The sequence below is a fragment of the Vicia villosa genome, linkage group LG5 (genome assembly GCF_029867415.1).
Source record: "Vicia villosa cultivar HV-30 ecotype Madison, WI linkage group LG5, Vvil1.0, whole genome shotgun sequence".
Classification (NCBI taxonomy): domain Eukaryota; kingdom Viridiplantae; phylum Streptophyta; class Magnoliopsida; order Fabales; family Fabaceae; genus Vicia; species Vicia villosa.
In genome coordinates, this window is record NC_081184.1 from 139,315,565 (window position 1) to 139,376,512 (window position 60,948).

General features: G+C 32.5%; 5 protein-coding genes and 1 non-coding gene across 6 annotated transcripts in view; 2 read left to right on the forward strand and 4 right to left on the reverse strand.

Annotated features, from left to right (window-relative positions):
• Positions 1–1,585, reverse strand: part of LOC131602751 (lysine-specific demethylase JMJ28-like) — a 6,580-nt gene extending 4,995 nt beyond the window's left edge. The window contains exons 1-2 of the mRNA XM_058874937.1: positions 682–1,585; positions 465–607 (exon numbers count right to left, since the gene is read on the reverse strand). Coding sequence (XP_058730920.1) covers positions 465–607; positions 682–1,419 — 881 coding nt within the window. The 5' untranslated portion in view covers positions 1,420–1,585. The remainder of the gene's footprint in view (positions 1–464; positions 608–681) is intronic.
• A 25,244-nt stretch (positions 1,586–26,829) lies between these two features.
• LOC131602752 (protein PAL OF QUIRKY-like) lies at positions 26,830–28,649 on the forward strand. The gene is made up of 2 exons (XM_058874938.1): positions 26,830–27,274; positions 27,371–28,649. Exons 1-2 carry the CDS (start codon positions 27,043–27,045, stop codon positions 28,444–28,446), a joined length of 1,308 nt encoding a protein of 435 aa, XP_058730921.1. The 5' UTR covers positions 26,830–27,042; the 3' UTR covers positions 28,447–28,649.
• Positions 28,650–34,336: 5,687 nt separating this feature from the next.
• Positions 34,337–34,819, reverse strand: LOC131605574 (uncharacterized). Its single transcript, XM_058877917.1, has one exon. It carries the CDS (start codon positions 34,817–34,819, stop codon positions 34,337–34,339), a length of 483 nt encoding a protein of 160 aa, XP_058733900.1.
• A 1,624-nt stretch (positions 34,820–36,443) lies between these two features.
• LOC131605576 (zinc finger BED domain-containing protein RICESLEEPER 1-like) lies at positions 36,444–39,383 on the reverse strand. The gene is made up of 5 exons (XM_058877919.1): positions 39,036–39,383; positions 38,610–38,918; positions 37,741–38,519; positions 36,637–37,027; positions 36,444–36,524 (listed from the first exon to the last, which is right to left on the reverse strand). The coding sequence occupies exons 1-5, from the start codon at positions 39,381–39,383 to the stop codon at positions 36,444–36,446; spliced, it is 1,908 nt and encodes a 635-aa protein (XP_058733902.1).
• Positions 39,384–40,644: 1,261 nt separating this feature from the next.
• Positions 40,645–40,718, forward strand: TRNAT-AGU (transfer RNA threonine (anticodon AGU)). The gene has a single exon. It is a non-coding gene; the product is annotated as a tRNA-Thr (tRNA).
• A 153-nt stretch (positions 40,719–40,871) lies between these two features.
• LOC131607533 (uncharacterized) lies at positions 40,872–42,084 on the reverse strand. Its single transcript, XM_058879527.1, has 4 exons — positions 41,712–42,084; positions 41,557–41,620; positions 41,230–41,460; positions 40,872–41,139 (listed from the first exon to the last, which is right to left on the reverse strand). Exons 1-4 carry the CDS (start codon positions 41,963–41,965, stop codon positions 40,996–40,998), a joined length of 693 nt encoding a protein of 230 aa, XP_058735510.1. The 5' UTR covers positions 41,966–42,084; the 3' UTR covers positions 40,872–40,995.
• Positions 42,085–60,948: the final 18,864 nt, after the last annotated feature.

Here is a 60,948-nt window from a genome sequence, read left to right on the forward strand (position 1 = left end):
TTTGATTTTACATCTGATTTTCATTACCTCTGTATTTTTTAAGTAATAGTCATTAAATAACTCTATTCCTCTTCTTTATTTGGTTTTACATTAAATGTATGTTTAATAGATTATTCACATAATTAATCTAAGAAATAGTCAAATAACCTATGAAGCGCGAACACCTGAACACGATAATAATTTGAAAAAACGAATAAATCAAATGTAATCACAAATGTCGGTGCGTGTGTCCCACACGGACACGCCTTTTTTTAGAGGTGTCGGTGCTATATAGCAAATAACGTTTATCTCACTATCCGCTATCCCATTTTTGGGGTTGAGCGCTCCTCCGCTCTGCTATCAGGGATTGATAACTCTGCGTGCTTAAAATTCCAACAAAGTAAGAAACTCAGCACAAGATAAAATTTTGAAAGAAGTTTAAACATAGAGACAGGACACGGTAAATGAATGATAGAATAACAAACTGCTCTCTTATGCATCCAAAGCAGAAAAACTCCTTTTGACAGCTAGAACACTGAACGAGATTCACAGAATCACTTCTCTGACACCAGTGACACTTCTTCATCTTGGTATTCCCCTTCTTCAAGTTTGGTCCATTAGGCATAACCTAAACAAAGAGTTAATTCAATAGAGAACCAAAAAAAAAACACAGAATTGACAGAGACAATGGAATCAACTCACCTGCAACTTGCCAGCAGCCACCCTATCAATATTCTTGGACCTGAAGTAACGCGGCGTTACAGCTACAATCTTATGGTCAGCACCAACTTTCACATCACAATGAGAACTCACATTGTTATAATCATGTGGCATTAAAGCCGGAGATATTTCCATAACCCCGTTTGGTAACTCCTTCCTTAATTCCCCTTCATTATAGTGCCGCAATTCCACTTCTTCTGTTTTAATCTCCTTTTTCTTCTTTTTCTTCTTCTTCTTGTTGTTACTGCTACTGTTCCCTTTTCTCTTCTCAACTTCCCTCTCCAGAACCATTCTAATAAGATCCAATTGCGTGTCACATTGCTTCATTGTTCTCTTCCTAACAGAAACAGTAGCAGGAGCAGATGCAGATGCGGAAGCAGAAGGAGTATCAGTTAACGCTTCCGAATCCTCCGAGAACTTCCTCTTCTTCTTGATCTTTCTCAGCTCCATTTTGAACTTACTCTCTGCCCTAGCTGCTTCCGTTTCCGCATTGTCGATAACAACAGTTTCACCCTCGTTTTTCCGCTTCCTCTGAAGCTTCAGAGACTCTGGAACTTTCTCTCTGTACTGACGATGCTTCCCTTGGAGGTAGTGAATCTCGCAGAGCTTTAGATCGTCCATCACTCTCCGCTTGCACCGCCATTGCTTCCCGTCGGTTCTCCCGCACCGGAGATTGTCCGGTAGAACCTCCTCGTTCGCCGATGCTGATTCTTTCTTCATTGTAATTTAGATTTTTTTGGGGAAATTGGGATTTTGTAGAGAGAATTGGATGAGTAAAGTTTAACCTAATTTCTCAGTGACAGAGAAATTATGTTTTTCTGCACAGAGTGTGTGAGGTAAAAAAGGTTTTTCTCATTTTCAGGCCTGAGAAAAAGAGGGTATTTATTTTTATTTGTTGTTAAAAAACAACAATGGTGTGGCATATTCTCGTAATTATTAGAAAATGCAAGTTCTAATTTGAACTAGTAGATATTGGATTATCAGTAAACTCGAGTTAAAGATAAATTCTGTTCAGCATTCAACAAAGTAGCATCATTGTCTGTCAAAACAAACAAAAAAAAACCTATAGATTTTACTTTTACTGTATGTTATTTAAACTATGTTTGGCTTAAGGGTAATTTGATGGAATGGAGTGGTATGTATGTATATTATGGGATAGAATAAAATTTTATTGTTAAGATTAATTAAAATTTGATGGAATTGGACAGAATAAAGGGATATTTAATTTGTTTCATTTTGTCATTATCGTAATTTTCTTATTCATGAATTTGGACGGAATGAAAAAATGACATATTCATGTCTTAATTGTAAAATGTAATGAAAGTGTATGCACTTTGGATCATTTCTTTCTTTTTTCTCTCTATTTTTCTCCTTCTCTTAATCTCACTGGAGAGTGAGATAAAGAGAGATGAGAGGAATGAAGAGAAAAAGTGAAGGAGAGAATTAAAGCTCGATAGTACAAGTTTGGCTTAGTTAAAATGGGTGATCGTGATTTTTGCAAAGTTATAGTGATTTAAAATATGCACATGGTAGGAATGCAAGTGTTTCATTGTTGGCAGGGCTAGTTTATAGCACAAAACTTTCATTTGAGTGTCGAGAATGAGTATCAAAATCAATAGCAATCATCTTGACAGCCAACTCGTGTAGGATGGGTGGAATGTAATGTCGATGCAGGATTTAATAATCAAATGGGAACTACTCAGAGGATTGTGTGTCCGAGATTGTAACGGCGGGAGTGACTTGAAATTTTGGTCTTTATTCTGTCATGGAAGTGGAAGCATTTGCCTTGAAAGAAGCTTTGCATGTAGTCATTCAGATGCAATTGAACCATGTTATTTTTTAGAGTGACTAGCAAATGGTGGTGCAAGCAGTTCATGCGAATTATGGTGGAAATTCATAATTTAGTGTGATTATTTCTAGTATTAAGAATTTAATATTTTTACATTTCAACTTTGAGGTGAAGTTTGTTAAGCGCCAAATGAATTTGATTGCCCACTTGTTAGCTAAAGCGACTAATTATTAAACTAGACGTAGTAATTTTTATTTGATTCCTCCTTATATTGAACAACAATTAATTAGTGAAATGATTTGAGTTTGTTTGTGTCCAAAAAAATGCACGTGATAAAATGTGTGTAAGTACAAAGTATTAAAAAATTGTAAATTAACATTCAATAGCTATTAATATGATTTGTGTTGGTTTGATTGTTTTTTAAAGTTATCCTTCTGATGCATTTAGTGGTCAGTTATTATTTTTTACAGAAACAGACTTAGCAACTTTCATTCATCAAACATTGAAAAATACAAGGAGGTACCATATTAAGGATATTAGTTTCGAGTATGTTATACTTATTACTTCGTTTAATTTATCATTAAAATTTTTTTCAACTATTTAATTTTAAACCACTAAAACTTAAAAATGAGAATCTCAATAAGTATTTACTTTTTTTCCTTTTCTTTTCAATTCAACTAACATTTATTATGATGATTTGGTGATGTAAATAGAGCACTAACTTTTTTTGTGTGGCCTGACACATGTCAAGGTATGCTTAGCGAGATGTCTTGCGTTTTTTCTTGCATTTTGCTTCAAAAACTGCGATTTTGATAAACTTTTAAAGACTAACAAGAAAAATTGTAAAAACTGATTAGGTTGCGCCCCCCCCCCCCCCCCCCCAACAAATATTTGTTTAATGTCAGTAGCTTTACAGTTTCCAATGTTACGTGATACTTTCCCTTAACTTATATCAATGTTTACCAACATTCTTGCGGGTTTCATGAATGATCTTCCTAGAATGAGACATGTCTTTGGGTCAGCCTCAATATCTAGCACCATGAAATCTACAAGAAATGAGAACTTTTCAATTTAAACCAAAACATCTTTGATTATTTCCACTGGCTTCCCGCAAATTTTGTTTGTCATATGCAATGTTGCTACAATTGGCTCCTTTTGAAGGTCACCAATTTTCTTTACCATAAAGCATGTTGGCTATCAAAGCATCCTACATTTACAAAATATTTTCAATACACAATCACTACTAGAAAATTTTCTTTTAGTGACTGAATTAGAGACCAAAAAAGCTTAAAAATCAGTCACTAAAACGTTTAGCGACCGATTTAGCGACCATTACTTTTCGGTTGAAAAAGTGCTAGTCGCTAAGCTTTTGTGACAAATTTAGTGACCGATTTTAGTGTTCATTTTCATAAAATAAACTTAAAAGTTATGATACCTAGGAATCAAACTTGCCACTACACCACTTAACATCTATTGTTATATTTTATATTTATATATATATATATATATATATATATATATATATATATATATTATATGGTAAAATAATAAAAAAATATGAAAATTTTAGTAAAAATTTAAAATTGAAAGAGAATTAAAATCTTTAAAAAAAATAGAAAGGAAATAGTAACATAATAAAGAGGATTAAAAATAGAAAAAGAAAATAAAAAATATTAGAGACCGAAATTTCGGTCTCTAATTTTTATATATAAATTAAATTGTATATAAAAATAGTTTTCCGTGACCGATTTAGTGACCTCGTGAAATTGGCCTATGAACATCAAATTTTGGTGGATAATTCGGTCACTTCAGTGACTGAGATTTTGGTCTCTAAATCGGTGGCAGATTTATTTTAGTGACCTTTTAAAATTTGCTCATGAATATCAAATTTTGGTGGCTAATTCGGTCATTACAGTGACAAAAAAATTTCGGTCACTAAATTTGTCACTAAAAACAAATTTTTTAGTTGTGAATCACTTTTAATACGGACATTATTATTTAGGATAGAACAATTTAGTCTATTCGTCTATTTAAAACAAATTAGATAAACGGGGATAATTTTTAGAATAGTCTATTTGAATAAGTACGGTGATAAACTATTTAAAAGATACCCTTATTCTCATTGATTCATTCATTAATGTTAGAATATTTTATATTAATTTGGAGATCATATAAATTAGGGATAAATATAAGATCCCCTGTTATTAGGGCGAGTTTTGGTTTCTCCATCCCCTTGAAGTATTTTTTTTTTGATCTGCCCGCTATAAAATAAAGATTCGGTTTTTAGAAGCCCCTATTCCATGTTTGACCGACTGGACGTGAGGAATCTGCATAGGTGGCGTCCATGTGGATTTTTAAAATCCATGTGGCATTTAATTTTTTATATTAATTTTTTAAACCATATTGAGCTGTTTAAATTATTATTTTTTACGTTTTTTAAATTATATTATTATTTTAAATTTATAAAAAATTTACAATTGGGCCTAAGCTCATTTTTATTTCAACCCCAGCCCATCAATTAACCTATTTTTTATTCATTGGACCATGTGTGTGAGTTGCTTATAAACAAGAATTTCTCTTTATTACAAATCGATGTGAGACTACAACATGTAGGATGTATTGCTTTGTTACTTTATCATTTTCTTCTGCTTCAGTTTTCTTCAAAGCTGCTATTTTTCACTTCACTGCAGTCATTCACGATCGTTCAGCTCTCCAACTTCACTTCTTTTCATGTATCTTTTTCCTACTCTCTTCAAATGCCGAACCTAGTAGCAATAGTGAAACTTTTGTCGCTCCAAACTCTAGCTACCTTCATACTAGGTTTGAATTTTATTAGGTTGGAATTGAATATGATCCTTGTTTTTCTTTTAAGTGGCATTTGATCCTGTTTATTATTATATATACATGCAATTGAAGTTAGTTAAACTGGCACAAATCAATCTGTTTCTTATTAATCTCTTAATTGCACTGTGTTGGAAATCTACCATATATAATATATAAGCATGAAGATTCTAGAAAATTTGAGAACTTGTTTGTTTAATTTTGGTCTTTCTTTTTTCAAAGTAGGAAAGCACAAAGAACATATGTAAGGATGTGAGTATATTTTAAAAAAATTGGCTGACTCTCAAACTTCTATGTATTTGGTTAGCTTCACTAACAATTTGTATTAGGGCTCAGGAGTTTTCTTTGACTTATTAAAGGGTCAACTTTCATAATCAACTATGGTTGTTTCATGTTTGTTTGTTTATAGGGCTTCTGCGCACGGTCTAGAGGTGGGCTTGGTTGGGTCAGTCATCTTAATCTAAGAATGGTCAGATTCTCAATTGCAAGACGAGGTTTTTGTGGCTAGCTCGGTGGGCACTTGAGTGGTGCAGGTCTGCAACATTTTTGAGGTTCTGTTGCAGTGTTTAGCTCAGGCAGTTAAGTGGTGCAGGTCTGCATCGTTTTTGAGGTTTTGTTGCAGTGTTTAGCTCAGGTACTCTACCTTCCTTTATCAACATTACAGCTTTGAAGAAAACTAAAGCAGAAGAAAATTATAATAAAGAAGCAATACATCCTACATGTTGTAGTCCCACATCGATTTGTAATAAAGAGAAATTATTATTTATAAGCAACTCACACACATGGTCCAATGAATCAAAAACAGGTTAATTAATGGGCTATTGTTGAAACAAAAATGAGATTAGGCCCAATTGTAAATTTTAGATAAATTTAAAATAATAATAATAATATAATTTAAAAAACTTTAAAATATAATAATTTAAACAATTCAATATTTTTTAAAAAAATAATATAAAAAAGCAAAAAAATTAAATGCCACGTGGATTTTAAAAAGCCACATGGACGCCACCGATGCAGATTCCTCACGTCTAGTCGGCCAAACATGGAATAGGGGCTTTTGAAAACATAATCTTTTTTTTATAGCAGAGGGAAATTAAAATTCGCCCTAATGGCAGGGGGTCGTATATTTAACCCTATAAATTAATATAAAAAGATATTATAAAAACTTTATAATATTCTAAAAGATATTATAAGATATATATTTATAATATTCTAAAAGATATTATGAGATATATATTTATAATAATCTAAGAGATGTTATAAAATATTTATAATATTTGAGAGATATTATAAGATTATAATAATATTTTATATTCTAACAATTAAGAAGATATGTTTTGGGATTTGTTGGATTTTGACTATTATAAATATGTATCTCTTTTCTTATTATAGTGTGACAATCTTAGATCTTACGACAACATGGGAGAATAAGAGTTTATGGAATTCCAAAGGAAAACTTAGATTAGAAAGACAAAGGTTTTTGGGAAACCTTTGGAGTTATCTAAGGGATTGGAAAATACTTATAAACACATTGGGTTTGAGTGATTCTTATATTGAGAGTTTGAGAGCTTGAGAAACACTTGGGTAGAAAATAAGTTTTTTCTTTGGAAACTGCAAAGGTTGTTTTCTTGTAACTCATTAGTAATCTCTTGTAATAACATTCCGAGTATAGTGAATTGGAGAGCTGATCTCTCCTCCAGAGCAGATCGTTTGATCAAACTGGTTAAATAAACCTTCATCTGTTTCTTGTCTTATTCAGTTGTACGGATTATTATTGTTGTAGACCATTTATTTTGGTTGCTACTATTCTTTATCTCACAAATTAGTATTAAATTTTATCATTATTCACAAGAGATCTTTAATATGTTATTTTTCTTTTTGTATTAATAGTATAATATTTTTATATTTTAAACAAGTATAATAACATCATGTATTGTAGTTTACGCAAACAAAAATTGAAAGAATTCACTTTTAAAAATAATTAATAAAAAATTGATGATTTGTTTAATTTATTTTGTAAAATAGTTTTTTAATTTTTAAAATTTAAACATAATAAATTTGTTTAATAATTTAATTTTACAAAACTAATTCTAAAAACTATTCTCAATTTAAGATCTTTTAAATTAAAAAACTAAAATAAGTTTTATAGATTTTAACTTTTGTTTTTAGTTTTAGAAATTAAGATAAAAAGCAAAAACAAAAATTACTAAACTTTTTATTAAGAACGTTTATTTGTAATATTAAACAACTTTAAAACACTTTTTAAATGTAAGATTTTAAAACATGTTTTATTTTCAATACTATTTTTTTAAAATTTATTTATTAAATAATTTTTAAAATTAAAAACTAAAACTCATTTAAATAAGTCTTGAGTCTTCTTTAGAAAACTTGAGTCCCTTTCAATTTAGGGAATATCTCATCACATTCCTTAATTCTCTCAGCCATCTAGCAAAATTTCAATTATATCCTCTGCTTCCGTAGATGCATATCTGAAGTATTTTTTTAAAAAAAATTGTTTCTTTCTGTAAGTACATCTACGGAAGTGTTAAAAAAACATAGTAAATGTTGGCTTAATTCAAATTATTTCAGTTCAACAATTCTTCTGTAGGTACATCTACGGAACATGTTCAGTTTCGTAGATGTACCTACAGAACATTCTGCCATATTTTAAAAACTTTCAAATAGTGTCAAAATATAGTACATCATAGTAGTGTAATGTAAAGGCAATGGTGTGTGTGTGTGTGTGTATATATTACACAAAAAGACAACATCGTATAAATCTTCCAAAAAGTGTTAAACATAATCAAAATAAAAGTACATCAATCTAATAAAAATACAGACATCAAAAGTGTGGTCAAACTAAGACTGGTGAGTTTTGCAGTTCTAATTCATATTCAAACAAAATAAGGCCCTCAAAAAAGCCAAGCCAACATCAAAAGTAAAACATAACTTCCTTGACGTTATTCAAGATAACTGAACTCTCCCGGAACATAGTGGACCAACACATTACCATGTGTTGTATGATGAAAATAGATTCAGTTTAGAACATCTACAAAGTTTTACTTGTCTTAAATTATGTGTAGCATAAGTTATTAGTAAAACTTTGTAGCTGATCTGCACCGAATCTATTTTCATCATACAACACATGGAATGGAGGTGTCATCTGTCACCTGTGCGACTATCTGCATTTGTGCACGTCGCACTGATGCATGATGTGCATCCTCCTAGTTATAATACGGTCTGACTAGTTGGCCATAATGCTTGTGTATTACAAATAAAGTCGAATTAGATACAATTAAATTATAAAAACATAAGGAAAAAAGGAAAAACAAAAAAGGAAATAGGAAAAACAAAAAAACTGATTTTTCTTTCTTCCGTAGATACAGCTATGGAAGCATCCAAAACTCATTATGTCTACTTGTTCAGTAGATGCATCTACGGAACGTTCTGCAACTTCCAAACCTTAACAATGGCGTTTGTACTGTTCAAAACATTGCAAAACTCAACAAAAAATACCTACCGATTAACTTGAGTTTTGAATGAGTCGGAATGATTTTTTAACGTTTACTTGTTTACTTGTATCCTAACTCTATTACGAGAAATACTCAAAAATAACTCGAAAACTCAAAAACTTACCGATTAAATTGAATTTTAAAGATGTTTGAATGTGTTGATTGTTGATGTTCAAAGTCGAACTCAAGAGAAAACAACAGAGTTTGGTAGGAGTTTGTGTTAGAAAATTGGTATGATAATCCTGGATATCTTCAAGAATCGTGTTCGTTCACTTTCCGAACAAAGTATTTCGACCCTATTCTTGTCTGGGTTCACGAAATCTTTGCGGGGATAATTCTCGAAGAACAATCTGTTTCTGACAATAGAGAACAGATCAGAATGTAGAGAGGAAGTATAATTTCGTGTACCAAAATCGAGGCCAAAAGACTCCTTATATAGAAGACCAATAACAGAAAACAAACAGACACACCTTTTCGGAAAAAAACAGTTATGTCGGCTGCCCCTTGGACCCCGGCAGGGCGCTGCCCCGCACCCCGCCAGGGGCTCTGCCCCTTGGACCCCGACGGGGCGCTTGCCCCGCACCCCGCCAGGGGCTACGCCCCTTGGAACCCCGTTTCTATTATTCGTATTCAATTACATGTTTGGCTCGACGAGCGTGCACTCCGCACTATCCTAACTCGTTTCAAACTTAGCGCATAATTGCATTGGCCCATAGTAAATCACATTACTACATAAATACATTGATGATACTAAAATCACCAACAGTTTGATTTCTGATGTTGAGAGAGATTGAGAGTTTATAGTTGGTTATTTATAAACTTGATATTTGGTTTATATTTAGAAAATTTAATACTCGCATCTATTCAAATTATGTATTTCTTTTGAATTTAGCACGATTTAAAACAATATATAATTGTGTTAATTTTAATAATAAAATAAATTATATTTATTAAAATATTCTAATTTAAAAAGTAGTTAGTTGAATAATTAGATGAATTATAATAAAATAAATAAAATATTTTAATTAAAATTAATTAAAGTTGTCTAAGGGACTGTTTGGTTCAAATGAGGGGAAGAGGATGAGAGGGATTTTAATGGAGGAGAGAGAAGGGGAGGGGAGGTGAGGAGATTTTTTTAATCGGATGGATATTTGGTTCAAACGAGGGGAGGGGAGGGGAGGGGAAGGGAAAGATTTTAATTAAAAATATGTTTGGTTCAGGAGGGGGTTTTATTAATAATTTACATTTTTATTCTTATTATCTTATATAAGTGATACAATATGATATTCAGATTTGAAAAAGTTATATTTTTTGTTAGTAAAATTTCTAATATTGAGTGACTAAAAAGTTATAATTTACTACATAACGTTAAAAAATTGAGTTCACTTAATTCGAATAAAATGTTCAAAAACAAATTAAACTATATGTTGATAACAACTTTGAAATCGTAATGAATTATTTAACACATCAAATACATAAAATAATTTATTGTTAAATATAAATAATTTATATCTTTTAATAAAGTAAATAAATAAATTAAAAAGAAAATTTTAAATTTTGATATAAAAGAAAATATGATAGGATACATAACAAAATTAGAAAAAAAGATAAAAGAGTTATAAAAAAATCAAAAAAGTAAAATGATTATGATTTATATTAAGGACAAAAATTTCAAAATAATTTAAAGGTGGAGAATAATTATAATAAGTTGATAGAAGCAGTCGAGAAAAATTACACAGAAGAGGGCACTAATACAAAAGAAAATGAATAATTTTAAAATATTAAAATAAAATTGAGAATATTATAATAATTATAATAATTTTTAAAATATTAAAGTTTAGATTCCCTCCCCCATCTACTCCGAACCAAACACACCTTAAAATTTCTAAATGGAGTCGTATAATTTGTGAATAATTATTACTACATTCGTTTCTACATATAAGACTCCACAAAATAAAAATAATTAAGATAGTTAATAATAATATTAACACTAGTACAAGACAGTTATTTTACACCTATTTTTTATAAAATTTACATTCGTCATTGGAGAGTGTAAATTCAACGGGTGAGAAATGTCGAACGAATTTACACCCGTTTAAAAATGGGTGTAAATACATGCTATGTTACACCATTTTTAATAGAAAACGTGTATAATTTACATGTTATGTTACACCATTTTTTAATAGAAAATGGGTGTAAATACATGCTATGTTACGCCCTTTTTTAATAGAAAACGGATGTAAATACATGTTATGTTACACCATTTTAAAATAGAAAATAGCTGTAAATACATGCTATGTTACACCATTTTTTAATAGAAAACGGGTGTAAATACATGGTATGTTATATCCTTTTTAATATAAAATGGGTGTAAATACATGCTAATTTACACCATTTTTAATATAAAGCGGGTGTAAATTGTTACATATATATATATATATATATATATATATATATATATATATATATATATATATATATATCAAACAAATTTACATCCTATTTTAGTTATCCCCGGTGTAAAATATGACTAGTATATTATATTTAATTTCATTTACGCCCTATTTCATTTAACTAAATATTTTTGTATACCGCTGAATTTGAACATTCAGTAAACAAATACCTTGTAACCAAATATTATGTAACATTCATTCAATAAACCAAAATTACAACCAAAACAACCATATTTCTGGGACATCTAAAGCCCACACTTTGAAAAAAAATCAAGAACACTCTCACGGGATCTTGATAGACAATCTCACATTTTTAAAGTAATATTATGTCATCAAAAAGGTTGTATGTTTCTGGTACAGGTTGAAGAAGTGAGATTATCATAGCGACGTCAATGATATGAACCATCTGCCTCATAAACCTTACAATTTGGAAGGTTGTAGAACTATCCAAACCAATTGAAATTCCATCCATAAAAAAGGCTTTTGCAGGTCCTACCAACATCTCACCTTCTCACCTGCATTACATTTATACAAATTAATATTCATATTTATGAGAATTGACAAAATGAATGATTCTATAAAGAAAATTGATATTACTCAATATAGATTCATCTATATTGTACCATTCAATAAATGTTATAGCAGAATCAATAACATATGCTATTCATTGTCTTGCTTTGAAATATTGGTTTTCTTATATAAAGACAGGTGCAATTCAAGAAGCACATGACACTTACAGGTGGTTAAACGCTTCTTTTGTCCACTTGATATGCCCCTTCTCATCTCATCTCCTACCAAAATAACACTCATTTGTAACCCAAGAATCTATTGTATTACATAAATAAATTAGGTTGAAGAAAGTTGGACTAATGTTGACTAAAATAGAATCAACTTTGAATTTAAAGTAATAACATAACCAAACCTTGAGAATATAATTAGTAACAAGACTTGTTTCTTGACCTTCCATTGATGTGACTTTCATAAAAGCATCTACTTTAGGATCTGGTTTGATAGCTGATGCTTTTTCTCGTTTTGACAATTCTGTCAACATATCATACCTTGTTCCAACACATAAGCAGCGTCCGGAGAAGTCCAGCGTCTCTCTCACTGTCATTTCTCCATGGTAAAGATCATACTGAATAATATAAGCACATGTACGTTAAGGAACAAATTCTAACAATTCATGACCATTGTAAGTCACTCTTCCTGACACCTGTAGAGGATTTATGCTGCATAGTTAACCATATAAATTTATGTGATTTTTAATTTGGTTTTATTACTGAGATGTTAGGCACATGTTTGTTTTAATCTTTACTACTTTATAACTTTAAATGACCAATTATTATTACAAATGTTAGGAACATAGTCACAACTATTGACCATTGAGTCCATAAAGCATCACTAATTAACGTACCTTGATGGTTTTAAAATTCCAATAACATCTTTGAGAATCTTCACCAAGGGTGTACATGGATTGGGTAAACCCAATAAACCAGGTACAACCCATCCAAATCGACTCAAAAATTGGGTTGAGTTATTGAGTGAATACGATTTTCAAAATGAAAACTCATTCAAAATAATTGGGTTATGGGTAAACCCATAAAATCCATGGGCTATCGAGTGACTATATTTTTGCATTTTTTAGTAATTTGACTAGTGATGACTTTGATGTTCTTAATTTTGCTTATTTCAAGGATGCCACACTTTGATTTTTTAATGTTAATTATAGTAAGTTGCAAGTATTTTATGCATTTATAAGTTTTACTGATGTTTACAAAAATTAGCGGTAATGTGTTAAACTATTTATTAAGAAAAAATGTAACACATCATTAATAATTATATAAGGAAGAAAAAAAGGATAACCAACTACTCGACCCAATCCAACCCACAAATTTATTATTTTACCCAAACCGACTCAATAATATTGTGGGTGGTTATTTTACCCCACTCAAACCAGTGTACCATGTACGAGTTAGGTTATGGTTTTGGCTAAATTCAACCCCAAAAGACCCATGAACACCCCTAATCTTTACAACCCATTTCTTAACTGTGAAAATCTTGATATGACCGAAAAGTCCCTATAACAAAAAACACATATCAGATCATATGTCACCGCATGACTAAGTTATATTTAGAAAAAAAAAAAAGTTACATAAATCAAGTTTATCTACATATTATGAAAATACACAAACAAATTAAAAAAGAAACTTCTCGGTGGCATATCATATTACCGTAGAGAACACCTTCCGTGAATGCATCACCGACACTAGTGGTATCGATAATATCTAGTGGTGGTATGTTTTCCGTTGTTCCAATGTACAACCTACCAAAAATTGTTTCTATACCTTATGCTCGCAATTTTTTCACCGACTGGAAGTGATACAAGAAAGTGTGACTAATTTTTATGTGCATAACAAGAAAGTATGATATGTAGGTTGGGATGCATATGCTCCCATTCTTTCGTGTTTCCAGAAATTTCAGTAAATTTTCAACATCCATTTCTTGACACACAATAAATCAAAACTATAGCTAGCATCATTGAGAATCATAGGTGATTAATTACAAGGATGCAATTAAGAAATTAAATCAAAGCTATCTAACATGGATCAAGATTCATTGCAGTTGAAAATTATAGCCTCATTCACGCAGTCAATCAAAATTAACCATCAAAACATTATTCTAGCCACTCTTAAAAAGGGTAATTAAATCATCAAGCCAGTTTGCACATTTCTTAATTACACTATCTTCTAATAGTTACCTGGAATAGTAGAACCAATCCAAGGAGACCAACATGTACAACAGACACTAGATTATTTGTGTAAGTCAACTCACCAGTATATATATATATATATATATATATATATATATATATATATGTGTGTGTGTGTGTGTGTGTGTGTGTGTGTGTGTGTGTGTGTGTGTGTATAAAAGATGAATAAATTAGACAATTGAGAGAGGTGTCCAAAATGAAGCTACTCCTATTCGTATTAGAACTGCTTTAACGTATGACTACATGAAAAAAGCCACCAAAATTGACAAACTACTACAGAAAAAACTATCATCAAAAGAATAGTTTCTAGTGGAATTTATCTAATTAACACTAATTATTCCAAAAATATATAAATAAATTGATGCTAATGCACAAAAAGCTTCCATGTTATGATAAATTGTCCCTCGTTTAATTTCTTTTCACGGTCATGTAAAGAAAACTTGGCCTAGATAAACTTCTCATTCCAGCTTTTGTAAACATTTGGACGCAATTCTCTGTAAGAGGCATAACGTAAGTAGTCCAGAAGATCTGAATTGCTCCAAATTCTCCCTAGTAATTTTCTTGATATCATTGTTATAATCAGCCAGTCTCTCATAAATTACATTATCAGCACCATGTGAAAATCACGTTCTTCAGAAGATCTCATCCTACCTAAACCTAAGCAACTTTCTCTAGCTAAACGTTATAGCCAAATGCTTTTATGAGGAACGTTTTTTCGTGAGTGGGGTTATTTGTGTAGTTCTGGAAGGGTAGAATTGTAAAATTTATCAAATAAATGTTTCATATACCTTGGTTGAATACTGTCTAATTAAGGATTATTTAGGATTAGAAAGCTAAACCCAATAAAAATTTTGGCGGGGGATTGTGTGACCAGTTCCTATTTAGGTTGAAGATTAGTCAATCTTATAATCTTCCTTTGGTTCTTGGTTAGCTTGTTAAAACCAATATTGGTTAAAGATCCGTTGTAAAAATATTTAACTGGTTCTTTGTTAGCATGTAAAACCAATATTTGTTGAAAATTAACCGTTATAAAAAACTTCCCCCTGTTCTTGGTTAGCTTGTAAAACCAAGATTGATTGAAGATTAGTTGATAGTAAAATCTTCCTAGATTTGAGATCATCCTGGTTAAAATCTCAGAGGTTATTTGGTTATCCTGTAAACCAAAATTGAACTCAAATTTTTTAGAACTTGAAGACTAACCGCTACAAGGTCCGTGTTCATGGAAAGGAGACTAACCACTTCAATCCGCGGTTGGGAAGGAAGCTTAGCCACTTTGTAACACCCCATTTCTACCCGGCAATTATATATAAAAATCAGAGTTTTCAAAATTTCTCAATAAACAAATGAGGCGTCACATAATCAAAATAAAACAAATCACCTCGTCGCATAAAGCGGATACATAGCACCTTTGAAGCAGAATAACTTATTCTATTAAAACACAGCGGAATCACTTAAGAATATATTCAATAAAATATCTTCAGTTAACTTATCATTTTGTCCAACCAAAATGAAACAATTAAATAGCAACATCATAAATAATATAAATCGTTCCCCCCAGAGTGCTACGTATCAGAGCGACAACCGACTCGAGTAACGGCAACTAAATCTTCATACTTGAATACCTGCACGTTGCCAATATAAAGGCAACGGCGAAACAAGAGAAAATGGTGAGATATCAAATCATATAAGTGGGCATATGATAAAGTGCATGCTAGGATTCAGATATATAAAATCATCACATTGCAAGTATCAATAGCTACTATACACATCATACTTCTACACTTCATTAGTCTCACATACTTTTCATCACACAACGAGTCATAATCATATAAATAGTATCATCCAATAAATTTCACATATTCAAGTATGCACAAAATTCAATAGTATAATACTCAAAGATTCAATACTATTATCCCAAATATATACATAATCCATCATTATCACATACTCACACATTTAACCAATTATGTATCCAAACATCACCAATTTCAATTATCACCTCTCATGTATACATAACAATCACATAAGTGCATATATTCAAACATCACATAATCTCAATGTGACTCAATGCAAGACATGTGACTCTATGCATGTGGTACCCAATGTGGACCCAAAGTTCCACCGCTTCCGATTCATATAGAATCTAGCCACGCTTCAGATCCGGACAAGATCAAAGCCACCAAATGTAAACATATAGTTTACCGCTTTCCGAATTCACTCTAGAATCCAAGCCGCTTCCGATCCGGACAAGATCAAAGCTACTATGCATGTTTCCAATTAAGGATCAACGTAATCTACGTCTATTTCCATTCAAGGATCACCGTCTAATACCATGTGAACCTACAGTTTCACCGCTTCCACAATAAAGCCGACTATACTATGAATGAATGTACAATGAACAACAATATATGCAATTAAGATTATCTCTTCAATCCTAACTTACCGCATACCACAATAATCCAACTCTATGAATTATCCACCAATTGTACACAACATTCACAACACATAGATATTATTCACATATAAAAGACCAATTAATCCATTACGAGTCACAAAATCCAATTAACACTAGTAACCATACTATTTCATGTTAATTCTCATTTTGCCAATTATATATGAACATACACTTTTAAAATCAAGCAATTAATCATTAAAATTAATGCTATCCAACTACCCACAGAGAATCAATACCAAAACAACATCATTGGCCAAAACACAATTACGAATAAATTCTCAAAATATCGTAATTTATCGACAAACCAAATAGTTGATCTAATTCCAAATTATATTCCAATCAATTAAACACATTGAAATTAATTCAACTATTAATCTAATCAACCAATTAATAATCACACTATATTAATTTTATTCACTTCTATTTCTACTCCATTTCCAATTTCTAGCATTCTATTGCTCAAGACCATTTTTATTAAAAAGAATATCGCGCTAGCTTTCTAACACCTTGAACGGAGACTCAAACGGAGTTACGGTTCAAAAGATATGAATTGTTAAAGTTTCAACGAAAAAGCAAACACCGACATCATACACTAACAACTCTAAACATGTCAAAATTACGTTAAACAAATAAAAATATGGCTCTTAATAACCCAAAACAACTCTGACAATTTATTGTCAACTCTAACAACTCTATTGACAACTCTATTAATTATTATAATTTATTTATAAAGAATAATTAAATCAAACACAATTTCGGTCGATTCGTAAAATATCACAATTTCAACAAAATAACACCACCACGTTAATCTACTAATTAAACTTAGCTACCACGTAAATTTTCATCAATTTCCGAATAACTAATTATACCACTTAATTAGGCTATTTCGATCGAACGAGACTGTTTTTCATTTATCAATTCTATATGTTTCTAATTATATTCCACATCATTATCATTCATCCACATGTAGCATACCAATATATATTATTAAGTTACACTGTAAGGCATGAATAGAAAAAAAAAGAAGCTATAGGACAAAATATGAATGAAACAGAACCGTAAACATCTTAATGGCATAAAACGAACAGTAAGTGGCTTAGGTGAGATTTCTTTTTCCCATTTGCATCAACCCACCATATATGAATACTTTATGAACACTAATTGACATGGAACAAATGGTGCATAGATCAAACAGGAAAGAAACAATGGAGCAATACACAGTTATGAAATTTAAAAGAAAAGAACAAGCTCACATGTGTATGAAACATAAATAGCATGAGATGTAAGTATAGTAGCTTAATGAACCGCTACCCACCCTTGCAACTGGTGTCGTTCGTCTACGGCAAGTAATGCCGAACAGTAAGGCATCTTATTTCCTCTTCGTTTCCAAATTTCAAATACACAAAATTCATCCTATTTCAATTTCAATTTTTGTTGGACAGACCATTTTCAAACAATGGCAACACAATAATAAATTTATACCCTAAACCCAAATCCCCAACACACAAGGTTTCATAAGCCCCATTATAGGAAGAGAACCCCACCCTTACCTTATTCAATGCGAAGTCTCCAATTGCACTTCCGATTGAGCACCATGGATGGAAATCTTCAAGCTCATTCCTCTTCTCCAAGGCTTGCCTCTTTCTCTTCAAATTTTGTTTTCTCCCAAAATGATACACTCCACTTCTCAATCTCTAAAACCCTACTTTTATTATTCTATTTGGGCTTAGATTTTAACACCTCTTCTTCACAACCAAATTAGGCCCAAGAAGACTAATAACTCAAAATAATCAATATATGACTTTAAATAATATTCCGTCGATATAATAAATTCCGACTTGTAAATAATATTATTCTTAATATTATTTTTCGACCGTCCGACTAAAATCCGACTTTTAACTTAATAAATTCAAATACGCTTCTTAAAATAACACCGACAATCCAAATTCGACCAATATATCATATTTCCGATCTAATCTTAATTACTCAGAAAATTCCCAAAACTTCAAATATTATTCCAATAATATTTCTAATACTGAAAATATCAAAACTCTTGATTATATATCAATCCGCTATCCTGAACTAATACCGACTAAATTGTCTCAAAATACGAAAACTTCACTAATCGCTTTGAACGTCTACATTAAGCGAATAATCAAATTTCCGGGCGTTACAACTCTCCCCCACTTAGAATATTTTCGTCCTCGAAAATCTACTTGACAACACCATAGCAACCAAAAAATATTCTTGAGATCTTGGTACATTTTTGTAGCACATAGGTGAATAATAAGCCCACCTTCATGCCTTTCTTCAAGAATCTTTTTCTTAAGTTCTGGAAAATATGGTACACAAACTCTATCTCTGAACCTCATAACACCACTCCCATGAGCTCTGAAATCCATTTCTTTACTTTGATTGATCAATGCTAATCGGTCAATAAATCCCAAATATGACTTCTAACCTTGTTTGATTTCTTCAAGTACACCACTAGTCAGCCTCAACATACCCAACATAACACTCTGAGGAGTCACTTTGCATACCAAACTCAGATCTCAGAACTACTTAATCAAATCCATCTCTTTAACCATCAATGTTGACATATGTAAGGACTTCCTACTCAAAGTATTCGCCACCACATTAGCTTTACCTGGATGGTAATTCAACTCAAAGTCGTGGTATTTCAAGAACTCAAGCCACCTTCTCTGCCTCATGTTCAACTTTTTCTGATCAAACAAATATTTTAAACTCTTATGGTCGTTAAACACTTAAAACCTGGCACCATACAGATAGTGCCTCCAAATCTTTAGCACAAACACAACAGATGCCAACTCTAAGTCATGGGTAGGATAATTCCTCTCATGAACCTTAACTTTTCTCGAAGTGTAAGCTACCACATTCTTCTGGTGCATCAGCACACCACCCAAACCCATCTCCGAAGCATAAAAAAACACCACAAAGGATTCACTACCATCTGGTAGAACCAAAACTGGAGTTATTGTCAATCTCCTCTTCAACTCTTGGAAACTCTCATCACACTGAGCGTCCCATAAATAAGCTTGAACCTTTTGAGTAAACTGAGTCAACGAAAAATCTAACCTCAAAAAGCCTTCTATAACATCTTGTAGTAGCCAACCAAACCAAGAAAACTTATGATCTCAGTAACATACTTTGGAGTCTCTCATTGAAACACAACATCAACCTTCAATAGATCAATAACAATACCACCACTAGAAATCACATGCCCGAAAAAACTCACTTCTCAAAATCAAAACTCGCACTTGGATAACTTGGCATACAACTGCTTCTCTTGCAAAACCTCCAACACAACTCCTAGGTGCCCTGCATGCTCTTTGGCTGTCTTAGAATACACCAAAATGTCGTTGATGAACACAACAACAAACTTATCTTAGTAAGAACGGAAAATCTCATTCATATACTCCATTAACACACCAGGCTCCTTAGACACTCCAAACGACATCATCGAATATTCATAATGACCATATCAAGTTCTAAAAGCAGTATTCGAAATATCTTCATCCTTCACTCGAATATAATGATAACTTGATCTCAAATTAATCTTACTAAACACACAAGCACCCACCAACTGATCCATAAGTTCATCAATTCTCGGAAGAGGATAATTATTCTTGATAGTAACTTTATTCAGTTGCCGATAGTCGACACACAACCTCGCGCTACCATCCTTCTTCTTCACCAATAACATTGGCGCTCTGACGGAAAATCACAAATGCCTTTTAGGAAAACATCAGGAACTCACCCATCATATGCATATAACTAGGCATAACATCACCCTCCACTCTCAAGGAAGCGAACATCAGGAGCACCTAACCGTCTCCCCTCAAGGACATCTCTACTTGGCCGTCGGACAACATTTGCATTTTGAAATCAACAACATGCTGAACTAACTTTCCCCACCTGAAACATCTCAGGGAAGCAGAAGCTTCTCCCCCACTTGTTTCAATCCTGCTCCTACTGGCAAGTGGTTAGAAAAATAAATGAGCACTGACGATGTTTCACACACATGTCGCATACCAGGGAAAAGACAAAATTACATAACCTGGCCGGATGGACCGACCTTCTCTGATACCATTTGTAACGCCCTACACTTCTTTCAAGATTATAGACTGACCCACAAACAACTCGAGTCTTTTCAGCATGCTTTGTCCCACTCACATGTTTTCCGAGAAACTTCCCAGAAGGTCACCAATTCAAATACTACTCCAAGTCAAGCCTCCTTAACTATGGAGTTGTTATTTGTTAGGCTACCGAAAAAAAGATGGATCTTGTTGGTATAGGTAATATCAATCAATCCTTATAAGTCTTCCTTCAACCATGCAGTCCTCATACCTGCACGTCCTCAGGATCCCTCTCATTCCGATGTGAATTCGGCGATCACTTTAGGCCCTTTTCGGCCTCAGGTGTTACATGTGACCACTCTCTGCCCTCTTCGGACTCGGGTGTTACAACTTGACGATTCACATTCCAGAGCAACCATCATTGAGAACTTATTTTGTAGATATTATATATTAATTTATAGATAATTGATATATGGTGTTACAAAATTATACCACTACACCCTTCTTCGAGGGCGACTGACTCCTGGGGGAGTGTGGCTACTACTTCCACCTTTGCGGTTGAGGGAGGGAGTATAATGTATTTAGTGGTGGCGGTGACTTGGTAACTTCATAGCTTCTCTTTAGGGTCTAGCCTCTCTAATTGAGGTTGGCTTAGGATTTTTGGCTTGATTTCTTCTAGTGGTTGCTTCTTGCACAACGTTGTTCTTTATATGGACGTATTTCAGGTTCTCACAAATCCTAAACAACCTTTCAGCTAGGAATTGCGAATTATGGTATTTTACTAGATTGTAGACGTTGTTCATATCAATGGCTCATTGCACTATGCGGTTAACTTGCAATAACTGAAGGTTGAGGAGTGTTTCTTGTCTGTGAATTATATGAAGTGGCAGAGGTCTGTGCGAAGGCTTGCCTTGGTGAAAGTGTTGTGTAGATTCGAGGAATGGAAGAGGTTGGGATACTCCCCGGTATGTTATAGGTTGAACATGATCTTATTGTGAAGGATCAGACAAAGATGTTACCAAGATTGTATCGTCCACTACCGGAGGAAGAGAAATGAATTTTTGGCAGCTTTAGTAGTAACGACGATGACCTCCCGTTGAATGGCCGAGCTAGTGGATTTGGACGCCACCATAGTTGGTAGATCTGAGGAAGGATCTAACATAGAGGAAGTTGAGATTCAAAGAAAGTGATAAGGAAACCGAGATTGGAACTTCTAGTGGGGGAAGATTTGAATGTATAATTGAGGTGATCTGATTTTTTAACTAGGAAGATATGAACTCCAATGAAGGAGATTTGCATGTTGAAATGTACAAGAATGAGATTTTGATTCCCACAAACGACGTCAATGTTTTGTAGTAGAACTAGAATTGACCAATGAACGATGATGCATGGTTTCTTGCGGTGGACCTGAGCTTCTGATGCAGTGAAGAGAAGGTTGGCCTACAAGGTTAACCCTTCAACGTCCAAATTAGTAAGATAATGAAAAATGATGTGTGATGAAAATGACTTTGAATATTTGAAAAATAACCGACTTTTCTCTTAAATAGGAGAAACACCAACAACAAAAAATATGAAATGAGATATGAATCACGATCATTCGTTTGATTATCTAGAGATCAGTTAGCAAAACTCTAAAGAAAAGACTTGCATGCTTTCAAGGAAGGAAATATCTACATGTTATGCATACTATCTTGCTTTTGCTATGTTATTGAGCCTTTCTTCTTGGCACCTACCGACGGCCCTAGAACAAAAGTCATATGTATATGGATGAAATTGAGAATTGTACAAATGAATCTTTTTTAGTAGTATAAGTGACTATCCCAAACTTATTTATATACATTAACTAACTAGTAAGAAACACCAACCAATAACCAACTCCCTATCTCATCAATATTAGATTAACTATATATTTCACAATAGTATTATATCCGTGTCTCTATCAAAATAACATTTTTCTTGTCTTTAGATGTGTCTATCACGCCTTCCATTTTTTATGATGAATCCAATTTTTAAATATTAAGAACACCATAAAGAAAGTCAACCGGAGTTAGTGTTATACCCTACCTCAATTGTTAAGTACCGTCTCTACCTAACCTACTTGTTTTAGATCCAAAAAAGTATAAACATCTCAATATTTGTGTTCTTTGATAGATTCCAATATCAATATCAGGTATTGATATTATTAATAATACTTCAATTTGCCGCCCAACATTATTTTATATTATAACCAAAAATAGATGATGTTATCAAGCAGAACAACCATTTATAGCCACACTTTTTTTGAAAGGATATAAACCAGACATTCTTAGCAGCTACCAGAAAATGGAATCCTGGTTTCTCACTGTTGACATTTAAAAAATATTCTTATACTTATATCGATATAATATTTAAATTTTTTAATAAATAATTTGAATCTAATAGATTTCGAACCTACAAGAGCAGATTCTCAGGATCCAAGTATTTCACCGCTAAATCACATACGCACATTTTATTTGAAAAATTGAATTAAATTATATAATACTATAATATTATTAATTTATTGAGCTAGTTTAAAATATTTTCATAAATATTTACATATGATATGGTAAGTAAAATTAAAAATAATTATTTGATAAGTATGAAAAGACATGTATTTTTAAATATATTAACTTAAACGATAAATTAAACGAAAAAATAAATAAGTTTCCCACAATCATAGTATCCTTTTTGACAAAACACACATGCATAAGTAAAAATAGTAAACATTATCTAATCTATGTAAATATGTTAATTGAAAGAGAAATGATGATCATGATTTGAGTTTGGATAAGATGTTTAAATATTCATCTTTATTTATATTTTGAATAATTACTAAAATTTTGATGTGAGTCAAACTGAGACAAATTAGTTTCTAAAGATGATAAGTGGATAAATGATTTTGTGGGTTGACGAAAATTAAGGTAGTATTTATAAGGTTTTTGACACGTGTACTATTTTTCCATTGATTTTAGAGTTTTTATAAAAATGTTCTGAACAAATTTGAGTCATGACAAAAATTATAATAGTTGTTTGTTTATGTGATCATTGTTTCCTGTTTGATTTTTGTTTTTATTCTAATGTCCGTTAGGAGGGTTAGAATAAAATAATGAACACCAATATTTTGATTTTGTTTCGCTGTTAACGAAATTACCTCCAGTCCACCCGCCAAGATAATTCCGCCTTCTCACAAGGACTTAATTCACTATAATCAAAATTGATTACAAATACAAAGAACTATTGTCAATGTCTTCTAGAAAATTTTGACTAATCTCTCAAGGAAATACAACTCAAAAGTTGAGATACAAAGTGTGTTACAAGAATGCTTCTAAAAAGCAAATTACACAAATGAAATACAATGATTAACAAAAAATGTTTGAAAGCAAGTGTATGAACAAAAGTTCCTTGTTTGATGTTTTTCTTCTCTCATAGAATTGTAATGTTCTCATTTACGTTCTTGAAGGATTGTTGAGAGAATGTTAAGAAAAATTCTTACTGTTCCATTCTTCAAGGCTTCTTTATATAGGCAAAGAAAAGATTCGTTGGAGGGTGAAGATGGAGTTCCACAAATGTATAGTTGTATTCTTGCATAACGGTTTGTGAAAATGGACAAATTGATACAATAGTATTTTCCTTTATCCACAAAAACAATGTAGTGGAAAGAATATTTGATCTTGTACTGTATACTATTTTCTCACGTAAACACTTTTTGATCTTATCTTTTAATCTTCAGAGGCTTCAGAATGCGTTAGAGAGATCAAAAACTGTATGAGAGAGTCTTCAGAACCTTGTCTTTTGAGTTTTCAGAACTTGGTCTTCAGAGTCTCCCGAACTTGGTCTTTAGAGTCTATGGAGCGTATAACTTCAAAGCTTGATAGTCTTCAGAAGCTCATTTATCAGAGTCAGAGTCAAAATCTATTTGAAAGTGTTCTTCAAAAGCATTATAAACTTGACTTATCTTTGTAAAGTACACTTTATTATCTCTTTAGAGTCAGAGTGTGTTGAGTTCAGAAACTGATGACATCACATGTCACTTCTTCAGAGTCAGAACCCGTTAGCTTTCAACTACACACTAAACAAAACCATTAGGATACTAATTTTTTTATTTAAGAAACTATATATTGTTATCATTAAAACTTAAAGTCAGATGCAGAACCAAATCATGTTCTGAGAATCTCCCCTTTTTTATATTATTACAGTTAGAATTATTTGTAACTTTTCTAAAAATAACATGCCCATGTACCCCTGGAGGCGATAATTTGTGCTGGATTTCTCGATGAGGGTCCTTGCCACTCCTCGAGGCGATACTTTGTGATGGATTTCTCGCTGAAGGTCCTTGCCGCCCCTCAAGACGATACTTTGTGCTAGACTTCTCGATGAAGGTCCTTGCCTTCCCCCAAGGCGATACTTTGTGTTGGACTTCTCGATGAAGATTGTGAAGACTTCTCAATAAAGTTCTTTTCCCTCGAGGTGATACTTTATGCGGACTTCTCGGCAAAGGTATTTGCCGCCCCTCGAGGTGATACTTTGTGTTTGAATTCTAGACGAGGGTGTTTGTTGTCTCTCGAGGCATTACTTTGTGTTGGACTTCTCGACGAGGGTCTTTACCGCCCCTTAAAGCGATACTCTGTGCTAGACTTCTTGACGAAGGTCATTGCCATCCCTTGAGGCGATACGTTATACTGGATTTCTTGACACAGGTCCTCGTCGCCTGCTGAGGCAATATTCAGTGCGTTGGACCTCGTCCTACCCGCCCTTTAAGGCCGTACAAAAAATCTAAGGCATATGATATAACATGCCTACGAGGCGCGACCTATATCCAGCTTCAAAAACTAGATTACCAATCTTGCTTGAGGGCTTGATAGAATTCCTGCATGGGAAGTAAAACGCCTCGCCTGAGAGACTTAGTGTCTCATCAGTCGGGCTATACATTATTGCACCTAGAGAACTTAGGCTCTTCATGCTAACTAAAATTTCGCCTGAGGAACTTAGTATCCCCTCGGGCGAGATCATATCCAATAAATCATGCCTAAGAGGCGTGACCCATATCCAACACCACATACTAGATCTTTAGTTTTGCTCGAGTGTTGGATAGAAGTCTCGCCCGAGAAGTTGAACGTCTCACTTGAGGGACTTAGCTTTCATCAACCGGGCCACACATTACGAAACCTAAAAGGATATGGAATCCCAAAGCCCACTAAGCTCCTGTTCGAGGAAAGCGTGATGGGTTACATCGTATTGCGACTAAAGATTTAAACTTTTCCAAGGAACGCCAAAACTCATGGTATTCTTGACACCGACTTTAATCACTTTGTTTCTAAGATACAAAATTAGTATACTCCCACTTTTCATCTCCAACCTCTATTCAATGCAATCGTTTCTTTTTTCCATCATTTAGGTTGAATCGTTCATGTAAATCACATACGCTGAAGTTAAGTATTGTGTTGTTATAACTTTGAAAGAATATGTTCGAGAATAAGCCAAAGCCCAACCAACTTGATCCAACCCAATACCTAAAAGCTTTTAGACCGTCAAATCTAATAGTCTAAATGTACTAATGTTAGATCACTAATGACACTCACTTAAAGTAGTTATCCCCATTAAGATTATAACGCCACAAAACCTAAAAATGAACTTGACTTAGGAGGACACTTGATCAAAGCAGCTAGAAGAAACATAGTTATCAGATCGTATTTGACCGAATTTTTTAACATCAATCTTTTCTCACAATTGTTCAAACACAAAAGACGGTAGGTTTTTGAAAAGGACATCAATATAAAATTTAAAGAAGAGATCACATAAATGCACACACGCTATTTTAAATTTAAATATTCTGATTTTCAAATGTTTCTTTCTTCAACGTCAAAATATTTACATATACACCCGACGAGAAAAAACATAAAAACATAAAATATAAAAAGTACATAATGTAGCTCACCACCTCATTTATGAACCTTACCATCCTTCTCCGGATCGAGTTAGCATGTAGTGTTTTTGTTATATATTATGGATGTTATTCTGGCTGATATTAACTTGCTTGTTAAAAACCTATGCGACGTGACCATTATTTTTATTTTACTTGTTAGAAATATAAAAAATCTTATGTGCATCTTCATTTTCACATTATTGAAACATGATGTATCTATATGCTATGATTGGTATGACATCATATTATTTTATTTTATACATAAAAGTATTACAATTGGCACCAACGAATGAGAGACCAAGTGGGCGTGGGATTGGGGCGGTCCCTGATAAATACTTCCTCCGTTGATTGATAGAGCATACAAACCACCAATGCCAGCCCACAATTACTACGTGTCTCCCACCGAATCCAAATATGTTCTAACTTTATTCTTTCATTTTCACCAACAATTTTAATAACGCTTCCATTCCCCGCCACTGTGGATAATGGCGTCCTCACTCCCACACTTAGACGATGATTCCGTCTCCCCTTCCCCTCGCTCCGATCACTTCCAAGACGCTCCGCCACGTGTCCGCTTCATGTGTAGCTTCGGCGGCAAGATCCTCCCCCGTCCATCGGATAATCAACTCCGTTACGTCGGCGGCGATACTCGAATCGTCGCCGTCAATCGCTCTATTCCATTCTCCGCTTTAGTCCACAAACTCTCCAAACTCTGTGGTAACAATTTCCAAACCCTCACTTAATCCGTTTTTTTCTCAATTTCTTGTACTTTTTCTACGGTGGTTTTGAGTTTTGAATATTGATCGTGTGCAGGCATGACCAACATAACTGCAAAGTACCAACTTCCAAACGAAGACCTAGACGCGTTGATCACCGTTACAACAGACGAAGACGTTGAGAACATGATAGACGAGTACGACCGCGTCTCACAGAATGAAAACCCGCGAGCGGCTCGGCTTCGCGTCTTCCTCTTCCCCGAAGGAGAAGACTCTCGAGCCAACAGTATCAGCTCGCTCTTAAACGGCTCTACTAAAAGAGAAAACTGGTTCATGGACGCTTTAAACGGTGGCGTTTCAGGACTCGAACGAGGTCGTTCAGAAGCTTCTTCTATGCTTTCTGAAGTACCTGATTATTTATTCGGGTTGGATAATAACTCCGAAGAAATTAACCAAAACCAAAACCTCCGTGAATCACGACCTAAGGAACGTCACCTTCTTCAACAAGATAACGTTTCGAATTCGGATCCGGGTTCTCCTGCTCCGGTTGTTTCTTCACCGTTTTGTTCAACTTCATCAGCGTTGAGTGTTCCTTCTATTCCGAATCTTCCACCAGTTAAAACCAAACTCGATAACCAGGTTTCTGATTTCAAAGAAAACCAAAATGAAACGGTTTTTCAACCGCAACTGAAACAGAATATTTACCAGATTAACCCTGCAGTACACTACCCCCACCCCCAACCACAAGCACAAACACAAGCTTCACAAGCACAAGAAGCTGCATATTCGGGTCATCATGCACAACCGGTCCCGGTTTACTATATTTCCGGTTCGGTTCAACCCGGAAATATGCCGATGCAACAGGTTCATTATCCATACGTTCAACAGCCTTATCATGCAGTTATGCAACCCCAGGTTCCAATTGGGTATCATCATATGGTTCCGGGTTCGGGTCAAGTGTATGGTGCGGGAATGAGGCATGTGGCCCCAGTGCAGCCCTACAGTCCCACTGCGGTGGTTCGTGATGGTTTGAAACAACAAGTGTATCAAGGTGTGCCGAACCCCGGCCCAGTTCCGGTTTACCATGCGATGGCAGTGACAGGTGGAGAAGAACAGCAAAGAGGTGGAACGGAGTTTGGAATGGGTCGTGGCACCAACCCGCCGAATAATTGATCTGGTTTTTCTTAATTATTGTGTTTAATGTAATTCATTTTGATTGGGGAAATGGTTGCTTGTGTATGCAGTTTGGATTTTGTTTTTTTGGGTGATGCACTTTCAATTATGTTTGATGCTCAAACGTCCAGGAATTATATATATTCGTAATTGATAAAAATAACTGTGTGGAGGTCATTTAATTACTCAATTTATGTTATGAAGGATAATATATAAATACATAAAGTAAATAATGTATTTAAATAATATATAAATCATTTTTAAATAAATTTAAAAAATAAAGTTGTTTTATAAATAGAATCAAAAGGAGTATTAAGAAATATTAATAGGTGTGTGCATCGTTAGTTTATTGGTTAATGTTCAAAATTTTATGAATATATATATATATATATATATATATATATATATATATATATATATATATATATATATATATATATATATATATATATATATATATATATATGGGGACGACTCAAGTGAGAACACTTGGTTATTATGAGAAATGAGAACAATGAATCACGGCCATTAAATTTGATTTTAATGGACTAGATTGGTTCCTCTTTTTAAGATCCTTAATATTTAATGGACTTGATCTTAGAAAGAGGAACCAATCCAGTCCATTAAAATCAAATTTAATGGCCGTGATTCATTGTTCTCATTTCTCATAATAATCAAGTGTTCTCACTTGAGTCGTCCCCATATATATATATATATATATATCAATTTTATGAAAAAAGAAATATATACAATAAATTTATACTGTCTACCAATACCAACTAGTATTTTCTCATATCAAATTTATATTTTAATTTTTTATATATCTTTGATTGATGCTGATTTCTAAAATTATTTTAAAATTTAGGACAGTTACATTATTTTAATAATTCATTGTTAAATGGTTTTTCTTCTCTTTAGATAAAGATTGATAAAAAAATATATTGAATATCAATCATAATGGATTTTTTAATTTGATTTTTCTTCTAGTATGAGATTTATATGTTTAATCTAGTTTTTCTTCTAATATGAAATTGATATATCTAGCTATAACATGCAAGAGAATAAACTAAGATCTTAATAATTGATTATATATATATATATATATATATATATATATATATATATATATATATATATATATATATATAATTAACACACAAGTTAAATACGAACGAGAAATATTTAGAGTTAGAATAATGTGTATTTTATTGTGGCACATTTGTTTGACTTCTCTAATAGGTTATGGGGTTTTCAAAGGTCTAGAAATTTTTGTTTTGGACAATGGTAAGAAATGACAATGGTTAGAGGATTTTTTTCAAGTATGATGCATTCTAATTGTTTTGATTAGGTGTCCTTCTAGGGCAGATCAATCATTAGTTTTATTTAAGCTAGAACCTTCTAATGGATAACTGCTCTAAAGGAGTGTCATATTCGTTATAACAATAGAGAGGTGATGGTAGTATCCTTTAATATTTAGATTTGACGGTCCAGGTTAGACATGTGATTTCAAACATAATATGGCGGTGAATTGTGTAGGTTTGAAAAACCATTTCCAAATAAAAATATTTAACAAAATCTAAATTTAAAAAAAGCTTGTAAAAACAAACAAAATAAAAGCAGCAGAAAAGAGAAAATCAGATAGATGAAATGCAACAAAAATAAATAACTAAAAAGCACCAACAAGGTCGACCTAAAGGTAAGGCGGCCCAAGTAAGAGCTTTAGGACTCACAAATTTGGATCCAAAAAAACCTAAAAAGTTTTATTTTGTTATAATATATAAAATAATATATTTTTTTCATAATGGAATGGGTAAAAGAAAGGCCAAATATGATTTTGGTATTTGGTTCAACGGTTGACAACTACAAAAATTAAAATTTTCATCTATTTTAAAGTTTCACTTTAAAAATGGCTTTAGGTCTCTAAAGATGTTGGGTCTGTCATGAGCAACAAAGATTTATAGATGTTTGGTCTAATGATGTGACCTACCCCCCTCTCTAAGAATTCCTTCTCAAGAGTTTCCACTATGATATGAAATTTTTTTTACAGGATTGCTCACGAACCTCTCCTTAAAACATAATTGGAGTTTTAACCAAACACGGAGTTTTAACTTTTAACTACAGAGAACTTCCAACCAAGAGATTTTACCACAACATAATCCCGAACCCAAGGAGAGCTTTTGACATCAGGCTAGGCTCACAAACCTATTGAGAGTTTTTATTACAAAGACTTTCCAACCAAATAAAGGTTTTAACTAGTTCACCTCAACAATTAAACAAGCTTTTCAATTAGTTTAGCTCACAACCAAAATAAAATTCTCACAATGAGATATTAAAATAACACCCTTACATTAAACCCAGAAACATCACAAATATAAAATTTTACTCTCAAAAGTACTAAGGAAAAGTTGACAAAATAAAGAGAGAGATAGAGAGAGATGAGATAGAGAGGGAAAGGTATTTGTAATACTTTTACGGTGCACATGAAACATCAAATAAGCCATCTATTTATAGGACAAAAGGTGGCTTAAATATGAAAATATTTCACGAACTTTTTAAGGCTCCTAATCGATTAAGTCAATCCCATAAACGATTATGAGGTACCAATGAGGAAGGTTTTCAAAAGAGTTGTTACTAGTCGATTAAAAGACTTAATAGTTGATTATGCAACATTACAAAAATAAAATACGCCTAAGGGCTAATCGATTATAAAGTGTAAATTGAACTCATAAAGAACTTTTTGAGCTAGTAGCCAACTAGCTATGCACAAAAAACATTTTCGATTTATTTTAATTGAGAGGGAGAGAGAGAGAGAGAGAGAGAGAGAGAGAGAGAGAGAGAGAGAGAGAGAGAGAGAGAGAGAGAGAGAGAGAGAGAGAGAGAGAGAGAGAGAGAGAGAGAGAGATAGAGAGAGAGAGAGAGTTTCCAATCATTCGAAAGTGTGGGTGAGATTTGCCTTAGTAAATTCGAGAGCTAGTCTTACACATTCACAAACACAGATCACTCGACAAAGACTCTACGAGCTTTCACACTTTATCTCATTCACAAGCATGAAGCTTCAAGTTCCTTGATATGTTATCTTTGACTATAGCCCTTTATTGGAACCTTGAATATCCTTCTTATGAGACTTGAGATAACTCTTTAATTTAGACACCATCATCAGACTCACTGCTCGGTCACAGATCTTCACCGACTCCATTGACTGTCACTTGACATTAAGTGTTGTTCTCCAAAGATGGGCGTTGACATTTTGATCTTAAAGCATCAGAAATTGATCCCCTTATTAAATGAGCTTTGATATCTTGAGAACCATAACTTGATCACCATATTAAATGACGAATTCACCATACAATGTTGTCATCAACACCAGATGGACTTGATGAGCACTTCAGATGAAGACCTCTCATTAGAGTATTAGCATAATCAAAACTAAAAAGATTAAGGTTTTTCTTTGTTGTGTTTGTTTTTCTAAAATAATAAAGTCCATAGAATAGATAATCTATTTAATAAATCATTAAATATGATTTAATCATGAGATCCCATTAAACATAAAGATATTATTCTCAAATTATTTATATTCAAATTTTTGTGTGAAGTAGGATAACATTAAATCCTTAGGACCATTATATGGATAGGTTGGTAAAAATTTATCAAGTCTTCACGTAGGTATGAATGTTCAGAGTAATATTTATACTGGATTGACCCGCCATAAGAATATTACATAGAATGTTATGCAAGTGTCTTAAGTTATTCTTAAGGTGATAGTGGTGTATACCACCCCTCGACCTAAAAACACTATGGTGCATCACATGTTAACTTTCAAAAATATAATGCTTGCACACTATAACAAGCTCCTTATTACTAGCACCATGATAATTCCATAACATTATCTTAATATGATATTGATTCATAAAAACAAGGGCTAGTTGATTATAGCCCCTTGGACGTCTCTTGGTGTTTGCTTGACGAATTCCACCTCAGTTTCATCTTCTAAATTATTGTCTCTAGATTTTTCTCCCATAGTTGTCTCGACATCTCCTTTACTACTACATTCCTCTAAGTGGCGGGGAAGAGTGATAGTAGCGATAGAGTCTTCTGGATGGAACTTTTCTTCACTTGCTCCTTGTGTTAGAACAAGATTTGGCTATGCAATATATTTATGAGTTTTAATGATAACAATGGAGTATTTGTGAAAGAACTATTTTATGTTCTAATGTTTGTTTCTGTGCAAGATCGTGACTATTGAAGATATTAGATCAAACAAACATTATCAAGATGTGTAATGAAGATCATACGCGAGTTACTATGTGTAACACAAGTCGCAAGAATATTGTAGAAACGAGTATACTTTTGTATTTGATCATAATTGGAAAGATACAAGGATGCCTGATATTATCGTTACAATGTTCCTATGGATTATGTTCTAAGAGTGGTTCTGATTCTGAAGAAAGTGAAGATTGTGAAGATGTAAGGATTCTAAATATTAAGCTTTGAAGACTCATGATTCTGAAAAATAAAGGTTCTGAAGACCAAGTGCTGAAGACTCTGAAGATGTGGTTCTAAAGACTCTGAAGACTTGAGGTTCTGAAGAATAAGGTTTTAAAGACAAGTGCTTAAGTTTCGAATACAAGATTCTGAGCAAACAAGTTCTGGAAAACTGAAGACTTAACCATCTGGAGATTAACGTATCACAACTATACTCATGCTTCAAACATCTATCATCATAAGCCTCTGAAGTTTAGAAGCCAAATGTTACAGTTAGCATTGATAAGTACACAGTACAGAAATGTGGCAGTATTATTCCAAATCATTGTGTAACGAATCTTTTCAATAGCCAACTGTTGCTCAACGACTCTATTTTCTTTGGCTATATAAGGAAAAGATCATACATTTAAAGTTGTTGTTGGTGTTAAAAATCACTGTGAAAAATAACACAACCATCAGCAAAAATAACAACAACTAGAATGACTCTTGATCAAATGGTTCTATTGTTATTTTGTTAAGGAAGATGATCCTTGAAGCTTCAACTACAAATTCACAACATAAATGTTGTGCTTTGAAGTGATTATCAAATCAAATAGTGTATGGGCTGCTGTCCAAAAATACTCTAAGATGAATCAAGATGAGAAAGTTCTTCTCTGTGCTATATCAAGATCAACAAAGCTTTCAGAAGCTTATGAAGAAGAAGAAGTAAGGAATTCAAGACTTTGGGCTTTTGTCCGTGAAGAAGTTACTTGAAGAAAAGAAGGCCATACATTAAAAAGCTACAATACAATGTAATATTCTTAGTGTGTATTAAGATCTTTTGATGTACTTAATTGAGTTTACATATGCTTGTGTAGAAGCCATCAATTGTAAACAAACCTTGCAAAAAAAAAAAAACAGATGTTTGTTCCTTCTAAAGGACCAGTTAGGTCAGAAGCTTTAGGAAGGTTTTGTATTCCTCAAAGGACCGGTTAGGTCAGATGCTTTGGGATGACTAATATGGTAGTCTTAGTGATTATGAGTCACCCACGGGTAGCTTATGCAGGGTTTGTCACTTGCGGTTGCTTGTGCAGAGTTAGTCATCGACGGTTGCCCATGCAGTTGTAATCAATTTGATTATAGTGGATTAAGTCCTCGAGTTCAAGGAGAAATCACCTTGGTCGGGTGGACTGGATTAGCTTGAGGGTTTCTCAAGTGAACCAGGATATATCGTGTGTTCTTTACTTTTGTTTATGCTTTATTTCAAATTTATGTTCCTGCGAAGCAATCAAAAGTATTGCTTACACCACTTCACTTAAGGGACGAAAAATCTGTCAAGAGTGGAAAACCCAATTCAAACCCCCTTTCTTGTGTTTAATCTTCTCCTTCAATTGGTATCAGAGCTTCGACTCTGAGTATGATAAAGAGCTTAAGTCTTTATTAAACACGTAACAGTGTCTTTGTAATGATGACCTTTAATCGATAACATTGCCAACAACAGTTTCATCAAGTTCACTTGGATACATAATCTCACATATTTTATTTTTGCCCTGGTTAGGGTATTCTTGTCAACTTTAACCGTTTTCCCAATTTGATCAACAATGTAAGATAGCACACTATTGTCATAATACTCTATTGGCAACCCATATATTCTTACCCAAATCGCAAGTTCTTCAATGGCATCTCTAGCAAGACAGAAGTTATCTCTCCAATCTCTGACAGTTAAATAGTGGTCATAGATCATCCACGACCACGACCCTTCCATTAGAGCGAATTCTTGACCTTCTTCACTTGTGAACGTTACCAGAAAGAATTCTTGTCCAAGATCAATAATATTGATAATACCTTTTTGAGCCCACATTTGTTGCATTCTATTCTCGAGCACCTTGAACTCAATATGTCTTCCCAACATCTTAACAGTAACACCTTTCTTCCAAGGATGAGAAATACATAGTTCTTATTTTGTTAATATAATGATTTCTGGGCTTTCATAATCGCCATAGCTCCATTATTCAATTATGAGACCATCTTCAAGTTTCTTTGGTTCCCAAAAAACTTCTTATAAATAATCTAAATCTGCTATGACTTTGCATTCTTCCATTCTTTCTCCAGTCACCATGTTTTTGTAAGAGGGGATGTTCAAATTGGGGTTAAGCATGGTTCATTCCTAATCTGATATTAGGAGCTGAAAGACCCGCTTCCTTGTTTTTTACCTTCTTTGTATGCCTTAGCTTCAATTCATTGGCTTCCTCTTAATCTTCACGGTTTGTAGAAGCAAACCCTATGTTTAGGAAACTCGTGGAACAAGGTTATCATGCAGTGCACAGTTTCACTAAGTTTGTCCTCTCTGAATAGGTCCCTGATCTAAAGACGAGGAGTTTAAATCAAATCATTGAGAACATTGTTGTTGATGCTATAAAAAACTACCAAAAGGGTCTTGTCGGAGCCCAAACCAAACTCGCCGAAACCCTAATCCCAACTCGCCTTAACCCTAGCAGAGCCTTAGCCTTATGTGATTAATCACATAAGGTACTTTCATTTTAGCATTTAATTGATGTTATTAGGACTAGTTAAACATGAAATTAGTTTTTCTTTATTAATTATTTTCAGTTACTTAAATTTATATTTAACTATATTTCAAGTCAATGAATCACGGTTCGATTTTGCAGTAAAATATACTTACAATTATAACAACTTTAAATAGTAATCTCCGGAAAGAAATCAAAACCAAATAATGTAACATTCACTTATAAACTTATAAGTTGATAAATGCACAAATGACCTTACAATTAAAGCTACAAAATTGTAGTTATGATAATCGTGTTTAATGAAAGACAAAAATCATTGTATAGACACAATCATATATAATTATTTTAAAATTTAACTGAAATACACTAATTTTTTTTACATGAATTATAACCGTTAAATTTTTGTAAATATTTGACTTTTTTTAATCGGTATATAAATTAGCATTTGTAAATGGTTGTGATTAGGGCTGTTATCGGTCCGGTTCGGTCCAGATAATTGATATCCCGATTCATGGACCGAAAACTTATCCGGGTAAACCGGGACCGGTCCAGCACAGTGATGGATAAATTTTTGGACCGAAACCGATCCAACAATTTCGGGTAACCGAAGACCGAACCGAATTAGATCTTTTTTAATAAAATAACCGAAACCGGACTATTGTTGTTGATCGGGTAACCGGACCACCCGATACACAAAAAAAAATTAATGAAATTTCATGTTTATTTATGGGTTTCCAAACTGTACATGAAATGAAACTAATGATTTTACATATGAAATTAACAACCAGCAGCATTTCATAATCACTTATATAATTTTCCAACTTATATAATATACCAAGACAAATATTAATGTTTTGATAAGAGGCTACCAAAGATAATTGTATCAAAAATACACGAGGTTTCAAAATGACAACCAGCAGCAGCATTTCAAAATGATAAGTCAAAATAAACTCAAAAGAACATTACATTTCATAATGCCTCAGAACAATCTCATCATTGGCATTGTATTCAAGTTGCAGCAGCAGTAGATGAAACACCCAAATCTTCACCAAAATGATATGTCAAAGGTTCATCTTGTGGCTCCTCAAGCTACAACACAAATTTGAAAAGTATTAGTTAAGAACAGGTTCATAGAAGATCTTTTCGGATCAATAATCCTTTTCCCAGCACTAAAAGTTGTTTCTGAAGCAACAGTAGTAACTGGAACAGTTAGGATATCCTTTGCCAATTTACTAAGAACAGGATATTTGGCCTCATTTCCCATCCACCAAGTTAAAACATCAAATTTAGCATTAGGGGGAACTTTCAAAGGAAGCTCCTCAAAATATAATTCAAGGTCAGATTTGGAATTATTACCCACAACAGTTTCTAAAAACATTTCAAAGTTCCTCCTTCCCAATCCAGAAGTAGATCCTACTTCTGAAGATTCAGATGCAGCAATAGGGGTAGTTGCATCATTGGTTCCATAGGAATCTTGATACAATTGAAAGAGGGTACTTAAATTTTTAGACAATTGTTGTTGATATGTATCTGATTGAGTGGGATTTGGATACAAAAAGGGGTATACCCATTTGATGAAGATCATCTTATACCTATTGCATAAAATAAAGTATAAGGTAACAACAATGGCCTCAGAATAATTCATTAGGAAAGGCAACATTAACAATTAATGACCTCAGAATTATTGTTCATCATTGGCAGCATTAGCAATTAATGAGGTAACAGAATAGGCCACAACCCCAACTAAAGTCACCAAGAGGTAACAGAATAGGCCTCAGAATCTTGAATTCTAATAATGCAGATCAAGAAAACATGTCATCATAGGCACTATTAAACCACAACTAGCAAGGCAACTTAAATGAGAAAATAGGCACTATTAAGTCACAACTCACTAATATGCATATCAACAAAACAATCCATCATAGGCCTCAGGTAATCATAATTCATACAATTCAAGAAAAGATTTCATCATAGGCACTATTAAACCACAAGTCCACAACCAGCAAGACAACTTAAATGAGCCTATCAAGAACAGGATTACAGGATCCATCATATGCCTCAGGTAATCATAAATAATTCATACAATTCAAGAAAAAATTACATCATAGGCAGGCAGTAGGCACTATTAAACCACAACCAGCAGCAAGGCAACTTAATAAGACACAATTAAGTCACAACTCACTACTATACATATCAATAACAGGATACCAATCATGCATCAGATAATAATCATTCATATCAAGATCAGAGAATAATAATCATGCCTCAGATAATAATCATACATCATAGGCTAAGATGTTCATACCTTGGATCAAGAACTGCACCAATAGAAATCAATGTATTAAACTCTGACCAATACTTGTCATATTTCAACTTCATTTCACTAGCAAGGGCCTGCAACTGAGGATTATGTGAGATTCTTGAAGGATTATCAAGTAAAACCTTCACTCTGTAAAGCTCAGACAAAAACAGATTAGCAGTAGGGTAAGATGTGCCACTAATAATTGATGTCACATCAGCAAAAACCTCCAAAAACTTGCAAATATCATGAACATCTTCCCAATCATTTGCATCAGGCAAAAAACTGAGAAATGCACCATTTTCCTCAGCATATCTAGGCCACACTTCTCTGTAATGGTATGCAGTATACAATATCAACCAAGTTGAGTTCCACCTAGTCTTTGTATCCAACACTTGCATTCTGCCTTCAAGTTGCAACTCATCAACAATCTTTTTGAATGATTTGCATCTTGTTTCAGAATTGAGCAAGTATTTGACACCATTTCTTATCTTATCAACAGACACCTTAATCATATCAAGCCCATCTTGCACCAACAGATTTAAGATGTGTGCACAACACCTTACATGAAATAACTTACCACCTAAGGGTAAATTTCTCCTACCAGAATAATCCCTCTTCAACCTAGCAATGCAATTATCATTGGCACTGGCATTATCAACAAAAATAGATGCTACCTTATCCCTTATTCCCCAATCATCCATTACCTTTATCAATTCCCTGCACAAAACCTCTCCAGAATGTGGTGGTGGCACATTCTTAAAAGATAAAACTCTTTTATGAAGCTGCCATTTTGAATCAATGAAATGACCAGTCACAGTCATTTAGCCTTTCCTCTGTTCACCAGACCACCACAAGTCAGTGGTGAGACTGACCCTATTAATCAAAGCCATAGACCGTTTCATTTTAATTCTCTCAGCCTCATAAAATGTCTCGCAATCAAACTTAACCTGTTGTCTAGTAATCTTTTTGTACCATGGATAAATCTCTTTTAGAAACTCATTAAAAATAACACCTTCCATAACAGAAAAAGGAAATTCATGACCTAGAATCATGTGTGCTGCAATTTCTCTAACCCTAGCATGATTATATGTCCAAGTAGCTAAACTATGAGTATTATCACCTATGTTTAATCTAGACTGAGCAAACTCTTTCTCATTATTTCCTTTCAACCTTAACCTTCTCTGAATACAAACATCTAAATGTTTCTTACCATTAGAGGTACTCTTCTACTTTGAATCATATGTGTAAAGCTTTCCACACCATCTGCACTTCCACTTCTTAATGCCATCTGGACCTACAATCAGCACCATTTCAGAATGAACAGCAGATTTTTTGGGACGACGAGCTCTACCATCAGCATTTCTCTGACTCTGGGAACTCTGAGCTTGGGCAACTTGAGGGGTTGAAGCATCAGTGTTTGTGTTTGTAGTATTTTGAGTAGGGGTCTGAGTAGTAGTATTATCAGTGGGGTTGGTTTGAGTAGTTGTATCACTCGGAACTGGAACCTCCATATCCATCAACTCACCAATCTCTAAATTACCTCCATCCGTTGTCTCCTCTTCCCCGATGTCACCAAGCAACAACTCAATATCAATAAGATCATCCACCATTGTTGGAGGAGTCAATGATGAATCTTGAAACGACATGGAAGAAAATACAAAGAATTAAACAATAATATAATAGTAAACTGTAACAAAACTCACCAACAGAAGCCCAACTTTATTTAGAACAGTATAAGAAAACCTAATCGAGCTTTATTATCATTTATGAATCAAAAAAACTCAGTATAAGAAAACCCTAACGATTTATTAATCTTAATCAAACTTGAAAATTGAAATAGGCAAAACTTAGGTCAAAATTGTAACATGCATTTCATTTATAAAAAGTTTAGGTCAAAACAAATTAGGGCAAAACAAAATAGGGCAAAACAGCAACATACTATAGAACGAAGCATCAAACCTAACATGCAAACATGGTAAATAGCATGAAATTTATGTGAAATATAACAATACAAAAAGATTGAATACATTACAGTTATACGAAGAAGATACTCCAAGATATCTCTCTGAAACAGATACACGAAATCACGATTCAAGAAGAAGTAAAAACAATAACTAGTGTGTGAGGATGAAGAGTTATCATCGGAGACAAGGATGGGAAGAGGAGGCCGTCGGAGGTGGCTGAGGTAGAGACATGGGAGGAGGAGAGGAAGAGAGACACGTGAGTGAGAGAGGGAGGAGAGGACCAGAGGAGTCTGAGAGTGAATGAGAGAGAGGGAGTGGGAAAAAGTGAGGAAATGAAATGACAAGGCTATTTATATTTTTACTTTCGGTTACTCATTGGATATTTGGTCCGGTTCTTCATTTTGGATTCGGATATTTTTTTTATCCATTACCGTCCCATTCACTGTTTCGGTCGGTCCATTGGACCAGTTCCACCGATCCGGATCCCGGTCCGGTTCTCGGATCCGCATTCCCAAATACAGCCCTAGTTGTGATGTATTGAGTGTGTAGAAAATTTTAAACAGAAAGTATATACCAATTATTCTCATTATTTTAACATCAATGTGTAATATTAGGAAATATTTTTTCACTTTATTATTTACTCTTTTTTTTTGGTCAGAGTTATTTACTCAATTTAGACCAACGAAATCTTAAAAAAGCGATGTATTATTGCAAAGTGGTTAATTAATAATTTTTCTAGTTCAATTTGGTCTTTATGTAATTGATCTATAGTACGTACTTAACGACAGTAAGAAAATTTTATATTTGTTTATTAATTAAAATCTGAACTAGTAGGTTCTATTATTAATCCAGTTTTTAAACATGGGACTTACATTCTTCCATGGGTTTATAGTGCTTCACAATAAAATATTAAATTTAGTAAAAATTGACAGTCAATCAACAAGCTTTCATAGCTCAGTTGGTTAGAGCACCCGTTTAGTAAGCGGGAGGTCATGAGTTCAACTCTCATTGAAAGCATAAATTTTGGTTTTTTCTCTTTTTTCCATGTTTTCTTTTGTTGTTTTCTCTTGCTTCTTTCATGCTATGAATTTAGTGATTATTATTATGTAACATTCCAATTCAAAATAACGTTTCATCAAATTGAAAACTTGTAAAATTTTATTACATGGGTTGGTAAAATCAAACCATATTTATTGATAGTAACAAACAATTATATACATGAGAAATCAATATCTCTTTCTAAGTCCAAAAGCAGTGCAGAAGATTTAAAACAATCTCATTCTCATTCAAATTACTATGATTTGATTGAGACAAGAGGAGGAGGAAGTAACTCAAGATATGTTTTACTTTTTTCACCAAAGCTACCAATGCATTTTGTGTCACCCCTTCCATGCCAAGTACCATCTTGTACATTGTTCATCTCCAATGTTCTAGACTCCTACATCATATTAAAAACAAAACAAAAAAAATCAATACTAAGAAAGATTACTCCAATTATATTATGCACAAACTGAATTTGGAAAATGACCTGAGATAATGTACAACAAGGACATGCAAAATGGTAAGCACAATCATCCAATGAACTTTCACTACCCTTGATGTTGAATTTCTTTCTTATGAGTGTGCGGAAAAATCCTAAATACACACCAACAGAAATAATGAGGGAAAGAGAAATATAGAGAAAGCAGTGATGTCTTGTGACAACATAGGCAATGAAGTTCACAAAAGCACCAATAGCAAGAATCATGTAAATTGCTGCCTGCAAAATAAAACAAAGAAACTTCAAATTTCATCATAACCAATATTTGAGTCATCTTTGACTAATTTTCAATAAACAATAGTATGTATAATATACCTGAATGTAACATGAACCAAAACCAGCTCTCTTCATGTTCTTCCCAAATCGATAGCAAGGACAACTATAATATATAACACAAGAAAATGTTTAATGTTATCATCACAAAAAAATTTAATAAAAAATGGCCTAAAAAATGAATGAAAATTGCTTACAATGTTGATTCAATAGCAATGCGACGATGATCAAAGAAATCAAAAAGTTCACCTTCCCACATCCTCAAAACCCCACCAAAAACCTCATTCTCATCATCTTCTTCTTCATCCACGGTTCCTACATTCCCCCATCTTCCTTGAGAAGCTTTCAAAGCTACAGAGGAACACAATACATCAAAATCCAAAACTGCAACATTTTCTAGCAAATTCTCTTCCTCTTCTACATTTCTCTCTTGTTTCTCCAAATCTTCCATAACAATTATACTTTAATATTCTCTTCTCCTCCTTTTTGTTATTTATACGAAATCAAAATTTGCTTGTTATTATAGGATTGTTGAGTATGGAAAAATATATAAAAGAACATGTATATATAAAAAACAAGATAAGATAAGGACGATGCTTTTGTTGTTGTCGTTGGTGTTGGTGTGTGTGACAAATTCATGAATCTTTTGAGTTGTTGTGGGACCTAATATATGTTTCCATTATAAGGGATGTAGCTGTTGCCACGTGTAGCATATTTTTATTGTTATTATAATAAATAACAATAATATTATTATTAGGTAAGTTGTTTTTCCCATACTTTATTCTTATATTTGTATTATTTATCTCCACAATAATTGAGAAATTGATTATACTTTATTTCTAGTTTTTTTAGTGGGTATACTAATATTTAAATAATTATTTTGGTTTTTTTTTTATTTTACCGTAATTTATTTTAAGTAATAACTAATTAGATACTCGTATGTCTCTACAAATAAATATATTTGATACAATATAAAATATATTTTGATATATATATGTAATTTGAGAAGAGTTAATTAGTTAAAAATAAACAGTGATTATATAAACTCAATTGCATTAAATATGTATTGTATTGATAGTGACTTGTGAAATGGAGAATTAGTTGTTTACATGGATATTGAGCTTATCTATTTGATAATGATCATAAAAATTTAATTAATATTAATTAAAAATAAAATAGGTATTGTGATAATTGTGACATGTGAAATAAAAAGTTAGTTTTTTGCATGACTCGAAAGTATTATTCAATTTAATATGGTATAAAATATATTTAGATATACAAGTAAATTTGAAATGAGTTACTTAATCCTAAAATGAACAATTATCATATAAACTCAATTGTACTAAATAGTTGTAGAAAAATAAAAAAAGGAACTCGTAATATGGAGAAAGAAAAAAAAAGGAAATTTTGACATTTGGAAAAAAAGTTTTTATCTCTCAAATGAAGACAATTGTTGATTAAAATAAATAGAAATTGTCATGATAGTGACCTGTGATATGGAAAGTTAGTTGTCTGCCCTGCTATTGAGTATTATCCAATTTCATACGATATAAAATATATTTAGATACACATATAAATTTGAAATGAATGATTTAATTGTAAAATGAACAATAATCGTATAAACTCAATTAAAATTTATTAAAAATAAAATAGATATTATGTTGATAGTGACCCGTGAGAAAGTTAGTTATCTGAATTACTATTGAATATTATCTTATTTGATATGTTATAAAATATATTTAGATACACTTGTAAATATGAAGCGAGTTATTTAATTGTAAAATGAACAATAATGATAGAAACTCAATTAATGTTGCTTAAAAAATAGCTGGTGAAGCGTCAGAGGAGCAAATGTCTGGTGTTGTTGATATTCTTAATAGATTCTGTAAGATGTCAGGGCATGAGATTAGTAACGAGAAATCCAGCTTGATGTATTCTAGGAATGTGTTTCGTGGTATGCGAAATAAGTTGACGAGTATTGCAAAATTCCGAGAAACTGACAGCTTTGGGAAGTACCTCAGAGTGCCGCTAAGTGGGAAAGCTTTGAGAAGCAAGGACTTTCAGTATATTCTGGAGCAGGTGGAGGGTAGCCTTGCAAGTTGGAAAACTAACGTATTGTCTTTTGCAGGTAGAGTTACGTTGGCGAAATCAGTAGTGGAAGCTATCACGACATATGCTATGATGATGAATATCCTTCCTACCTCTTGTATTAAGGAAATTCAAAGAGTTTAGCGGAACTTCATTTGGGGTGATACTAGTAATAAGAAGAAGATCCATTCGATTAATTGGGATATAGTTATGTAACCGAAAGGAGTGACTTAGGTTTGAGGAAGTTGGATATTATGAATAAATCTTGCTTCATGAAGCTAAGTTGGGGTCTGTTGAATAATTCTCAAGATTTATGGTGCAAAGTTTTGAAAGGTTTGTACCTAGCTAATGATACACAACAATTGTGCAAGTATAGGAACCAAGACTCCAGCCTTTGGAGGGCTTTGTATAATTTGATGTCGGAAATTATTTGTACTGGAGTTTGGAGTATTGGGGCGGGTGAGAAGATTGACGCTTGGGATGATTGTTGGATTGCCCCAGGCTTGCGCATAGCAGTTATAGTTATCAGCATACCGGAGGAATTGCGTGGGATGCGAATTCAACAATTGACGGGTAGTGATGGAGAGTGGGACTGGATGCTATTAAAGGATTGGCTTCCTGCTGATACTCTTATTAGGATAAGAGCTATTGTTCCACCGAACCAGCATGGAGGAGAAGATAAGTTTATGCTAGTTGGATACGGAGATGGTTTTTATTCGGTCAAAGCCATGTATCAGTCATTATCCGAATCTAGCAGTGTGGAGGAGAATAAATACTGGGAGTATATTTGGAAACTGAGAATTCCAGAAAGAATAAGGTGCTTTTTATGGGTAGTTTATCATGAGAAACTAATGACTAACATGAACAAAAGCAAGAGAGGTTTAGGTACTGCAACTTGTAATATATGTGGGCATGTGTTTGGAAATAGTATGCATGCTTTGAGGGATTGAGGCAAAGCTCGAAAGGTTTGGAATGCTCTGAGTCCTACGGTATACGTTAAAGATTTCTTCAAGCAACGGGATTTTATGGCGTGGTTTGAAGGTAATATGAAGTCGTACCTTTTGATCCTGGGAATTTCATTAAACAGAAGGTTAATGAGTATGAACATGCAAGCGTGATGGTAAAGTATGTGAGTGGTAATTTGAATAGTGATCATAATATCTCTTGGTGTCCTCCGCGTAAGTTTTGGGTAATGATGAATTCAGATAGTGCTTGTAGAGACAATAAAGCGGCTGGCTGTGGAGGGTTAATTCGAAATCATCTTGGAGATTGGCTGGGTGGTTTTTCTAAGAGCTTGGGCAAGTGTACTCCTTTTATGACAGAGTTATGTGGAGTGTTTGAAGGGTTAAAACTTTCTATCGATCTTGGCTATCTCAATGTGGATATAAATGTTGATTCTACTATGGTGGTGGAAGCGGTTGAGAATGGGAGGTCTATGCATATAGGTTGTGTGGGGATCCTTGACAAGATTAAAGTTCTTATGGCTAAGCTAGAAGGTGTTTCTATTAGTCACTCGTTTAGAGAAACTAATAGGTGCGCTGAGACTCTGGCTTCTGTTGGATGCAATGATAACTCGGAGATTGTGATTTATAATTCTCCTCCTGATTGTATTTCTAGGTTTTTAGTTGAGGATACTCGTGGGGTGTCCTCTGATAGGTTTTTCCCTCCTTAGTTTTTTCTCTCTTGGGCCATTGGCCCTCTTTGTAATCAAAAAATAAAATAAAATAGATATTGTGTTGATAGTTATCCGTGAGATGAAAAATTAGTTGTCTCCACGATTATTAAAAATTATCCAATTTGATACGGTATAAAATATATTTAGATATACATATAAATTTTAAATAAATTATTTAATTGTAAAATGAACATTGAGCATATATACTCAATTGTATTGAATAACTATTTAAAAAGAAAAAAACAAGAATTTGTGAGATGGAGAATAAAAAAATATATTTAAAGATAAAGATTTTGTTTCTCAAATAAAAATAATTGTTGATTAAAAATAAAATATGTATTGTGTTGAGATTACGTGGATATTGAGTCTTATCCAATTTAATAAAATAATATTTTTAACATTTCCTCAGAACTCACAGTATTCTGACTCAGAACTCACAGTATTCTGACTTTGATAAGTTCATATGGAAGGCTGATATTCTTAGTCTTGCTGAAATCACAACTCTTCAGCATGTAAAATAACCTTTCCTATTTATTTTCTTTATTTGATATCTGCATTATTTTAACATTTTTTCAACTCTTCATTCCATAGGAGGAACCTGTGTAACTGTTGCTAAGTTGGAAAAATCTGAGGTTGGCCAGGCTGGGTGGTATTATGATGGGTGTGGTCAGTGTACAAAGAGTGTATCTCTTAAAGATGGAAAATTGAAGTGCTATGTGAATCACATAACTGAAAAACCGGTTCCCAAGTATCAAAATTACATTATTATTTTATAGCTTTTTCAAAAAAAATATTTTGTTTATGTGCAGCTTGAAACTATGTTCTTTAAACCATATTTGCTATAGGTTTAAGCTTGAAGTGATGGGAACTGATGGGAAGTTCAAGGCACGATTTGTCTTTTGGGACATTGATTGTGTGAAGTTAATTGGAAAATCTGCTTTACAAATTAAAATTGAACTAATTGAGGTATAGTTTATTCAGCATATAATTTTTTAGTTGGCTTGATATCTGTTATTAAATCTAATTATTTATTTTAGGCCGGTGAAGACAATCCCTTTGAATTCTCGATTTAACTTGATGCAATGTTGACAAAAAAGTTGGCTATTAGAGTTGTTTTTCAGCCAAAGTTTAACAAGCTATCAGTAATTGGTTTCAAAGATGATGATGAAACACGTAAAAAGATACGTGACAGCTTCAAATGAGAAGAGGTGTGTTTTATTTGCATTCTATTTTAGTTTGTTCATTAAACATTACCTTATGACAAATGACTGATTTTAATTGAACGGGAAACTATTGGCAGCATATATCGAAGCTTGGAGATTCGGAGCCTTCGTCACAAGACGATAACAAGAGTTTTTTTGTACGTACATTGTTTCAATTTCAAATTAGATTTAGTTTCACATTACACCCTGATATATATATATATATATATATATATATATATATATATATATATATATATATATATATATATATATATATATATATATATATATATGTGTATGTATGTATATATCTTTATTTACCAAAACAATTTAAATGTGTTTGGTTGTTTAATGTCTTTATTTACATTTCATTCCTGTTGATGCAGACATGTTATGCTGAGGCTGTTTAAGATTTATGTTTCAGAATTACTATTTATTATCAATTCCTACTTCAATTTAATTTCGCATCTTTGATTTTCAATTATCTTTGTTACATTGTATCTTTACTTGCTTTATATTCCTCTTCTTAACTTTACCATAAATGTGTTCTACAGTTTAGTTTTTAAATTAAGAACTTTATTCTAAAATATGTATGCATGTTGTCAATGTAATAATCATACTCTTAATAATTTTATTATTAATATATATGCATGTTGTCAAATACTTGTTTTTTTTAACAAAGAAAAAATAATGCATGAAATGATTAATATATATGCACGTTATCAAATACTTGCTTGAAAATATATTCTTATAATTAGTCTATATCAAAGGAAAATATGTTACACTTCTTTATAATTGTTTCACTCAACAAACCATTTAATTATATTGTTCTTCATTGAAAACCCATACTCAACCTAACTGAATCTCTAAATATCTGGATTTTATAACCAAACTAAATCTCTGGCTTTTACAATGTTACTTCAACTCATACACACCTTTTTTTATTTCACATCTAACATCTATCAATAGAATATGAATAACACTTATGAACTGCACAACTTCAAACATACTTAACTAATAACCAAAATCAAAACATTTGGAAACAAAGTTAGCTTCATTATATTAATAACAAAGGGTAACATTACAAACCAATTAAACAACGTACAACTCATAACAAGGAAAGTAAATATCACAAACAATACACATTACATTCCTGTGGCATTCAAACATTGTTCTTTCAGCGACGACGAGACAACCTCACATACAATATTTCTTTTTCAGAGTTATAATGAAAGAACATCGTATCTCCCACCATTAGCTTTTTTTTCTTTCGCATATGCGTACCATCCATCTCCCACATACATCTCTACATATTTTCTCTTTGATTTAATTATCTTATATTCATAAACAGCATGTGTATCTAGGTCGATCAGTAAGCATTGAGTGATGTCAGGTCTTAAAGCCTTATTATTATTTGTATTCAAGTTCATTGTTTTTTTTAAGAAACTTATTTTGGAATTTTTTAACTTATCTGAATTATATTATGTTGCGTTTTACATTCCAAACACATGATATTCTAATTTGATAAATGATTATAAGTTATATAACTCTATCAATATTATCCAACTAAATATATGGTGTCGTATTAAACAATTTAGTGTGTTCTGATACATGTAATATAAATACAGTCCAGACCTGTGCGATAGCACGGGTTACTTACTAGTATTTTATTAAAAACTAGTGTGAAACCCGTGCCTCCGCACGAGTTCTGGTGTGGACCGGTTTTATGTTACCAATTAGAATATGGAATTTAAAAATAATAGAAAAAATTAAAATAAATTATAAAAAAAGGATAAAAAAGAAGTCTAAGATTAATATATAAGTTAAAATTTAAAATATTAAATGTGTTCCAATATAATATAGGAGTTTTTTATAAACCACTAATATTTAGGTTTTTGTCGGCCACCTTGAGTAATTCATAATATTTTTAAAAAGACATTTTTTTGAACAATAATTATTATTTTTCTGTATATAAAAATATGATTTCCTGTATTTATTTCTCGTATGTAAATATTATTTTTGTTTTGACATTCTTTATATAATTATTGGAATCAATAGTAAATTTATTCCCGTATATAAATTTTAATTTTTTGAATTAATAGTAAATTTATTCTCGTATATAAAAAGGGTTTGCCAAACAGAACCTTATATATTACAAAGAAATGGAAAAAAAGCATGTTCAATAAATTTATTACAATTATTTTATTTATTGATAGATTAAAAATATAATTAGTTTGATGAATGATAATATCTGATAAAGTATTTGAAATATTTATTTTACTCATAAAGTCTAATAAATAAATAAATAGCAAATAATAATAAAATAAATTAAATATAACCCTAAAATAAATATGATATTCATCCATATCTAAAATAACAAAAGAAACCAAACAAAAACATGATATTATTATGTCTATTGGTATATTTGATAGTCACAAAAACAATTGGTCAAGAGAAAATCAACATTTAAATAATATTTATTGAGTTATTTATTTGTTATTAAATCTACAATGGTAAAAAAGATTTACATTTAGAAAATAATAATTGAAAGTCAATTTTTCACTATTTATTATCAATGATTATCTATGTGTGCGTGTGTGTGGTCTAGCGGTGAATCGCTTGGGTCTTGAGAGTGTGCTCCTCTCAAGGTCTCAGGTTCGAAATCCGCTAGATCCAAATTGCTTATTAAAAAAAAATAAAAAAAATCAATGATTATCTATCCATTTAAATTTTACTTTGTCTCTAAAAGTTTCTCACTATTAATTATGCGCAAATATATATATATATATATATATATATATATATATATATATATATATAATTTTAACTCTACCATTTCTATCATTTAAAAAACTTATAACTCTATTTTTTTGCAATTTATTGTAATTGAATATTTTAAATGTAAATTATAACTCAATCAAAGTATGTCAAATAATATATTTATATATTAATATAAGCAGTCAACTTGATATATTTTAAGAGATATAATTGGAGGAGTAAAGAGAAAAATAAACTATTTTCCTAGTGAGAATTCCATTTTGTGAGATATCAGTTCAATACTTGCTGGTTCACTTCTGTTTGGACATCCCATATGCGCAAATTTTACTTCCATATGTTCGATATTATAATTGCAAACAAAGAAGCTACTTCAACTCAATGAGTTGTGATAGGATCCAATCGATTTCCACAACCTGTATACGTCGATTTCCAAAACCTGCAAAGCAACACCGACAATTACGACAACTTGCACAACAGAAATACACACGGATTAGAGAAGAAGTAGACGAAGTAAACACAAACAGCCAGAGAAAAGATTCAAACACTAATGAAGGTGCCGCTACTCTAAAGGGTGTCATTAAATTAATTATCGTAGACGGAATTCGATATTGAATACATTAGTACAATTAACATCCAACATAAATAATCATTAGATGCAAAGTAAACAATAAAAAAATTATTTATAACCTGCAATGCAACACATCTCTTTATGTTTCAAATGAAATAGTTAAGGGTTTAGTAACGATTTGAATATGTCATGGTTGTAAAAAAAATACCTGTTTGGAGGTCAGGAAAGATGGATATGAATAATAAGTCAATATTTCAACCGAGAGAATATCAAATCACTATCATGATCCAACAATTTTCAAGTGATGAAGTGAAGACCTCCGAAAAGATAATAGAAGCTACTGAAATAATTTGTTTCAAAATTTTTGCGGCTTCATATTCCTGAACAAATCATACATCAGTTTATTATTACAAATTTTTAAACATACCATTCAAAACTGATAAAACAATATTTTCAGAGTCAAGTGATTGAACCATTCAAATGTACAAAAAGAATCAAAACTTTTTCCTGCAACAAAATGAGATTAAACATTATCAACATCAGAAGAAACAAAAGAGAAACTTGAAATCGAAAGATAAAATGAGATCCAACAAAGATACCTACAAAAATGTTTAAGAATTCAATCTATTTAGCAATTTCAAATCTATAATAATAATTTCAAATCTATAACATTTTCTTCACATTCTGCACTTTCTTCATTGTGTTACCCACCTAATAAGAATCATAACAATTAGTTCAACATCAGTTATAAAACCTAAACAAATCAAATGCAATAGAATAAGGTATTAACAAAAAATAAATTGAAAATGTCAAACATAAAGTTTTTCGAATCTGACTACCACCACAGTGCCGGAAATCCGTTTCCACCACCTACAAATTCATCACTGCTAACCCATTTTATGATTCTACTTAACCTAATAAAAAAATTACTTGCTTGAAATAAATAAGAATTTTAAAAGTTACAATATATATCAATCGGTTTACCTTCACTTTAAATGCACAAACTCTCTTTATGAAGTCACAATCCTCCCTCAACTTTTATCTCATATTTCCTGCAAACAGAATAAATCATCTTAAATAATCTTTATGGATACAAAGCTTATAATAAATGTATTTGATATTTTAAAATGTGGCCGACCGTTAAAATTGAATCGAATGCCGACATATATGTTATCGACACAACAATGTTTATATAAATTTCCTGTCACTGAAATAAAGTTATACACCCTATCATAAACCAAGCTATTAGTACCAAAATCATTGTTCCAACCAGAAAACTAAAACATTGGAAGCAGAAAATACAAATGCAAAGTTGAAAGAGTGAGAAAACACAACAATCATTTCATCAATAATCTCCACCTTCACCATTTAAGGCCAAATGCCTAAAAACCTGATAAACAAAAACAAAAGCAGAATACAAAAATAAGGGCAGAGTTAAAAACAAAATACAAACAAACACATGATAAACACAAGAAACAAATCCATAAAATATGAAATGGATTTAAATCAGAAACACATAAATAACACCGACATAGAAAACTCACATATTTGTCAATAACCTATCACATGAGATCCTAAAACTCGAATCCAGTCTTACCTCATGAATCCGCCAAAACAAAAATAAGGGCAGAGTTGCAACTTCCTTGAAATTTCACTTTAATCAGAAATGAAGCAGAACCATTGAAATCAACAAAAAAAAAATAGGTATTATGGTTTATTAATTTCATCTATATAAACTGAAAGGAAAAAAACCCATACCCAACAGATCTCTTTCTTCGTCAACATTAGAAAAAGAGAAGGAAGAAAGGGAAAGAAAATGAAGACGGAAGAAGAAGAGAAAAAGGAAGAGAAAAGAGATAAGATGAAGTCAGAAGATGAAAAAGAAGAAGGAGAAAAGAGAGAGAGATAGAGAGACAAAGAAATAAGACGAGAGAGAAAGAGAAGATTGTATAATTTTTGAATTGAAGTAAAACTTACTGTTGGGACAGAGAAGAAATCTGCAACATTTGTATTATGGTTCAGTTACATTAGAATGCAAATTGGATATTGTACATATGTGGCCCAATGGTAACACAAACAGACCAAACCATTAGTTTCAATGTAGCCAAATTCTGAATTTAGTCACAAAAAGTAATTTTTATACACATTTTGCCCCGAAAATAATTAGGTGTAATTTTTTGAGCAAAGGGCAATTGAGTATTTTCCAGGTACATTTGTTTTCTTATTTTATAGATTTAATATTTCAATTTTCGAGACATTAAGGGTCTGTTTGGTTGGAGGTAAATGGAGGGGAGGGGATGAGAGGTGAGGGGTTTTTTAATAGTTTATATGTTTGGTTCAAATTTTAAGAGGAAGAGGGGAGGTAGATGGAGGGGACCAAATTCCCTCCTGAGCCACTTTTTGCTTCTCCCGATTTGAGGGGATTCAGAGGGGAAAGAGGTGATTCATATTAATTATAATTATATTTACATATTTAGCCTTATTATAATTACAATTAAAATTTTATAATTTTATTTTTTGTATTTTTATGCTAGGTTTTAACTATTACAACATTTTTGTTTCAAATATTTTTGTTAGATTTTATTGTATTCGATAATTTTCTTAAACTATATATTATAACTATTACGTTTTTATAAAAAAAAAAATTATGTTATCTAATTGAATACTTATAAATAGTAAATATTGTAAATGTTATAGTAAAATTACAAGGTTAAAAATATAAATTAATTTTAAAATATCTTTCATCCCCTTGTGATTTGTGAACCAAACATATTTTAAATAAAATTCATTCCCTCCCCTCCCCCTTCATATTTTTGAACCAAACGTATATGTAATTAAAATTTCTCCCCTCCCCTCCCCTTGATAAAAATCCCTCCTTTCCCCTCTCCTCGATTGAACCAAACGGACCCTAAATACATAGATTATCGAGATAAATTTACTATTTTAAAATGCTTAACTATTACTCTGAAGATCCTAATTAGCATTTCCCATAAATAAAATACCAAAAGAAGGGAAGTTCATAGTTATCCACACAAAATTAGGGCTACTTGTTTGTGGCCGGTGGCATAATATTCCCTTTGCCTCATCCCAAAATTGCGTATTATTGGCTATTGCTTTGCTTTTTGGTGAGAAAGAAAGGGTTGACACTTGGGAATGATGACTTTTACTAACTACTATTGTATGGCCACAACGATTCATTGAGGTGACATTTTGAATGCGATGTAAAAGTGTGATATATGTTTTCAATATGTCTTCGAAATACTATTTTTGCAAAGGTTAATTATTTATAAAAATTATTTTTAATATAAATTAATGATAAATAGATCAATTATATTGTCTATTCAATAAATTTTAAATAATATACTTTTTATAAATAATGGCCTGTTTTTTCAATTTTTTGTAAAAATAATTTTTATAATGTTACATATTTTTGTTTAGAAAAAATTTACAATTTTTTAAAAAATGTTTAAAATAAAAAATTAATTTAAAAATGGTATTTTACCTATTTCATCTTTTTTAGTATATTTTTTTAGAAATCAAAATTTCATAAAATCATTTAAATTAGAATTTACTTTAAATAATTTTTTATAAAAATTATTTTTGAAATATATATATATTTTTAAAAAGTGTGATTTCAACAATGTTTTATTCATTAATAGTATACATTTATATATGACAGATGTCAAAATTAATTTTTTAATTTATAAAAAAATTAGAAAAACTTTTAATATTTTATAGTCTTTTATAAAAAATATATTAAAAAATATATTTATTTTAGAGATTAAACAAATGACACAAATTCAAATGGAGGCAATAATAATATGTTTCATTCACATGTATTATTCTCCATCATTTCATCCGTTTATTTGCATAAATATTAATTCAAACATTCTACTTATTTGTTGAAATTAAACTTTTTTAAATAAACTAGTAGTATAGTGTAAATAGAGCGGTTAAAATGGGCTATTCGGCTTTATACGAACCCGTTCTGGCGGGTCCTAGATTTTTTAGGATTGGGCAAAAAATGTCATGTGTAATATAGGCTCGAGAATTACTATCCGAGTTCGGTCTTAGATGAGTTTCGGACTATCTGATCCTAAATGAGCTTTTTTATTTTAAAAAATTAAAATAAAAACTCCATAATATTTTTTATAAAAGAAATTTAAAAAAATATTATTTTAAACATAGAACTATATTATTTCTTATAAATACTATAATGTGTTTATAAATACAATATATGTCTAAATTGTATAAAATAATACTTAAATATTTAACTTAAGAGAAAAACTAATATAATACGATAAAATAATGTTGATTATATTAATATATAATATTTAAAAGAGAAAGATTGAATAGAATAGAGATAAAATTTACTGAGGAGAAATATCAATGTGTTATTTTGAAATAAGACAATATAAATATTAATATATATATTTTTTAATTTACATTTATGCGGGTCAATGAGCTACCCATGACCCATATGAGCTAGCCCTAATGGTGGTGGGCTTTTTAGAACTGGGCTAGAAAAACCAAAAAATATATAGGCTTTAATTTTAAGGCTCAAGCCCTATGATTTTTTGAGTCGGGTGGATCAGCACATATGGGCATAGCCTATTTTGACAATAAGTACAAGAGAAATTAACTTGTCACCCCCAAAATTATCCCTGACACCCCCAAAATGAATGAAATAACCTAAATGTCCAACAAAAATTCATTACCACATTTTCTGAAATTTGTGTGAAATACCGTATTTTTCAAATCTTTGGGCGATACCAGAAATTTGAGGAGCGTACCAGAAATTTGGCGAAAACAAGTAAGTTTCCGGTATTTTTTTACCTTAAATTGTGAAATTTCTGGTATTTTTCAAAATTTTCGGTATATTTATAAAACTCTAAAGGCTAAATTACCTCTAGGGTCCTTTAAGTTATTTAATTGTAACGATTTGGTCCTTTATCTTATTTTTACTACAAATAGGTTCTTTAAGTTATCAAACGTCTTAAGCGTTGCCCTTCCTCACAGATTCCGTTCCGAAAAAAGATGATGTGTCACTAATGTTGCTGAGGTGTCCGTTAATGTTTCTGACATGGAATTTTTTTATTTAATTATTTTAAAGATTTATTTCAAACAGTTAAAATGAAATTTTTGGGCCTTTAGCCCATCCATTGCAAAGCTACTTATTCCAATCTAAAATCTTCTTAATCATCTGGTTTGTTTAATCAATATATACACAAAACTTTTTTATACATAAAACGATGTGGGACTATCAATATTGTTTATCTCTTTTGTATTTGTTTTAACCTTTGGGTGCTTCAGCCTTCCTGCCTGCTTGTACCTGCCATCTGATAAGATGAATATCCAAGCATTATAGAAAATTAAATACAAACTAAAGCTCTATGTCGACTACCTGCACATAATTCGCTCACATATATTGTTAATATGTACAGGAATTGATGCATATGTTCCTATTCCCCTGTTGAAACATGCTGTAAATCCTTTGGTGATAACATGCTGCCCTGTACAATGAAAGGACTCTCCACCTACTGAACACTCAACCTTTTTCCTGGAAGTAGGACAATAGCGTATAAGAAATATAATATTAGTAGTTATCCCATTCATGCAATAAAGTAAAGCATCTATTGGTGAATATCTGCAAAGGTTCGAATAAAACTTAAGCTTGGATGGAAAAATGCAAATATTATGCCAATATATATCAAAAAATTATATGATTATGAATTTAGGGTAATAGCAACAAAACAAAAAATTGGGGGAAACCACATCCTGCATCCTCTATCATACGCACTTTTGCAGTAGTCCTACAAGTACAAACTCAGAGAGAGGAAATTTCAATAGGTTCCAGAGCATACATATCATGAACGTAAGAAAATATATTATCTTGGGCTATTAAGTTGATACATAATATTTGACATCATTATTAGTAATTTAGTATTGCTTGCCATTATCATTATCATAATGATTAAATAAGGTCGAGAAGAGACCACAATAAGTATAAACAAACCAGGTGGTCTCAGATAACAATGGAAATTTGTAGAATAACTGAATGAACCAAAACCAGAAAAGGAAATAATCAATAAATGTTGTTGGGACAGTATAGATTTTACCTTACATACTTGCAGTTTGGAGACACTGTCCCTATGAAGTATTGACAGATATATTGGTACAACCTCGTAATACAATCAAAGATAACTTAAGAAGCACATACAGGAACCAATCAAAGATTATTCCATGCTTTTAAGAAAACCTTACATTATAATACAATAGCAAATAAATTATGTGAAAACCTGATGAAGCCTCTGAGAAGAATCAACTCTAACTAGTAGATCTCACAATGGAGCTATTTTTATATATGTTAACATTTATAGTTTCAGGGACTTTTGAGTTAATGCACTGGAAGTCCCACATCAATTTTATTAGATGAAACTTAAGTCTTTATATAGGTTTAAACAACACAATATTGTACATGATTTGTGGACTGTAGCAATCTTAAAAAGATATGGGCTTTAAGTTCATAAAATTTCTTTTAAAATTTATATTAAATAATTTTAAAATATATTAAAAAAATTAAATAATAAAATAGACACTTGAATATGTTTAATTACTTAAATTTTAAGGACCTATTTGTAGCAAAAATAAGATAAAATACTAAATCGTTACAATTAAAAAAAAAAAAACTTAAAGGACCCTAGAGGTAATTTATCTAATTCTAAAAATACTAGAAAATTTGAAATTTCCGGTATTTTTTCCCATACTAGAAATTTTGAAAATTCCGATATTTTTTTATTTTTTTAAATGCTAATTTTTATATTTTTTATTTTTTTTAGTGAGGACTAGAGGCAGAGATGGTACTGTTGCGGGTCGGGCCATTGATAGAGTTGATGCTCGTGCTCGGACGGCTGCTGATGAGGTTGGTACCTCAGTCTTACATGTTGGACGCGTTCCTCTGACTGGTTCTAACCGAAAACAGAGGGTTGAGCAAACGGGTATGGGATTCCGTGCACCTCGCCACTGAGGTGGTAGAGCATCCAGTGCTGTGGACGAGCAGGTGCATCACGATGAGGTTGCTAAGGTTGAGGCGGTGGCTGTTGTTCGGGAGGCCGCTGTTGCTGAGGAGCCGGTGGCAGTTGCTGAGGGGCAAGTACGTGTTGCTGATGAGGAGGTGCCTAGAGTTGAGGAGCGGGTGGCTGTGGTTGAGGAGGGGGTTGCTGAGGAGCGTGTGATGCATGATGCAGACACCACCACAGGTGCACCTACGGAGCCATCAGTACACATTGATGGAGGTTTTCCAGGAGGACCTTATGACAGGTCCGTTTTGACAGGATATGCTGACCATGTTGCTTTTAGGATATGGCAGGGCGAGGTATGTAACATTGCTTAAGTGCTTAATTTTTATTATGAAATTTGATTTATACTATTGTGTTTTAATTGTATTATTTGTTACAGGAGCGTTCAGTGCTGAAGCTCACTTCTCACGGGTCGAAGTTGAAGAACTTCCCCAAGAGACAGATGCCTGAGCAGGTGGTGAGGATAGTTCGGAACTTCCATTTATTGGACTTTACTGGATGCTCTCGGACGATGCTGGACGCCCCTCTATTATTAGCTTTTGTTGAGATATGGCACCCAGAGACATCATCCTTCTATCTTTCATTCGGAGAGATGACGGTGACTCTGGATGATGTGCATTCCCTATTTCACCTTCTGATCGCTGATACATTTTTTACACCAGTTCATAGTGACCAGCCGACGACGGTGCACATGGTGATGGATGCTTTAGAGGTTGATGAGCTGGCTGTGCTCAAGGAGTTTGGTGACACTCAGGGCTTTTACCTCAGGATGTCTTGGTTGAGGAGGGTTTATCAGGAGCTTGTCGATGTAGGGAGGTACTAGGCTTCTGCTAGGGTGTACATGCTACATCTAGTGGCATGTACTCTCTTTGCGGACAAGTCTGGAGTTTATATAGATGTTCGCTATCTTACTCTCTTCAGCGACCTTGAGACCTCATGTTGGGCTTAGGGAGTGGCTGCATTGACGATGCTATACACGGCGCTTGATGCCGTATCTCGTCCTGACACCAGACAACTTGCTGGTTATCTGAGCTTATTACAAGTATATATTCTTACATGTTTTTTATGTTTTATTATATTTTACCTGGGCTTGATTATTTTTATTTATGTAGTGTTGGATCTACGAGCACTTCTCTTGCATCTGTGAGCGGAATACCCAATGTTGTGTGGCTGCTGACCCTTGTGCGAGGAGGTGGACGACCAGACAGACCCTTCCAGGAGACAGACCCTTGATGGAGTACAGGCGGAGGCTGTATGCTCTAACGCTGGATGATGTCATCTAGACACCGTATACAGGTCACCGCCAACATCTTCCTTTTGATGTATCTTCTTTATATTTAGGGTATGTCAGATGGGAGATCCATGTGACTAGACACTTGCCTGAGAGGTGTCTACACCAATTTAGTTATATACAAGGCATCCCATGGCCGGTATCATAAGCTCCACCTGGTGGCATTGATCGGTGGTTTCAGAGTCACATCCTCAGCTCCCCCCGTGAGATCCTTGATACACCCGTTGCGGTTCAGCAACCTGGGCAGTGTCAGGATGGATACCTGAAATGGTTCCTCAATGTGTCACATCCTAGGGTCAGCCCATCTACCGCAGCATATGATGTTCCAGGGCCTTCAGGTACCGGGGCTTCTTCACCACCACCACCATCATCACCACCACCTCTACCTCCCGCTAGTACCTCCCGCTAGCCGCCTGCAGTACATTGCAGTTCACTTGGATAGCCTCATGGGTTTGGTGAACCTTGATGGTGAGGTTCACAATATTTTAGCTAGGTTGGAGGATGTTGCCCGTGGAGGACATATGTAGATTTATTTTATTATGATTGTATTATTTGTATATTTGTATATTTTATACGAACATCTTATTTATTGCATAATCTTTTTGGCTAGTACATGTTTCAAGTAGATAAAGAAAATAACATCAATAACAAACAAACATATTTAACAAACATCAGATGATAAACAACAAGCATAAACAGTACTTCGAAACATGAAAACCTAGGCACTACCGGAAGACTCTGGACGAATTAGACACTTCATTATGTCGTCAACGGTTCTTTGGATCTGCGCATCCAATTCGATCGGACCTTTAGTTATCCTACGACGAAATGATTTCTACATGGCCTTCACATCTTCATCATTCTTCAACTCGATTAAGCTGTATTTCACCCTTCCATTAGCATCAATACAGTCCTCCTGAAACTCGATCTTTGTCACCCTTCTGTTATCAGAATCAGGCAGCAAATTGTTCAACGTTTCTTTCAAGGTGGCAAAGGATTCAGCGTCATCTGGAATCTTGGTTTGAACAACAGGGTTGCGGCCATTGAAATACACAGATACTTTAATAAAATACTAAGGAAGAGGCATTTTGTTGAAATGATGTGTTATCCGATAACCCTAAGACCCCTGTTTATACAAATGGTGGTGCATTCTAGACCACACAAATGTATCAGTGTAATCAGGATCCTCCAAAAGTATCGGCAAAATCTCAACCGTTTAAAAAACCAAAAATTACAACATACCGAAAATTTCGTTAATTTGAAATTTTCTGGTATGTTGTACGAAAACTTCAAATTAACTAAATTTCCGGTACCAAAATTTTTGAGGCGCATATCGAAAATTTATTTCGGAAATTCTTTGTTTCTCACATTTTTTTAACAGGGGTAAAATTGAATTAAATAAAATTGGGAGAATGCAGATATAAATATAAGAGGAATATATTTACTCTAAGAGTAAGTGTTGAACACTTACACCAAAATTTACCCATTAATTATCATTAATCTAACTACTTTAATTAATTTTTTATTTAGAAAAATATTTCTAAAAATAAATAGATTAAATGATGGCAGGTAAAAATATTTCTAAGATTTGGAGTAAGTATTCAACACTTACTCTTGGAATAAATATATCCCTCCTTTTATATATATATATATATATATATATATATATATATATATATATATATATATATATATATATATATATATATATATATATATATATATATATATATATATAATAAATATAGGCAATAAATATAAGTGGTATCAGTTATTATTATTCTTTTTAAAATAAATAAATAGTAATTTAATACAACTGTATCCACCTAATAGTAATTTAACTTTTCCTAAAGAGAAACACTAGGTCTTTATATCCTATAAATATAGCGTTGATTATATTAGTAAAACAAATTTATTGCATAAAAATATATTTATAACATTGTTATATTAGGCTATAAAATATTTTTTTAAATGACAATATACAATTAAAAGATAAATCATTTTGTATTATTATACAAAATAAAATAATACACAAAAACTTGACTTTGACTTGAGAAATATTTTTTATCATTTATAATCTCTTTGAATAGTTTTTCTCTTCTTCTCTTCTTTCTTAATATTTTATAATAAATTTTTAATTTTTAAATTATGAGTAAATTTTTAAATAAAACAATATATTTGTCATAATAGGAACAAAAGTAATAGATCAACTACGACATTTATATAATTAAAATATATTTATGTTTGGTAAAATAATGATTGACTGGTACGCTAGTTTTTTTTTTTTAATCAAGATATATTAAATGGAACAAACGTTCACAAAACAAGATTACAAAAGAACGGTCGAAACCGCGGGGGAAAATTACCCACCAATTGAAACCTAACTTAAGTACAACAAAAGGTTTTTGTCAAACTCATAAAAGTTACAATTGAGTTGAGAAATATTCCCAATAAAAGCCCATCTCCATAACAATGCTTTCACCCCCCAAACCGCATCCCGAGAATTCCAAACCAAATCCTTGAAAATAATACATTTCTAAAAACCCATAAACTCCATAGAGTTGCCAACCACACGCACCCCACCTTCCTTTTTTCAAATTTGTTCTTCTACAAAACAAATGCCATTTCCAAAAACTCTCCTTAAATTTTCCCGCTTTATAGTTTGACATTCCAATCCAAATAGCAATTTACAACCAAACCTCATCCACCCTCCGACAAAGAAAAAGAGAATGGGAAGAAGATTCCGCACA

What these genes read in the sequence shown, in the direction of transcription:
- LOC131602752 (XM_058874938.1), top strand. Translation starts at nt 27,043, where the DNA reads ATGGCGTCCTCACTCCCACACTTAGACGATGATTCCGTCTCCCCTTCC. An exon ending in CAAACTCTCCAAACTCTGTG is followed by an intron (nt 27,275 to 27,370) that starts GTAACAATTTCC and finishes GATCGTGTGCAG; the next exon opens with GCATGACCAACATAACTGCA.
- LOC131605574 (XM_058877917.1), bottom strand. Translation starts at nt 34,819, where the DNA reads ATGTTGGGAAGACATATTGAGTTCAAGGTGCTCGAGAATAGAATGCAA.
- LOC131605576 (XM_058877919.1), bottom strand. Translation starts at nt 39,383, where the DNA reads ATGTCGTTTCAAGATTCATCATTGACTCCTCCAACAATGGTGGATGAT. An exon ending in ATTCTGAAATGGTGCTGATT is followed by an intron (nt 38,919 to 39,035) that starts GTAGGTCCAGAT and finishes GTTTGTATTCAG; the next exon opens with AGAAGGTTAAGGTTGAAAGG. An exon ending in GGTGCAGTTCTTGATCCAAG is followed by an intron (nt 37,028 to 37,740) that starts GTATGAACATCT and finishes TTTATGCAATAG; the next exon opens with GTATAAGATGATCTTCATCA.
- LOC131607533 (XM_058879527.1), bottom strand. Translation starts at nt 41,965, where the DNA reads ATGGAAGATTTGGAGAAACAAGAGAGAAATGTAGAAGAGGAAGAGAAT. An exon ending in ATTGCTATTGAATCAACATT is followed by an intron (nt 41,621 to 41,711) that starts GTAAGCAATTTT and finishes TATATATTATAG; the next exon opens with TTGTCCTTGCTATCGATTTG. An exon ending in CTTGTTGTACATTATCTCAG is followed by an intron (nt 41,140 to 41,229) that starts GTCATTTTCCAA and finishes AATATGATGTAG; the next exon opens with GAGTCTAGAACATTGGAGAT.